Source organism: Lissotriton vulgaris, chromosome 8 (assembly GCF_964263255.1).
Source record: "Lissotriton vulgaris chromosome 8, aLisVul1.2, whole genome shotgun sequence".
In the NCBI taxonomy this organism is placed as follows: domain Eukaryota; kingdom Metazoa; phylum Chordata; class Amphibia; order Caudata; family Salamandridae; genus Lissotriton; species Lissotriton vulgaris.
The window spans coordinates 31,169,988-31,242,076 of record NC_141696.1 but is presented as its reverse complement, the minus strand read 5'-3'; the positions used below and the strand labels follow the sequence as shown (position 1 = coordinate 31,242,076).

The 72,089-nt window shown below is 43.1% G+C and overlaps 1 protein-coding gene across 1 annotated transcript; it reads right to left on the bottom strand.

Annotated features, from left to right (window-relative positions):
* Nucleotides 1-13,347: 13,347 nt before the first annotated feature.
* LOC147693307 (vomeronasal type-2 receptor 26-like) lies at nt 13,348-63,902 on the bottom strand. Its single transcript, XM_086935918.1, has 7 exons — nt 63,526-63,902; nt 57,059-57,350; nt 53,486-54,328; nt 49,155-49,382; nt 40,544-40,771; nt 26,375-26,498; nt 13,348-14,246 (listed from the first exon to the last, which is right to left on the bottom strand). Exons 1-7 carry the CDS (start codon nt 63,900-63,902, stop codon nt 13,348-13,350), a joined length of 2,991 nt encoding a protein of 996 aa, XP_086792044.1.
* Between the last annotated feature and the right edge of the window lie 8,187 nt (nt 63,903-72,089).

The following is a 72,089-nucleotide window of genomic DNA, read 5'->3' as shown; positions in this document are numbered from 1 at the left end:
ATCCTATGTCTTTCTTCAGATGATATAATTATGAATTCTGCTTTGGTAAAATTTTTAACTATGTCTGGAAAAATTAGAAGTCCAAGAAACAGCGAACTAAAAACCCCTATATTTTTTTCCTTTTTTTCTTATTCATTTACTTTATTTACATTTTACTGTAATGAATTTTATTGAAAATATTCACTCAAAAGATGTACCGAATTTTAGGAAATGGCTGCTATTCAAATTGTATATAATGGTTTACTGTTTTAATTTGTTTTATTGTAAGATTTTAATTAATCAAACAATAAAGGATATCTATCTCGGTTCCACCTTCTCAAAACTTACATGGCAAATTAGATAAACCCTGGGGATCACAGATCTTGGCGGATATAACACTTCCTTGGTTAGGGACAAAGGCTCACACCTCCATGAAAGAACCCATCACTTGGGAACAGCTGTTGGCTGCACTACGAAGGCTTAAACAGCAAACACGCTGGGAAGCGATGGTCCTCCAGCTGAATTTTACCAGAAATATATGGACACAATAGCTGAGAAATTGTTAGAGGTGTACCAAGAGGCCCTTCATAGAGGTCGCTTATCTGACTTCGTCCATGAAGCCTTAAATGTCCTGGTGCTGAAACCGGGGAAACGCCTGGCAGAGGCCTCTTTCTATAGGCCAATATCACTTTTAAATGTTGATGTGAAGATACTTGGCAGTATCCTGACGGCAAGACTACTCACACACCTATCAGCACTGATGCACAGTGTTCAATGTGGTTTTAACCTCCAGATGAGTAACATGTATAATCTAAGATGCTTGTCCCATGTCTACCATATCCACTGGCATTTCTGGATATCAGATAAGTGTTCAATTCGGTTAAATGAGAATGTGTTTAGTAGCGACTACAGAAAGTGGATCCACAATACATAAAATGGGTTCAATCATTATATACAGACCCAGAATCGAGAGTGCTTATCGGTGGTATGGAATCATAGAGATACTAGCTCCACTAGAACACCAGACAAACGTGCCCGATCTCACCCATCCTGTTCGCACTGGCTATGGAACCCATAGTGGTCCTGTTACATCGGATGTTGGAACCCTGTGGGGTCTCGGTAGGTGACACCACTTATGTGGTATTATTATGCGCTGCCAATGCTCCAATTTATCACTGAAATCCAAAGCCATTTGTCATTGTACTTTTATACTCCCTGAAAGACTTTAGAGGGGTATCAGATCTCTTTGTAAATTTCAACAAGTCCAGCTGTTCCCGATGGGTGCTCTAGCAGGAGTTGAAATAGAAATGCTTCCTCCAGTGAAACTTCCATGGGGATCTGCGGGAATCTGTTATCTCAGTATTTGGATGGCTATATCGCACAAAAAGTCTCTGACCTTAATATGGCTGAGTCCTAAAGGGCCTACGGGCTTCAACCCGCTTTTAGAGACACCTTCCGCCTGATGAATAAGGCAGCAGTCATCAGGGCACGTTTTATGCGATCCCCCATCGATACTTCACCAAACTCTATAGCCTGGTCGTGGATCTGCTCTGGACTAACAGGAGGAAACGGACCGGTCTTCGCATGATCAAACAAACCTGGGATAAGGGTGGAATAGAGCTTCCCAATTTAGAAGGGTATGCCCTTCCTCATACAACTGGTGTGCAATGGAGTCCTCCAACACCAGCAATATGCAAGGATATCCGCAACAGCACAAGAGATATGGCCCTATTTCCCAGAGGAACCAGTGGCCTCATAGGACCTGATGACACTTCTTGAAATGGCAGGGTGCCGTAGACTAATCTCGGTAAGTAAATAAATAAATCAATAAAACAGATTACATTGTATTTAATTATTTATTTACCTCAGTTTGGCCGTATGCTGGAGTTTACTACCCCATACCCTGCCCCTCCCCCACCCCTCCCCACCACCCTGCAGCACTCCCTCCAAGAGCCGCTACTGCTTTTATCTGAAGGTTGATGTGGAGTTCGGGACAGGGGATTCTATCAATAAGAACAATAGCTAATTTTTGTTGACAAACATCAATATCCATTCGCCCCTCTAGTTGAATCTATAACTACGCTATCCAATTTATGTACTTGTACCATTGCTTTATTAAGTTTCTGCTGATCCATTTACTTGCATTTGACTACGATAAGCTTTCTAGTTATTGGCATTCTGTCTAATTTGAGGACTGCGTTTTTACAGCAGGTGATTCCCAATTGTACACCCCAACAAAACAACAGGAATACAATAGTAACTGGCATAGTGGTGTGCACAAACCAGAGATCCATTATGGGAGCCACTTCTGCTCAGGGGCACCTCCTTCTTCATGTATGCTTCACTGGAGGCTATGCAGTGCTTGGATGGCAAGTGTCAAATTTCCATTGTCCCAGTTATTCTGTGGGATGAAAGTACAGCAGGCAGCACTGATCTTGGTATAGAGCCCACCCTCCATCGCAGTTATTAAGTCCAGCCCATACCGATGCTGCATTACCATGAGGCAGATGGCTCGCATTTCTTCCTTGATCGAATTGAGGCCAAGCTACGTGCTGGTCATTATCTTGAGCACTTGCCACCAGCTTATCTGCAACCAGTGAGCATTTGCTTTTGTCTGTAGGGCGAAGAAGCCCCCTGATTCCAGCTGTGCCTCTGTGAACAGTCTAAACTCTTCTGGAAGGTCCATAAACTGAGCTCAACCAAAACAGTCTGCTGCTTTCTTTTCACAAGCTTGGTGCAGCAAGGTGATCTTTTTCCTTTCTTTCACGGGTGCTGGTAAAACTCTGTTTACTGGAATTGGCCGGTGTTGGGGTGTCCATGGTCAGCAGGGAGAAGGCTCCCCTCTAACCGGTAAACATTCTGGTATAGGCATGCTCGCTGCACTGCCAGTAGAAATCCATTTGCATCAAGGGGCCCCATTGCATGTTATGTTATGTTATGTTATTTATTTGTTAAAGCGCAACAGCTGCCCCAGCAACGGAGCGTCCCGGCGCTAACCTAACCAGTACCTGAGGAGAAGGGGAAACCAACAGAGGAATTAGATGACAGAGAAGAGATGGGTTTTGAGTTCCTTTCGGAAAGCAATCAGATTGGTTTGGGTACGGATGTGTGGAGGTAGGGAGTTCCATAGTTTAGCCCCTAAGACTTTGAAGGAACGTCCACCCGTTCTACAGAGCTTAGTTCGGGGGACCATCACGAGGTGTTGTCCCAGTGAGCGCAGGGTGCGCTGGGGAGTGTAGGGCACCAGAAGCGGGCGTAGGAGTTCAGGACAATCAGAGTTGAGGATTTTAAATGCCATGGTAAGGGTTTTGAAGTGATTGCGAGATTCAATTGGTAGCCAGTGTAAATTGCGGATGGTGGTTCTGGCAGAGCACCTACGTGGGAGACCAACCACTGCTCTGGCGGCCGAGTTTTGGATACGTTGCAGCCTTGCTAGTTCTGCTTTGTTTGCCCCTAAGAGTAAGACATTGGCATAGTCCAGCCGGGCAAGGATCATAGATTGAATGATGAGCTGGCGGGTTTTGGAGTCAAAAAATCCAAGTATGGGGTTGAGGCTCCTCATTAGACCCACACACGTAGCTGCCACTTTCTTCGTGTGGGACTGAAAGTTAAGTGAGGGGTCGAGCCAGACACCTAAGTTTTTGACAACATTTTTTGGCACGGGGGTGGGGCCAAGCACAGAGGGCCACCAATGATCGCTCCAATGGCTGGGGTTTTTTCCCAGGAGAAGAACCTCAGTTTTCCCGGCATTTAGCTGCAAGCAGTTGAGTGTCATCCACTGTGCGACTGCTGCTAGGCCATCTCTGAATTTGGTTGCCGACGGTGATAGGCCTTCTGAGAGTGTGATGACCAGCTGTGTGTCGTCAGCGTACGACAACAGCGTGAGGTCCCACTCTTTTGCCACCACTGCGAGAGGCTGGACGTATAGATTAAAAAGGGATGGGCTAAGCGCCGACCCCTGGGGGACTCCTTGTCCGATGGAATGGGTTTGAGAGATGTAGGGTGGGGCTGAAACTCGAAAGGACCTGTCTTTTAAGAAGGACTGGAACCATTCAAGAGCTAATTCGCCAATCCCTATGGCCTCAAGTCGTTTCAGCAAGATGTTGTGTGAGACCGTGTCAAAGGCCGCGCTGAGATCCAACAGGATCAGCGCGGCACTTTGACCGGCGTCCAGGATACCTCGAAGGTGCTCCGTAGTGGTCAACAGAGCCGACTCGGTGCTGTGACCTGGTCTGAAGCCGTTTTGGGAAGGGTCCAGGACATGGTTTTGCTGCATGTGGTGGGATAATATTTTGTTAACGTGAGCTTCAGCCAGTTTTGACGTCCAGGGGAGCAGTGAAATGGGCCGGACATTTTCTGGTTTTTTGGGATCCAATGTGGGTTTTTTGATGATGGGTGAAACCCATGCAGATTTCCAACAGGTGGGGACCACCGCTGAGGAAAAGGAAAGATTGAGTAGTTTGGCAAGCGGGGGGAGGAAGAAGTCAAGTGATTCCAAGAATTTGGACGGTCGCATAGGGTCTGCTGGGGAACCAGACTTGACCTGTCTACACAGTTTAGAAAGGTCGTCGAGGGATATGTCAGGTATTCTTAACAGTTTTGATGTCTCTGCCGCCGAGTGGGGGATATTAGTGGGCGTAGCATCGTCTTGCGGGAAGGACGTGTAGATCTTCCTCACTTTTTCAATGAAAAAGGTGGCAAGGTCTTCGCATTGTTTCAAGGAGGTGATGCAAGAGCCTGGATTGGGGATTTTCTGGAGACTTTGGACTAAGTTGAAGATGGTTTTGGTGGGATTGGAGCTGCGTTCGATTTCCTTTGCGTAGAAGGAGGCTCGAGTAGTGCGAATCGCCTTGTGGTAAGTGCGAAGTTTAGATAGGTAAAGGGTTTTATCACTGTCTAAATAGTTTTTCCTCCACTCGCGTTCGGCTTTTTTGCACTCTTTCCGTAATGTTTTGAGTGAGTCATTGTACCATGGGTTAGAGGGGGAACTGCGGGTTTTGGTCCATTTGGCCGGAATTAAGGCGTCAAGCCCTGTGACAATCCAATCGTGGAAGGCCGCGTATACTGTGTTAATATCGCTGTTCTCATCAGGGAGGTGGAATTCTCCTAAGTGGTTGATGAGGTCTCCGGAGACGAGTTTGTGCCATGGTCGTTTGTGGCTGGGGTTGGCCGCGGCTTTGGGGGGCGGTTTTTTTGCCATAATGGTTAGTTTAACAAGAAAGTGATCAGTCCAGCCCATGGGTTCAGGGGGGTCAGCCGTGGCTTCCGATAAGTTAGAGAAAACGGGATCCAGCAATGTGGGTGGGGGAGTGAACCAGGGAGTTTAACTGCAAGGCCGTGATGTCGGCTAGCAGGTTTTTGATAATGGAATCAGTGGTGGAGTCGAAATGGAGATTGAGATCACCCAAAATGGTGAAGTTGGGGGAAGAGACTGCCAAGGTGTGAGCAAGTTCCAAGAGTTCCTCAATAAATCTGGCGGAGGGGCCTGGTGGCCGGTAGATGTAAAGGCCAGAGAGAGTGAATTGCGGGCAGGTGGCAATCTTGAAGCGTGCGCATTCGCAACCCCAGATTTCTTCTTTGGTGAAGGAGCAGTTGTATGTTGTTCGATATACAACGGCTATTCCCCCGCCCCTAGAGTCTCTGTTGACCAGTTTCATGGAGAAACCGTTTGGCAGCGTAAGATTTAAAATGCTAGTTTGGTCGTTATGGAGCCAGGTTTCACATATGAACAGAATATCTGGGTTTTCGTCCGTAATGAGGGTATTGACTTCTGCATGGTGCTTTACGAGAGATCTAACATTCAGTTGTAGAACCCGGAGGGAGGGCAGCTTAGGTATCGCCGCTGTACAGCTTACCGGGCTGGGCAGGGGCGTAGCAAAACTACAGGACTCACAGTGAAGTGCAGTTAGTCCGAGGCAGCCTTCGAGCTTGTTGCATCTAGTTTTGGCGTTTAGTGCATGGAGATGATCTCTGTCATAGCTGACTCGAAATGGGGTATTTTGTGCAGGGGGACTGGCGAGAGGCGATGTCTTGGTGATGACGGGCGCAGACGGGCTTGCCTTAGGCGCGCCCGTCTGCGCTCGTCCGCTGCGCTTCCTGTACGTGCACATTTATCCCTGAAAAGAGGGGGCGTGGCCTCACCGGGGGCGTGGTCAGCGCACACGCCTGCCCAGATGGCGGCCGCTTTGTTTGGTGGATTGCGTGGTGCGGTAGCTCGGGAAGAACACGTCCGCCTACCCCGCCATCTTGGCCACGCCCCGATAACTATTTTTTAAATGGTTTATCAATAATAATAATAATAATAATAATAATAATAATAATACTTGTGTAAATTGTTTAATTCTATTTTTTTAGTTATATATACATTTAAGTTTTTTGGGTATTAATTAATAATGTTCATATTAAGAGTTTCAATTTTTTTCTACATTAATTAGTTTATTCGAATATGTAATGTGTTTGGAATGAAGGACTTACCCTACTGGTGGACAGACTGGAGTGGGAATAGTAAATTCAATTCCTCTGAAGTCCAAAGCTGTTGTACAGACTAGAGTGTGAATAATAAATCTTACCCAGCTGAAGTCCAAGGCTTTACCTACAGTTGCACAGACTGGAGTGGGAATAGTACATTTAACCCCTCTGAAATCCAACGCTTTCCCTACTGTTGTATGAACTGGAATGGGAACCGTAACTCTTACCCCTCCGAAGTCCAACTCTTTCACTATTGTTGTAAAGTGGAGTGAGAAGATTATATTTATTACTATCCCCAGACTTCAATACTTTTCCTAAAATCTTTGAATACTTGTTTTTTTATATAGAGAGGTTTCAATTTTAGTTTCATTAATGGGCAAAGCACAATGGAAGAATATACATTATTAGTATATTGAAATGATGACCTGCAAACTAATGCACTGCAATTTTGAAAAAGAGGGACATTACCTTCCATGGTGCAATCTGGCAAGTTGAGGAATACGGACTACAGAATCAATAAGCAGTCCGCCTTTAGATTTGGTCACATGACCCCAGTGATTGCTCAAATGATTAAGGCTGATATAAAGCTGAAACATGTCCAGATAGAACATTGCTGACGCTTGCTGCTCATTACAGCGCTTTGATCCTTGAAGTTGGGCCTCAGCTTCTTTCATGTGTGCTGCAGGTAATTTAGAGGGACACTTTGGTCCCATGGTGCTGAGCCGCCCTATCAGGGTCGGGGGTCCCCAGTCGCGCATATGTGTTGAAGGATCTATCTATCTATCTATCTATCTATCTATCTATCTATCTATCTATCTATCTATCTATCTATCTATCTATCTATCTATCTATCTATCTATCTATCTATCTATCTATCTATCTATCTATCTATATACATATACTAGCAGCCGTCCCGACGTTGTCCGGGTATGAATTGCTGCCAGCTAGTAGTATATTGTTTTGTAGGATTTTGTTTTGATAGCATTTCTTATCTGTGACAGGCCTGTGAAACGCTCCGATTCACGGGGCACTGATGATGCACTTAAGAGTGCGCGTTCAGAAGTGTGTGAACTCGAGTTTCCCTACTTTATTTTTCCTTGTAATATTATATAGCGCGAACTCGACAACATGGCATGAGCACAATTGACATTACAGAAGAACACATTCATTTGTGGTAGGCACGGGGAGACAAAGCGATTTGCCTGGAATCACAGGATGTTGAGCTGATGCTGAGATTCGAACGTAGCTCCCCAGCTCTAAAGTTCGCAATTCTAGAACTTGTGGCGGGAGGTGTGTCTAAAAGTGTATGTCGGTGCTGGCCATCAATGAGAGAGACCTGTGCATTTTTCAAATGGGTGGTGAAAAAATATGAGTATGTTGCTGGAGATGTGGGCCGCTGTGCCACCAATGTACTTACCGGGGGAGGGTAAACACCCATTATTCCTCAACTTTCTTTCCGCATACCATCACTCCGTATACTTTCATTACGAAAGTACCATGACTCCGCAATGCCATTATAATGCATGGCATTACATTTTATATGCTTTTACCACGCATACATTTACAACGAAATTCGTTGTAAATGCATGAATGGTAAAAGCATGTTTTTTTAATGTTTGGATAAGGTAAGTATGGGTATAGGGTATATGTTTTGGGGTACTGAGGTATATGTTTTGGGGTGTTTGGGTATTTTAAGGGTTCAGATATACTTTTGGGTTATGGGGTACAGGGGTAGTTTTAGGGTTTAGGGATAGGTATGGGTTTTGGGGTACAGGGGTATTTTTAGGGTTCAGGGCTAGGTTTGGGTTTTGGGTTACAGGGGTATTTTAAGGGTTCAGGGTTAGGTTTGGGTTTTGGGGTACAGTGGTATTTTTTGGGTTCTGGGCTAGGTTTGGGTTTTGGGGTACAGGGGTATTTTTAGGATTTAGGGGTAGGTTTGGGTTTTGAGGTACAGTGGTATTTACAGGGTTCAGGGCTAGGTTTGGGTTTTGGGGTACAGGGGTATTTTTAGGGTTTAGGGATAGGTTTGGGTTTTGGGGTAGAGGGTATATTTATAGGGTTAAGATGGGTTAGGGCCCGATTCACAGAACTAACTTAAGACAAAATCCTAAACTTACTACTTTTGGTATTCACAGAAGTTAGGATTTTGTCTTAAGACAGACTTAAGTTAGGATTTTGTCTTACGTTTGTCTTAAGTCTGTCTTAAGTCTGTCTTAAGTGTGTCTTAAGACAAAATCCTAACTTCTGTGAATACCAAAAGTAGTAAGTTTAGGATTTTGTCTTAAGTTAGTTCTGTGAATCGGGCCCATAGTGTTTGAGGGTGTTGGGGTATTTTAAGGAGTAAGGGTGGGTTATGATTATGGGGTGCAGGGGTATTTAAAGGGAGCAGGGTGGGATTAGCACACGATATGAGACATGGCATGAAGGGCGGAACGTACCACACCCCCCCAGCGTTTGTCACGCCCCCAGCACACGCCCACAGCACAACACAGACACGCCCACAAGGGACTACTTTGCTGGCATGTTTCTTTTACCTTTTAAATGTATATGGTGGGCTTCTGCATAGCCTATGTCCTTCTTCTGCAACTGCCCTTTCCAACGCTGCATTGGGTGTTGTGATTGGTGCTGTGGTTCCTGAGATTACCCGCCTCAAAGGTTTGGGCTCTCTCTTTATTATATTAGTATGGATATATATATATATATATATATGTTCACTGAGAAAACAAAAGGTTACAGAGACGTTATAGTTAGGCTCAGGTTGCACTTGTACAAAGCAGAGAAATTCAGCAGTTATAGTTAGGTGAGCTAACAATAACGCCCGCCCGCAATACACTGCCTACGACCTCACATATTACATCACTCATGACATGTTCAGTGACATCACTGATATATATATAGTTTTACAAATTATTTTACATTATTTCAATACATTATATTAATATTGTTTATTAAATATTTTAAACTAATTTAAGCTATATATATTACAAATCATTTTTGTTTTTGAATGATATCAATATTTTTGTACTTACCATTATCATTATAGGGACACAATATATTTGTAATTTATTTGTAATCAATAGTTTTGACACCATATTTTTGTTGCAAGGTACTGTTGTTTTCAATATTCTGTCAATCATCCCTTTGGGGTCACTGTAACTGCATCTCCAATTGGGAGAAATAATTTTGGAAATTTGCATCATAGGGTGTTTTCGTTTTAGGTTTATTGACATACTATGGTTATCCATAGTTTATATGGGGTAAACTATCATGGTTAACCATATTCCTACCTTCACATTTCATCAAGATGACTTTTTTCCATTATAACATAGGGCATTAAATCTATATCGACTATTCATGTGTCTAGAATGGCATAGAGACTGTACAATACTTCTCCACCTATGACTTTTTGATTCTGTGTTCAAAAAGGTTTTCATTAGGTAATTTAGAACTCATGGATGACCTGGTGGTGACCTCTGCTACCCTTTTCCAAAACACAGGGAAAACTTCCATAGGAGATTGCTCCCTACTTGACATGCATTACTTTGGTGAAGATTTGTCCACTGAATAACGAGAGTAAACCACAGATACATTTTAACATTCTCTGCCTGGAATTATTATGCCTCATATAGGAGACCTGATCAGGGAAGATTGGCAATAAACATTCCATTGAACCCGCGGTCCTGCAGTAGCAGACCCCGTGCAGAAGGGTTTCTACAAGTGGAGCTGGATGGGTCTGCACCTGGCGAAAGACCCAATGGTTTTACCACCTCAAAACAGGGTGGTGAACAGTGAGTTCAGAGGAACTCTGTCATCAGGTTTTAAAACTAAATAGTATACAAGTGGATGTCACAATGTTACCTCACCTCCCTCTGCTAAGATAGCACAAATTTAAGGACTTGCTTCCCAGATATTTTTCAAGCTCATTGGTCACAGATGTTTCAAATCACAACAGCACAAACTTAGCCATTTATCCTTCCGAAGGTAATAAAACAAAGAAAAAACAACTGTAAAAAACCTGTATGCTAAAACAAACTATTATTAAAAAATATATTTTTCAGCTTGTTCATTTAGAAAGATAAGTGTCTTGTAGGCCAAGAGAGGTCTCCATCAACCCACCAAGTGTGTGGAGAAGTGTGTCTCACTGGTTAGAGCAGGCAGACCCTGAAGCAGAGGTCAGCCCGGGACCAGGGTTCAATCCCCGACGCGGCAGGGTCTTGAGCTCAAATGTCCATGTACTCGATAATTCTCGCTTCGGTGCCTGACCTAATCATGGGTTCACACTCTGCAAATCTGGGCATTAAGCTTGCTTAATCTCCACAACGGCCCCCCTGCGGCGGGATGCCTGGCTTTCACCTTGGGGATGCCCTGTAGGGGCTATCTCACAGGGAAAAGCCAGGACGGGTTCCCAAGGCAAGCGCTTAGAGACCCCTGGGTGATAAGCGCTATATAAATCCAATATACAATACAATACAATACAAGTAGTCAAGTTCCTACCCCAAGTAACTCACTGGCAACCTGTTCCCCATATACAGAATTCCCCAGTAGTAACATAGGTATCTTTTAGACTTAGCACTCAAAATGGCATGAGCACTTTTTTACTAAAGTGAAATGCCAGCCTAGCTGCTGTTGCCATATCATGATAGCTGACCAAATTTTGGGGCATATTAGCAAGGGCGTCTTCGCCGCTTTAGTAGTACTGTTTGCCGCTAAAGCGGCGATATTTTATTCGCCCTATCAGCAAGCTGTCGCTAATAGCTGTTAGCGACAGCTTTCTGCCGAAAGCGACCATTTTGGGGGATATTTAACGCTAATGACATGCAAAGTAGGCGTTCCTGACCAAAAGACCACGGAAACAGCCACTAACAGACCTAACACCTATTAGTGATGAGAAAAGTTGCGCTAACCGGTGTTATCGCAGGAATTTTTACGCCTGCTAAAATCCAGACTTAAACTTTATCCTCAATGGGAGGAGGATTCTAATGCTGAATCCTACCCTACCTATTAGCAAGCTTTATATTAGCGATAATAGTTTTATCGCTGTTTTACTTGTGTTTTTGGTGGATTTTGCTGCTATATCGCTGGATCCTTTATTGCATTGGAAATATACGTTGGTAATAACGCACTATCTCGGTGATAGAATCCAGCGATAGACGGCGATGAAAAAATATGCGCTGAGCGCGATTAGCGATATTCATCGCACGCCCTTGCTAATATGCCCCTGTTTTAGTAGTAAACCAGCAATGCCTCAAAGTTGTTTTTTTCTGGAAACAAAAAACAATGAACTGGATCCGCGTGCACTTGTTTTACCAGCATGTTAGAGTGTTTTATGTTTTTGTTTTTTAACTCTTTGTGAACAAAAAAAAAGACTGAATTGGTAGGGCCATCCTTTTTAGGATATGCCTTCCAATGTGAAAAGCTGACAGCATTGTGACTGATGGACCTATGCTTCCCCATGCCATTAGAAAGTAGGCCATTTCCCCACCTCTAAACTGTAAGTGCACTGCAGCGGGATATTTATTATTGTCCGTGAGTGCCTTACAACTGACAAACTCTAAATGTGACCAGAGAAACAATACCATTGGTCATACACTTTATAATATAAAAATAAAATGTAGAGGAGTATGTGAAATGGTGAATATTTGGTCTCTAAACTAAATAAATGTAACACCTAGGGTGATCATTGATTTGGGTTGAAGAGGCTTTTGACTACCTCGGCACACCGTATGTTCCACTGATTTTCACAAATCTGACACACAACAGATACAGTAGTATGTTTGCCTCCATAAGATGCAAGTTTCACTGGCTTCTTGTGTCTTATAATACTAATCTTTTGGGGGTGAGAGATATCTTATTAGATATATGATTAGGAATCCACTTCCAAGTTTGAAGGCTTGATTATAACCAGGAACACGATTTAACACTAGTAGGAAATCAAGCTTCAGTAAAGGCCCAAAGAAAGTTTGAAAACACTATTAAGTGTGTTTGTTTCTGTGCCATCTATTGAGGCAGGAAATGAACACTAACAATTTCAGAAATGGACATGCTTAAATCAAATATACGTCCCATTCAATGTATAGTTATAAATGTAACACATTCCGTATATGATGGATGTCTTCCTATTAATTGCCATATCCTCTGCCAATCAAGAAATACACTCACAGACTCCACTCAGTTACAGTTAAAAGAATTTTCAGACAACCCATTTTGTTGAAGTTCTCTTTGTCATTTCTTTTATGACTACACACCTCTATCTCCAAGTGTAACTCCCAGGTTTTAGAGCTGTACACTGTGTGTCTAATAAAAGAAACTTAAATGCAATGCAAATCCACTTGTCCTGAGGAAGAGCTTGTTAAATGTGCGGTTGTCTGAAACAATTGTCATATACTTTTTATTTTCCCCTAAAATGAATAGGGCGTTTAATCTGACTTTCGGAACACTCTGTATGAATAAACATAATTTATATTATCCTCCAGAAGGTTATTTTCAGTCTTAAAAAACATTTTTGAAACACGTGTTGAATTCAATTAGTCAAATTCAGTCAGTAGAATGTGTTTGTTCCTGGGAAGATGTAGATGTTGTAAACAACTTTTGAAGTACTTAATTGGTTCCAAAATGAATAAACGTTCTATTAATACTTTTGAACTATTGTACTCGTTTCATGTGAGAAAATGGTCAGATATATCACCAGAAAAATGACTGAGAACTTGATATAGATGTGCCATTCATTGTATTTAATATTTAAAACCAACGCTAATACTGCATAACTCAGTTTGCAAATAAAACTCATAACTTTCTTGATTTTCTTAATTTCGATTTGTTACAATTATTCAAATTACTTTAATGAATGTAGATCTCTTCTCCCCCCATCAATGTTTGTTACTATAAACATTTAATACCAAATTATGATTTTGCTGTAATATATTTTCTGGAGTTTCTTTCAGGTCTTACAAGAATGATGTAACACTTGGGTATGAATATACAGCCGAGCAGTCCAGCACTGGAGCACAGGATGGCGAACACCTCCACGGCCACCATGTACTTCCCCCGTGTGCTCAGGTATGCTGGGATGAAGGAGATCCACACACTGACAAACACCAGCATACTGAAGGTGATCAGCTTGGCCTCGTTGAAGCTTCCAGGCAGATTCCTTGCGAGAAAGGCCACTATAAAGCTGACTGTGGCCAGGAGGCCCATGTATCCCAGCATGCAGTAGAAGAAGGTGGTGTCCCCTTCGTTACACTCATAGATAATCTTTTCATTATATAATTGGTTGTTCAATTCTGGGAATGGGGGATATGTAAGCAACCAAACAGCACAGATATGAAGTTGCACCAGAGAAGGCAACACTACTATAGACATAGGTATCTTGAAATCTAGATACCTCCTTGCAGGGCTACTAGGATTGGTTGCCTTGAAGGCAATAACTACAACAATCGTTTTAGCCAGAACAGTGGAGACACTAATGGAAAAAATGACCCCAAAGACAGTCTGTCGCAGCATGCAGGAGGCCCTTGTGGGACGGCCAATGAATATGAAGGAGCAGAGAAAGCAGCACATGAGGGCGACGAGGAGTAGGTAACTGAGTCCGCGGTTGTTGGCTTTGACTATAGGAGTGTTTCTGTACTTGATGAAGATGCAAAGTACTGAAGCTGCAAGCATGGTTAAACAGGCAGCAGAACTAGTGAGTGCCAGACCCAGAGGTTCTTCAAAGGACAGGAACTCAGTCATTTTGAGGAAACACTGATCTCTTTTTTCATTGGACCATTGGTGCATTGGACATTTCAAACAGCTGGCAAGATCTGTAAAAATGATTTGGAAAATAAAGTTAGCATTTATTACAAAGTTTGCAAAACATTAATACTCAATGACTTTGAGTCACTACTGGGCTTTCACCAATTGTAGATTCTGTTGTATTAATAAAAGAATATAGAATGTGTCAGTGGACAACTCAGTATATGTATTAGCTTCTATTAATGCCATTGTTAGGTTTTCACACCACCATTATTCCTTTGTGTACTTGTGTGTGACAAATACGTTTTTTACTACTGTTTATTTTCATGGATGTGATCTGAGTTAACGGTTCAAGCTAAGGTAGGATTTCCCTACATTTGTTATGCTGAACTATCCCATACTCTTAAACTCCACAGCTGTGTGTAGGTTTTTATGTGCAACATACTGGGACAGACTTGTGCAGGGAATTCAAATGAATGCACAAACTCTTTAATGCATTTGAAGCAGTACGCCACTGGTGAAGTTACAGGGAGATGCCGAAGAGTTCCTTGCTGTTGTGGGCGTTGTTGTCCAGTCATTCTCTGAATGCTGTCTTCTTGGTGGTGCGGATCAGCTGTCGGCGTGCTTCAGGGCTGTCATGTTGTTGTGGTCTGGTTGATGCACCAGGCTTTTTTGAGGGTGCGGCAGTTTTCTTGGAGTTCGTAAGTTCGTCGGTGAACCAGGAGGCTTTCTTGCTGCCGGGCCTGCTGTGAGGGGTCTTCAGTGGTGCGAGGTCATCTGCGCAGTTGGTGATCCACTGTGTGAGGTTGCTGGCTGCTTTGTTGGGGTCCGTTGTGCTGGCGGCGGGTTCTGTCTGAGGGAGGTAGTGAGCTGGTTGGTGGTGATCTTGTTCCAGCTCCTGCGAGGAGCCAGTTGCCGGTGGTGGTGGGTCGTGGTCCTTCTGAAGCTGAAGTGGACGCAGCTGTGGTCAGTCCAGTGAAGTCCGGTGGAGTGGCTGAAGGCGATGTGGTTGCTGGAGGAGAAGACTGGGTCAAGCGTGTGGCCGGCGTAGTGGGTGGAGGTGTTCACCAGTTGCTTGAGTCCGAGGTTGGCGAGGTTGTCCAGCAGGGTAGTGGTGTTGCTGTCATTGTTGTTCTCCAGGTGGAAGTTGAGGTCCCCTAGGAGGATGTAGTCCGAGGAGGCGAGGGCGTGCGGGCTGATGAAGTCTGCAATGTTTTCGCTGAATTGTGTGCGCGGTCCCGGGGTCTGTAGATGAGGGTGCCTCTGAGGGTCGTCTTGGAGTCGGTGTGTATCCGGAAGTGGAGGTGTTCGGCGGCGGTGAGGGTGTCGTCGTAGTTGGTCGTGATGCGGATGGTGTTCTTGTGTACGATGGCGATGACTCCTCCTATCTGGTTGACGCAGTCCCTCCGGGTGATCTTGTATCCGTCCAGGATGGCGATGGCGATGTCGGGCGCTGATGAGGCGTTCATCCAGGTTTCCGTGAAGAAGGCGACGTCCAGTGATGTTGTGTCGAGCAGGTTCCAGAGTTCCACGGCATGTCTGTGAATGGAGCGGGTGTTGAGCAGGATGCACTTGAGGTGGTTGCTGCTTGTGATTGGCTTGGCGGGTGTGGTGCAGGTCGGGAGGCAGGTGAAACAGCAGGCTTGGCAGGCGAAGGGTCCGTGGGTGCGTTTCGGGGTGGCTTGGTGGCAGGCGGGATACCGGCCGCCGTTGAGTGCATGGAGGGTGGCCGCATCGTAGGTTTGACGTGTGGTCTGGCGTCAGAGGGGGCCAGGGGTCCTGGGGTTGGGCGCGGTCCGGTCGTGGACGGGCGCAGACTGGCTTGCATTTGGCGTGCCTTCGGCACACAATCGGCGCGCCCGCTGTGCGTCAACGCTGCGCGTACCCATGGGCTCCGCCATATATGGCGTAGAGAGAGGGAGGAGCAGCTGGGAGGCAGGAGCGGGGTGGCGGCAAGGAGGGGGCGATGATACAGAACGAAGAAGGGGGGCGGGCGTGGGGGTGCAGCGGCAGGGAGTGGCAAGTGGGGAGAACAGGGGGAAAACAGGCGGCAGAGATGCATAAGACTGGAAAATACAGGGCACGACGATCACTCAGTGAGCACAATAGTGGGCACAATAGTAGTAAAAGAAAAAACACGGCAGTGAAAAAACACAGCACAACAGGCAGCAGCGAGGCACAAAAAACCAGGAAGAATCACAGAAAAGCACAATCAGGGACACCTGAGCCCTGGGGGCAGCGGCGGACAGGAGACAGCAGCGGGGACACCGGCGCACTCTGGGGGAGCCACGGGGCGGGTGGAGTGACAGGCTCTGACGAGGTCAGGTCAGGTCACAGCTCCCCTTCGCGTGCGCCACCGCCTAAGTAGCCAGTGGGAGGGAGGAGCAGCTGGGAGGCGGGAGCGGGGTGGCGGCAAGGAGGGGGCGATGATACGGAACAAAGAAGGGGGGCGGGGCCGCGGGGGAGCAGCAGCAGGGAGCGGGGAGAACAGTGGGAAAACAGGCGGCAGAGAGGCACAAGACTGGAAAATACAGGGCACGACGATCACACTGTGAGCGCAATAGTGGGCACAATAGTAGTAAAAGAAAAAACACAGCAGTGAAAAAACACAGCACAACAGGCGGCAGCGAGGCACAAAAAAATGGGAAGAATCACAGAAAAGCACAATCAGGGACACCTGAGCCCTGGGGGCAGCGGCGGACAGGAGACAGCAGCGGGGAAACATGCACACTCTGGGGGAGCCACGCGGCGGGTGGAGCGACCGGCTCTGATGAGGTCAGGTCATTAAAGATGATCCTGAGGCCAACATGTCACAAGGCCTCACAGATAGGTTGCTTAAACTAAGTCCCAGTGATCCACCAGAGGTGTCACTAAGTTGTGTGATGGTCTACAAAACTGCTGCATTCGTGAAACCAACACCACCACCTTTTGAAAAGAAAAATATTGGCAATAGACAGATTGTGTGGATAGAGACATTTGAAGATTTCATTGATGCACTTCAAGAGACTGATAATAAAAAGACGATCAAATTACATAATGTAAGATTAAAGAAACTTTGAATAGCAAATTCAATCCAGTTGCCAATGTAGATTACAAAAGATATGTTTTCATTCAAGAACAACGGAAAATGGGCAAACCATCAATGAATTTGTTGAGAAACTCGACACACTCATCAAACATTGTAAGATCAATCAATTTTATTGGTGAAGAAGCTATACGTCTTAGATTTATTCAAACGATGAATGCTGAGAGAAAATCTTAGTCTGGAGTCAGTGCTAATGGCTGCCAGAGCTGTAGAGTATACCAAAGACAAGCTGCTGACATGGAGGCCGTAGGTGCCCAGAATGAATCAGTCATGAGTGTGAACAGTAGGCCAAAGCCAAAGCCTGAAGTACAAAAGGTGATGTCCACATGTTAAAAGAAGTTGTGGTTTGGAAGTAGATATTAGTTTCCACATGAAGGTAAATGTGCCACCATTGGACAGATATGTAAAGGTTGCGGTAAAGAGAACCATTTTGTGTTGGCCTGCAGAGCAAAGGAAAAAGCGAGTGTGTCATGGTGCTGATGTGTTTTATCTAGGAACCCGATTCAATATTATGACCTTATGTCCCTATACGGCTATAATCAATAAATATCCCTATAATGGCATAATAATCAGAGCCATATTTCAGTAAATCGCCTCTGAAGTCCATGAAACAGTAGAAGCTACTTCCTTAGATTCCTAGAGAGCTCACTGAGTTCTTTCGACCCACCAAACCCCCAGCAACCTGGGAAAGCCCCGCTTGCTTTGTTTTGATTTATAATAGAACTCCTGCGAGCACTGTAAGAACGGCCAGTTCTTAGTGACATCTTTATTGACGTCTTATGTCCAAACATTACGTCAAACTCAGCACCTTTCAGGTATAAATATACCAATGTTGCCTTAAGCAAACACATGGTGGTGATTCAGGAGCAGAGCAGCTAATCTACTTTCCGAGAGCCCAGCAGAAGCGAGAAGCCTACGGATGCTGCCCCTCCTCTTTGACGCGCTGAGAAAGACGCTGTCTTTTCTCCTGCCGAGAAAATCCAGCTCCGGCGTTTCCAGCCTACCCTTGCGGGTGACTGGGATATCAGGTCCTGAGAGGGAGATACCAGACCTCCTACATTCTATTCCCAAGGTACAGTGCTGACTAAACCCTTAGAGAGAATTCCTGAACAGATCTTTGACAAAAAAACCTACTTAACTTAAACTGCTACTTACTTACTCCTTCCCACGTATTAGGCTCAGGTCAGGTACACCGGGGTAGGCGTATTTTAGAAGCACCAGTTGAGCACGTTAGCCTATGTATATATATATGTATATATATTTTATCCATTTTAAAGTGTCTTACGGCTAAGAAACCATATCAATGCTTTTACAGTATTTTTTCATAATACTCCTTTTACTGTACGTACTTTACTTCATACCAAGTCTTGCAATTGTGGCAATTCATTTCTCTTGCATGAGAAGGAAGACTGCTCAATAAATTATACCTTTTATTGAAAACGCCTGTCTCTCTATTCTCTGCACCCTGGTGAAATTAAATATGCACAACTGACTGAGTGAAATAGCTGTCTATTGTTTCACACGACTCTAGAGATTGACTCTTATTCTGAGGGAGCAAAGTTGTCATGTTTATGCGGTTGTCGGAAACTGAATCCCTTCTTGTCTGAGCCAGGGAAGCTGATCACTTCCTATTCAGTCAAGAAAGTTTCCAGTGACCTCTGATCTAGCTGGTGCAAACCTAAATTAAGTCTAACATAGTCAGTAGAGACCTAGAAGACCTCAGTCCTACGTCTAAACTGCTGTTTATGTTATTCCAATGCACAGGGCCTATAGGGAAAATAGGAACTACACTACAGTGCGATGACAAAATGTCGGCTGTAACGTTCCAGAAGTGACATTCGATGTACACCCACAAGGCCAAGTGGCCTTGTGGGTGAAATAAACGACACAGAACAAAGTTGATTGTCATCTAAATTATCGCCAAGGAGTTCTTCTAGATCAGTATCAAGTGAAAGTGTAGAAGATAGTTGTGCCATGTCGAGGTTTACCTCAGAAAAGTGTGCGCATGCCAAACTGGCCGCATATGAAGAAAAATATCAGCCAAAGAAAAAACGACATGTCAAAGCATCAAAGTCATCCAAACATTGTCCAAAGATTTCACTGAAAATAAATGGTTGTTTAATACCATTGATCACCAACACTGATGCTTTGATAAATATTATGCATGAGGAGAAATATAATTCATTCTTTTCATTACCTCAGCTTACGCCGTCAAAAACCAAAGTGCATGCATGGGCCACATCAACACCTTTAAAACGTCAAGGTTCATTTGCAGTGTTCAGGAAACACAAGAAAATGAACATGCAAGCACCCATCCATGTGCTTCCAGGCACAGCGTCAAGTGCCTGTCTGTTCAGTTTCAGCAAAGCTGCTGAAATGGGACAGATTTCCATAAACTACAGCATGAATGCTCACCATAAAATTGTAAGTCAATTTCCTTCCTTATTTCAAGGATTAGGAAAGTTTAAGAGTATGAAAGTAAAGCTGCATATTAATGAGGATGTCTGTCCTGTTTGTCAAAGACTTAAACAAATTGCTTTTCATTTACAAGATGATGTTGAAAAATAACTTGAATCGTTACTTAGGCATGATATCATTAAGTGGTCCATTGGTTCCTCAGAATGGGTTTCTCCCATAGTGTTAGTGCCAAAAAAGGACAGTGAAAAAGCTAAATGCATATGTGTTGACATACATCAGACAAACAAGGCAATTGAAGAAAGCGACAACCAGGTCTACACTTTGGGGACATGATATTGCAATTAAATTGTGCAAAGGTCTTCAATCATCTTCATTTTAATTAACCCCTTCGCTGCTGATGACGAGCTCAGCTCGTCATCAGCCACGGGTGGCATGTGCTGATGACGAGCTGAGCTCGTCATGTCACGCAGTATTTTTAAAAATGCCGCACAGCGCAAAAATCACCGCAGCAGCGATGCGGTTAAGGTTATCATCAGTTGGAAATCGAAAACAATTACAGGTACATTACAAGCTTTTCTACACATGTTGGTTGGTTTTGATACAAGAGAATAAGTTTTGGTGTCTCATCAGCTGCAGAATTTTTTCAGGGCATCATTTGATATAATATGCAGTCTGTCATGAATGCGTTAAATTATAGTGATGACATATTGGTTTTAGGAGCTACATACAAAAAGCACGATTGAACCCTCACAGAAATATGCAGTTTACTTGCGGATGCAGGTTTAGGTTTGAATGCCGAAAAAGACAAAGTTAAAATCTTTAGGCCAAAGCTTTTCTAACACCGGATCCTGCTAAAGTACAATTGCTGTCAAACGCTGATGCCCACAAGATGTTTCTATGGTGCGTTCATTTCTTGCCATGGCTTTTTCAAATATATACAAGAAATTGCCACTGTAAGTGCTCCATTGAGAGCGTTGACAAAACAAATGGTTCATTTAAACTGGTCACATGAATGTGAGATAAGTTTTATGAAAATCAAACAAACCATTGAAAATGCTACTGAAATGGCCTATTTCGATCCAAAGCTTCATACAGAGGTTGTTGTGGGTGCTAGGTCAGACTGGTTAGCCGCCATGCTTGCACAGCACAGCGGTCACTCGAATGCTTGCAGGCATATTGTATAAGTTTAACCATGGCATGAGCTTGTGAACATTTCCATGTTTTTTCTGTTAGAACGCCTGTTGTACTAGTAACTGATCATCAAGCTTTATTAACTGTATTTGGAAATCTAAAGACAAAAATGCCTTCTCACATTGAACGATGAAGACTATGTTTACAAGATCACAATGATAACATTGTGCATCATCCAGGGAGGACCAGAACCATACTTTTCAGAGTGCCTATACAAGGCCATGGTAATCCATCTAAAGTGGTTGAAGCATATATCAGTTTCAGTGTAAAGTCATTTCGTTAGCCCAGATTATCATTGCCACGAGTCATGATTTCATGATAGTCAAATGCTCAAGTTGAAAGATATAACCACACATCAGTCATGTTTTAAGATGCTACTTAAGTGGGTGGCAAAGTAGGTGCTGCTGGCCCACTGGTAGAATTTACGATCCCTAGGTATATGATATACCACACTACAAGGGACGTATACGTAAGTTAAATATGCCAATCAGGTGTAAACCAATTGTACCATCTTTAGTAGAGTGAGCACACACATGTTCTTCACTGGTTAGCTATGGTAAAGTGCATAGAGTCCTAAGGCCAACAAAAACAATTTCAGCAAAAAAGTGGAGGGTAAATGCAAAATGCTTGAGCGTGATCCTACAGACAGGGCCAAGCTCGACACCTTTGAAGTGCAAGTGGGGTTGGGTTCACCCGTCTCTACCATCCTGGCAGAATGGCCCACCCTTTCCATACCCAGGCTTCCTTTGTCACATTCTCTGGCAGCAATTCATAACCCACAACAGCAGAGCCATGTGATCTAGGCTACCAGCAGAAAGGCACAGTGGATTTGAGCGCAAAAATGCTAACTTTTTGAAAGTGCATTTTTATAATTGTAGCTTAAAATCTGACTCTACCATTAAAGAGTGTTCTAAATTACAATTCAAAAGAGACCAAGAAGTCATTTTCTACCTGATCCCTGCCTAAAATCAGCTCTTATTAAATGTAATGATGCATCACAATGTTAGTCCATGGGGAAGAGGTCGGCCTTACAACAATGAAAAACTACTTTAGGAGTTCTTCACTGCCAGGACATGTAAAACATAAGCTCACATGTTGCACTTTTCAAATACCATGCACCCTGTCCTAGGCACTTTTTATGATCTGTGTGGCATCCTGGAATCATGAAGAGTCACCTAGCAAGGGTATTGTTAAGGTCAGACTGGCTTAAGGAGAACTGACAGTTGATGGCTGTTTATGGATGGGGTCCTGTTTACTTCTAATGCATTAAAGCTTACTTTGAACACTTACTACAGTGTCTGGACAGTCATGGAACCTAACATCGGTGACGAGCGAGGTTGAATAAATGGAGAATCCAGATCTAGGACCGGAACATGTTTTGTTACAGCTACTTTGCATTTAAGGAGTTAACTTTCTCCAACACAGCATAGAGACAGCAGTGGCTACTTCACATAAATGTGTTTGTACCTGTTCTGAGTGCAGCTTTATTTGCCTGAGGCCATGTCTTTGCCCTATGGTCCTTGTGCAGCGGGTCCAATGTTGAGACGTGTTTGTGTGAGGAGTGCTGGGCCCATCATCATGTCAGGAACAAGCATTGCAGGCTGCACACTCATACGAAGTGTTATGGTATGTTATGTTAATTTGATTTCTTAAGTGCAACTGTTACCCTAGGGTGTCTTGGCGCTGATCACTGCCTATCGGTTTGCTGAGGTGTAGGGTGCCTATATGGTGCATACCACACGGTGCTATCTACTTTGTGGTTGTAGTTCTGGATTGCAGTGTACTTGGACAACATAAACGCTCCTCTGTTGCCAATGTCATGAAGCGACAATCGGAAGAACAAGTGACAGGGAAGGTCTCTAGGTGGCACATCAGAGGAGTGGAGTAAGGACGCTCTGTTGGCGGCGCACCATACCACATCACTCTACCTGCTTGGTGAGTGTCATTTTGGTTTTGCAGGTGAAAAGCAAAACCACTTCTACTTCACTACAATTTCAAGCACCCATAGCAACTTATATGGGGTTTTTCTGATTGAAGTTTCCACATACCGATGGTTACATTGTGGATTTGGATGGTTTTATTATTCAAACCACTTCTACTTTTACAACGATTTCAAGCACTCATAGCAACTTATGTGGAGTTTATTTGAGTGGAGTTTACACATTCCAGGTGTTACATTGTGAGTTTTGGATGTTCTTTTTTTCTTAGGAATAGCAATGTTTAGATATCACAACAAGATGTCTTTGAACACATCCCTGATTAACTCATGATGATGCCCCAAATTTGAATGAGTACACAATTTGGTCACAAAAAAGAGGCCTGCATTGTCTCCCTAAAGTGTTCTTGAATGTTCTTGAATGTTATCACTTTAGGAAAAGAGTGCCATGGCCAGGAGACTCTGTAGAACTATACATTACTGAATTGCATAAGTTGGCCTCTACTTGTAACTTTGTTATGGCCACTGGTGAGCGTTTGCGTGGTCAGTTTATGTCGGGAGTGCTTTGAACATTGCTAGAGAAAGCATGTGGCAGAAAGACATTACAGGAAGTGATCACTATGGCTAAAACCTATGAGCATTCAACTAAAGCTTGTGCCTACACTATTCGAGAACACATTCTTCATTACAACAGAGGAGACAACATTGAGAGTCAGGTTGTGGAAGGAAAATCAATTCAACATTGTAAGTATTCATAAGGGTCTCAAGGTAAGGACTTTTACTGTGGGAATATGAGGCATGTGGCAAATTTCAAGGAAGGTGATTTGCAAAATCTGTGGAAGAAATGAGGACTTTGCACAATGTTGAGGATCGGGCGTGACTTTAAAAAAGTGGGAGAAGTTGAGTGTGAAATGGATGATTCAGGTTGTATGAACACACTCTTACAGACAAATGAATGAATGAGTGTATTTATAGAGCACACAGCTATGTACAAGTGTGCCAGCATTAACATCAGGAAAGTGGAAGCATTAGTCGCTAAATAGGTGAGTTTTTAATATTCATCTAAAAGCAGTCTCATTCATAGTGTTTCTAAGTTGGAGAGGGAGCTGATTCCAGAGACTGGCTACCAGAGGGAGAAAGAGGCGCCCCTTGCATTTTTTCTTGAATGACAAAAGAAGCAGACCTCGAGCATTCGTGGAGCGCAAGGGTTTCGGGTGACAGTACATGCAGAACCTTAAGTTCAATCATTTTTGGAACCCCCTCTTGAAGGGCATGATGCGCAGTCACTAAATCTTTGAAGATCACTTTTTTTCAAAGTGTGAACAATAGTTTCACAGCCACATGCTGGAACACTTGGAGGCAGTCTGTGAAGTCATCAGAAACCAAGATAAAGAGCATTGGGGTAGTCCAGATGGGATAGAATCAAAGCTTTAACTATGGTTTTTTGCTCATCCCAGTCTAGGAAGCATAGGAATGTTTTTAGTGTTCTCAGGATCCAGAGAAATGACTTGACTACAGAGGCAATCTGCATTTTCCTCGTCAAGTCAGCCTCAAATAGTACCTCCGAGTTCTTGGCTGCATTCATTGGGAGGGAGGCAAGCAACCTGCCGCCCAGCAGCCCAACCAACCAGGTAGGGGGTCAGGGCCAAACAGTAGAATTTCAGTTTTGTTAGGGTGGCTTGAATGTTGTTGCCACCGAACTAGCTGGCGACAGCTTTTATACAAGCTGAGAAAGCCCGCTACGTTTCGGACGAGGTCCCTTTGTACAAAAACAGCAAATGCGTGTCGTCAAAGCCTGGGAACAGGTTATCTGCCACTTTTGTAGTTAGCAATTGCTCTCTAGTTCCCTTGTTGTCACGCTCCGCCCCCTTCCTACCATCCCCTCCACCAGCCCAATAGGACAAATCTGGGGGGAATATTAAGCAAAGTAGAGCACGCCCTGCGGCAGGAAGTTGGCCATTTCGTTTCAAGTGATTTCACAGTTGTATGTCACCTACAGCAACCTTAATGGTCAGTGGGCTCAAAAGAAACCACACACCCATTTGAGGTTGGAAATAAAGTGAATACGTTGATTTCAGGAAGTAACAATTGTTGAGAGCTCTAACAAAGTCTGTTAAACCGCAAACACCTTAACATAAGTGGGATAGCTATGACACATAGTGATATTAGAAATCTGAAAATGATGAAGGCAAACATTAAATGCCTGTGTGGTACCTCGCCCAAGCTAATGGACCTGCTGGGAGTTTGTTGAACAACCTGCACAGAATTGGAATTTAGAAATTACCCTTACAATTTAAACTCAGATATCTGTTCTACATGCAATAAACCATTTTTATAAATGTATGCATTTAATTTGTTCAGCTAGTGTGACTATACTATGCAACAGGTACTAGTGCATTTTAAACAGAACACTCTATATATACAAGTGAAAGTTGTAGAACTTCAAACTGCAAGAACAGAGATAATAATGAGCTGATTGCATTCCTATTGGTGAACAATCACCACTGCAAACACCACTATAGAAAGTGCATCCACCCTGTCCTGATTCAGAAACAGTTTATGATTGTACTCTTTCAAGTGTCCTTCTTAGGCTGCCCTTCTAAACACAGCCTTTGTGTAAGCTGATGCTTCTCATGTCAGGGAGTACTGGGGATGGCTCCAAGCAGGAGCACCCACAAAATATTGGGACCAGTGAGGGAGAAAATGCTGCAACCCAACTTTTCAACATAGCAATTAGGGACAAAGGAACAGGCCTGGCCCAAAAAAACTTGCCCACCTTTAGCAACAGAACCTACTGTCCTGCTGTTTCCCCTACCATCCACCAAACAGCAGAGCTCAGGAGCAACTAATCTGCAGTCCCTTTCTACAAAGTATTCCTGGAATTTCACTCTCACTTCTGTGTGTGGAATTCCACCCTCAAAACCACAGGAATGACGGCATTACACTTCCACTGTATGGGAAGGTTCTCCTCTACCCCATCCCATCCCAGGCTAAACAAGCGGCATCCAAATTGATCCACTTTCCTTTTTCACTTAATATGGATAAAAAGCAGAAGACATCTGTCCAAGCATTTGCGGGATCTCCTTTTTAATGTTTGCATATTCACCCTGTATCTTCTCTCGTGTTCCTATAATCAGGAAGTCCTGTTTCCTTTAGGCACCGCTAAATCTCTTGATTTTCCAATCTATGCTTCCAGTCTTTTCTTTACACTTCCATTCCTGACCTGATCAGCTGTCCATCCTGAAACAGTAGTCGAGAGGTAGCCAAGCAAAAGGCATGCTGTTCATCTGAATGTAGTGCATATCACAATTCCCTAATAGAGCACTAAATCACATGCAAAATAAATTGTCTTTTGCCATTTGTATTCTCAGATTGCTTGCCATCACCAAAAAGCCTTCTGTATATTCCCAAATCCCATTATGAAAAGCTGACCTTGATGCAAAACTTCTGAAAAACGATTTTAGATTTTTGGTGTTGATATTTAGATATTGGCAGATATTGTGGCACATCATGTGAAATATGAATATAATAAATCCTGCTAAGGTCAGCATAATATGTGAGCCCACCTGTACCATTGTTGAACTCTCCATGGGAGCAGAGGACACAGTCAAAGCAGCAGGCAGGCTGCCCCTCTCTGGGAGGCGCTCGGTACCCTGGAGGACAGGAGTCACTGCAGACAGAGCGCGGGACCTGAAGAAGACCACAAACAGCATTGATAGATCAGAGAGAAACACTGAAGGAGATGCACTGATTGAAAGACTCATGAGAGAAATAGAGACCATAAAAATATAAAAAATGCAGTGTCCATAGAAAAAGGAGAGAAAAAGAATGTTAAAATAGATCCATGTGCAAACATATAATGATATCTCAATGAAACAGAGCATGAGGACTCCAAGAGGTCCAATTAGTGCTTCAATGTGACAATCACACCCTTGGATCTGTGACACATGCACAGAGGGCAGAGATGGACTACTGAGTATGCCATGCGGCCTGAGACATAAGAAACATAGGAGGAAGGGCAAATACATAGAATGGATTCTAGGTTCTGTCTGCTGCCATACTCGCTTCATAGAACGGCGCAACTGCTGACACGCTGTGCGCCATGGGCAGGTCAATGGATGGTTGGAAGGTATCTGGCGACTCATGAGTGGCAGCGTGCCCATCTCAGCACTGGGGGAGTGGTGATCCGGAGTGAAAGACCCTCTAGTGCTAGACATAACTACACACTAGCCCCTTTGCCCAGTTCTTTAGCATCAGTAGCTAGGTGGGGGTGACTGGTGAATGTTTGCTCTCTCTACGAAGATATTTATAGTATAAGACAATTTATGGTCAGGGGTGGTTTGACCCCTAAAGAGAGGGCCTGTTTCACAAGACTATATGATCTAGAGGTTTTTTGTGGTGGTAACCCATATTAAAGTCATTATGTCTGGATGGTTAATAATACCTTGCGAACCATTTATACATGAAACTCTGCATACACGTGTTCTTGAATATGTATTTAGCAGCGTTTTAAAGATGGCACTTCTGCTCAAAGCAAAAGTACTGAGAGGGTATTGATTTATTGAGTTTTATAAACTATGAGGTTGATTTCTCAGTTCCCCATGCCAGGTCAAACTCTGGAGTCAGCCGAGGACAGGTCCGCCTTGCTACCCTGAAGGTAAAAAGCTTGAAGCAGTTTCCAGTTTGAAGATGTTTACTGTGGAGGCTCCAAGAAATCATAATCAAATTCCCCCAATGATACAGTGGGGACCCAGTAACCCCTGGTTGCTCTTTCACAGAAGGTATCTATAGTTTTCAACAATATATCCCCCTTAAAATTGGGAAAGGGCAGGAGAGTCCCTGATTGGCTCGCGAGCACCTGCACAGTGCAGGCCACATGCCCGAAGTTGCACTGACACTGGTGTCCAGCCCTTACTCCATACAATTATTCGTCAGATCATCCATCAACAATATAACTGCTTCACTCAGATTGAGAATAAAATCATGTTTTGTGGTCAGTTTGCAAAAACTAAGGGGCATATTACCAAGGGCTGGTATCACCGCTTTCTCGGCAAATTGTGGCGAGAAAAAGGCGATTCAGCTAGAGCCCTATTAACAAGGACACTTTAAAGCTTGGGCCGAGCCCACTTTGCATGTCGGTGATAAACATCGCTAATGACATGCAAAGTAGGTGTTCCCACGTGCAACCACATGTAAAATGTGGTTGGAGGTGGGAACACCCTATTACCAAGGCAGGCGTTGGGAGACAAAAACCTGCAATAAAATCATTTATCGCAGGTCTCCCAACGCCTGCTCCGACCAGGCGTTAGGCATTGTTAACATGGGGGTTTGGATCATAACGCTGAATCCACCATCCCCATATTATCAAGGTTCACCTTAGCGCATGAAAATAATGTTTGTTTTCATGCGCTAATGTGCCATATCGCCGTCTATCGCCGGATTTCTAATCGCCTGCCTGATGCGCATTGATAATTACGCGCTAATTAGGCGATGTAAACCGGCGATTGCCGGCGATACGGAGATGTGCATTGTGCGTTTTGCAACACACACCTCGGTAATATGCCCCTACATTAGTTAATTCAGCGAGGAACAGACCAAAAAGAAGCACATTCAATCCAAATAAAGAAACCCTGGGACATTTGTCGGTGCTATCGTCCCCCCCTCTCCCTGGAAATGGCATTACTCCGGCCCTTGGTAGGAGTACTCTATGCATCCGGTGGTCTTCTACTGAACCTGTGGGCATCTCCATCTATGGCCACCCCATCTACAGTTTCACATTCTGCAAAGTTACAAAGTAGTGTCTTTTATCCTGCATATGCAATGAACAGGAGCCAGGGATTGGGCTCCAGATGTAAATATCTAACCATCTCCAGGGTGGGAGAGGGTTGCAGAGGGGATTGTGTTTGTTTTGCATTAGTAAAATGATTTACTAATCATAAATGTGGCCTTTTATATCTGTAAGTAGTGGCTTTGTGAATCTGAACAATAGCCAGATTGTTTGCATCTGCCTTAATATTATTATTGAAATAATCATGTTTGAGTTTGTCAGTTTTCAAAGCTGCTTATCTCTCTTTCTCAAGCAGCTCTTGATGTCTGACCAGACAGCTGGACCTTGGCCTTTTGTTACCTGCAGTAAGTGCAGTCGATGACATGCAGTGGGATAGGACAGCTGTGCCCAGTGATAAAGATGTGTCCACCAGGAGGCTGGCATTCACAAGCTGCACCAACTAGAGGATTTAGGGCCATATGTATGAAGCAAATTCGCATTCGCAAAGGCCTTTGCGAATGCAAATTTGCTAAATGGGATGAATGAATGAAATTTCCATGCAAAATAAGGAATTGCAAAATTTGCGATTCCTTATTTTGCAATTGCATTTAAGGAATCACAAATTTTGTGATTCCTTAAATGCAATGTATGAAGCTAAAAAAATTGCTAATTGTCCCTAAGGAATTGCAAATTACCACCAACTTCAAGTTGGTGGTAATGTGCGAATTTCTTGAAAAATGCCAATTTTTGCATTTTTCTAAGTGTCATGTGACGCACATACATGCTACTTATTTCAGGGGTGCAACAGTGTGTCCTTTGGACACCCCTGCACCCTTGAAATTATTCTCAATTTGCAATTAGCAAATTGCGAATCGCAAATTAAGAATACATTCCCATTCCTTTCTATGGGCCAGGAGGCCCGTAGAAATGAATGGGAAGGTATTCCTTAATTGCGAATTCGCAATTTGCAAATTCTCAATTAAGGAATATCAAGAAATCGCTAAAAAATTGAGATTTTCTTGATACATACCAATTAGCGATTCTGAAATAGCGATTTCTTAAAAATCGCTATTACAGAATTGCTAATTGGTATCTTGATACGTATGGCCCTTTATGGTCACGGAGGAAGCATTTCCCCAGGCGCTGTCCTTGTTCATTACAGTGGCTCCCAGACTACTATAAAGAGCTGAAAATGGCTTCTCCCTCAGCACTTCTTGGCCTCATCACACAGAACTAGAAATGGGTGCTGCCCCTGTATATAGCTATGTGTCTTCCCTTCTGCCCAATGCATGGTGCATACTTTATAAAACAGGGCAGGGTAGGTTTCTACAGATAGGGTAACTGAAGGCGAATAGCTAAGATTAGTCATTGACAACAGTTGTTCCCAAACTGAGGTCCACAAAGCCTCCTCAGGTGTGTACGTGACTACTTAAAAAATTAAATAATGTTAACAATTTAATAAAGAGTATATCAATAAAGAAAGCAAAATGTACAACTGAAATGTTTTAAGTGTACTGTAAATGTGTAAGGAATTTGAAACTAGAGGCTAAAAATTAAATTAGTATCTTCAGATCGATTTGTGGGAGCAGGGTAGGTGCATCAAAGAGAATTGAATTAACCAAAGTTCCAGCTTTTCTATTACATTTTTTAAAAATGTGTATGTGTTTGCAAATTAAATAAATTGTGTAATCATTTGTGTATATGTTTGATAAATGCTTTTCTTGGATATTTTCTGTATTGTTTTGCAGTTCAAATTATCGCCAATGCTTAGGCCAGTGTCCTCGGCTTCCAGTAATGTCTTGGTGGGGGGCCCTCAAATTCCAACACTGATTCAGTGGGTTCAGTGGATGTCCCCGGAGTTACATTTTCAGTTATTTCATGTGTGAGAGGTTGGCCTGGCATATGCTGTCCACTGTTCTAATAGGCATCTTGCACCAGTCCAAACGACCCTTACTGATGGTAGGTCAAAGACAATCTTTATAGAAAGCTATTCTAGTGGTAGCTGTGGACAGCAGCCTTCAGGCTAAGTCTTGGAGGAATGTAAAGCAGCTTTCATTAACAGTCTGTAATCCCGTGAATGACCAAATGAAAGGAGAACCACACCAGGTTTATATATAAAATATATGTATTTATTTTAAACACATCCCACTGGTCTCTTTTTGAGGCTAGAGGCAAAAGTACATTCAGAAAATTAGCACACTATACATTGAGCCCTAGGGGCTTACCAAACCATATATGAATAAAGTGGTATAAGAACCACGACTTGCATAAATTCAAGGCCTTGAGCCTGTAGAACCGCTGTGGCTACCAGGAACCACCCAAGGTAGTGACACAGGGGACCCACGGAGGACGCGTGCGGTGTCACAGCAGAGAATCACCAGTAACTTCTATGGGGAAAGTCTCAGTTGGAATTTTTATGATAAAGTACACTTAGAGGAGGACTTTGACAAAACCCCTTGAGACTTAAGGGGTTCTAGTGCCAACACCCACAGGAGCACCGGAGTACTCTAGTTACCTCACCCAGGGAAGAGGGGTGCATAGGTGTCTTTTGATGTCGGGTTTCGTCGTCGTTTTCAATGGCGATCTGCTGCAAAGTGCTGCTGCTGAAGAAGTGGAAAGTGGCCGGAGTGATCAAAGCCTGGATCGAAGTTGTGAAGAACCTAAAAGCAAAGGGGACAGAGTATGGGTCGCTAGCCATTGACCAGAGGCACGATAGTCGAATGCGGTGAAGAAGGGAAAGCTTGACTCTTCAGCAACGAGGACCAGGAGGCATCAACGACAAACAGGTGCTTGATTCGAGCTCTCCCACGAAGGATGTTGAGTGCTACGGTGTCGGTGCCCAGATTGGACCCAACAAGCCTCGACTACAGAAACCCATGAAGAAATCAAAGAAATGCTTTGGTGCAGACCAGCCAGGTCTGGGGGACTCACCACTCCTTGGGGAGTCAGGGCACGTCAGGAGCAACCTGGGAAGCCCAAGGAAAATCAGAATGGCCTTCGTGGGGACCCACTAGTCAACAGGCCAGGGATCGTAAGATCAGGCCCACAGAACACTTGTGGAGTGTAGGCCCACAATCTTCAGTGCAGATGGTGTTCGGGCTTAGGCTACAATTAACCCAAAGCACAATTTCAGGAAAGCTCGGGAAGTCAATGCACTTAGCAAATGTGCATGGAGTCCAGGGATTCTGCTTACACGTCACTCATGAGGGCTGAAGGTATCGGCTTTGCTGGTGACTCGGGTCGGCCTTCGAGAAGTCTGGAAATCCTCTTCCTGGGCTGCAGTTACTTCGGGGTCCAGCGGGAGCTTCGGAGATGCAGACTGGCAAATGCTTTGTTGGTGCCTGTTTGAACAGGGGAGTCACTCCTTGACCCAAGGGAGATTCTTCTGTCCTCTAGTCTTTAGTAGGGCGTCAAAGTTCCAGGATTCTGTTTCAGAGTTTCGTCCAGGCATAATCTAAAGTCCTGTTGCCATGGTTCCCTTACTTATACCAAGAAAAGGGGTTGGACATACTCTGGGGACCTACCTATCGGAGGGTTTGGAAAGAGGGGTGGCTACACCCATTTCCTTTGTCCAGTTTCACACCAGAGCAAGGGCTGGTAGCCCCTGCAAGCGGTTTGAACTGGACTATGCACAGGGACACCAAATGTACACCCAGTGCAGACACCAAAGCACTCTCAGAGTGCACCCACCCAGCCGTAATACACTAAAGCCTGTCTGGGAGGTGGTTACACTTCCCTGTGACAGAAAACCTATTGTCCAGTCCTCCCCTGGTGGAGTTTCAGTCAGCAGCAGGAGGCCAGACTTGTGTCTGTGGCTGCAGCATAAATAGTGTGATGTCAGGGCTCTTTAAAACTATTACTGGGCAGACCAATGTGTACATGTCTCTCCCTCTAGAAGACACCCCTCGCCACCAGGACTGGCGAGGGGGTAAGATTCCAGATTGTTTAACACCAAACATGACATGTTTTCAATCAGCCATTCTAAATTTAGCATTTACCGTGTGGTTATAATGCACTTAAGAGTATATGGTCTGGCTGCATCACAGAGCAGCCACAGAGAATAGGCTCCGAATGCTGCACAGGGCTCATCTCATGGACCTCAGTGATTAAAGGTAGATATAGGTAACCTATATATTAGTAAGCGGTTCATTCACCGCCTTACCCAGGCTGCAGTTGCAGTCCTGTGGTGCCATTTTGGAAGGCTTCCCAGGGGTGGCATAATACATGCTTCAGCCCCTGGTAGGCCTCTGGGGTACCTATGCCCTGAGTACCTGGTGTACCATATACTAGGGACTCACAAGCGTAACCCAGTAACTAATCTGGAGTGTACCTAATGTACATGCAATCAATTTAAAGAGGGAGCAGCTAGGCTAGGGTTCTGGATAGCAGGGCCCCAGCCAGACTAAAGTCGAAAAACAGTGAAACACCAGCAAAAAGTGGGGGTGACCATAGTAAGCAGATACTACTCTCCTACATCATGGCTAGTAAAGGTGTAGGTGCATCCCACTCCCACAGCCACTTGTAGCGAAGACAGACACCACTATCCGCAGATGTGCAGGACACATGGTGATGCAACTTGACTTCATTCTGTGTTTGGCATCCAGTTGAGAGGCAATTGCATCCTCTGGCCTTCTAGGGTGTGTAATATTTAAACAGATGCCACATTGTTTACTTGAGACAGAACAGTGCTGTGTTCTCAACATCTCTGTTATGGTTTGAATACAATCAAATTAAAGAGAGAGCAGGGAAATTAACAATCAACTGTAGGCTTCTAAGTAGCAACTATTGTGCAATGTTCAAGCCGCAGCCATTCACAATAGGTGCAGCTTACATAAGGTTTCACTGGTAGACGTCAAATATTTATGATGATAGCAGGGACTGTAAAGATCATTATGCAATCAACCCTCCAATATGAAAATATGGAAGGTACATGAGGAATACGCTCAAAACCTTTTATTTCAGGGCTGACAGAACTCGGTCAGAGATCACCTCTTACAGATATGACAAGATATCTATTTATTTTGAAAGTTTTATTGAGCGTGAACAAGACCCTTGCGGATATCGGAGCACTTTACAATCAGTGAGGGATAGTTATGCAACAAAATAGCAACGGGTAAATTGCACATACATAGCACAATGTAAACAGTAAAAAAGAGCAATACCAGATAAATCAAGTAAATAAAAGGAATATCGGTAGAGGTACTAGTAAACTCAAAGTTCATGAATATTTATGCAACAAAATAACAACAGGTAAATTGCGTATACATAGCACAATGTAAACAGTAAATCAAAACAATAACAGTTATATCAAGTATATAGAAGAGATATCGGTAGAGGTACTAGTGAACTCGTAGTTTCCTTATATAGGGCCAGATGTAGGAGCCCTAATACCGGTCGGTAACGGCCGAATTCGGCCGTTACCGACCGGTTTTAGGGTTTCCAGATGTAGGGGGCCTATATTTTACCGATTCTGTAATTTTACCGAATCGGTAAATTTACAGAAGCGGTAAAATACCGAATCGGTATATTTACCGATTCGGAAAATCCACATGTAGGTGGCACTCCTAAGAGTGCCCCAGGCCCTTAAGAATCGGTATTTTACCACCCAATCCTATTGGGTGGTAAAATACCGATTTCAGGTGTCCATGTCTGTGTGCCACATGGCACACAAGTCCGAAATTGCGGTGCTAGAGGGTGTCAAAGTGACACTCCCTGCACCCTTGCAGGATTTGGTATTCTGTATTTCCCATTGATTCCTATGGGCTTCAAGGCCCATAGGAATCAATGGGAAATACTGAATCGGTATTTACAGAATCGGTAAATACCGACTCTTACAGAATCGGTAATTTTTTACTTGCATCTGCCTCCTTCCAAATTACCAACTCTTAAATACCGAATCGGTATGAGTCGGTATTTAAGAGTCTGTAAATCGGAATTACCTACATCTGGCCCATAGTGTTCATGTGAATTTATCCATGAGAATCGCTTTTACCTCCTTTCTGAAAAGTGCCGTAGATTTGATGAGTCTGATTTATGGGGGTATTGCGTTCTAGATCCTAGGAGCGATCCCTGAGATGGACCGTTTATACGTTTTCGTATTGTTGAATCTGTGTGGCTTCAGTAATAAGTTTCCCGCACTTCTTGTGGACACAGGACAGTGACACCCGATGAAAGAGTTGCCAGAGACTTCACCCCCTGCACCTTTATCTCCTGCCTGGTAGTGCCAGGATGTTTGTAGCTAAGCTTCCCAGCTACCTCCTTCCAGAAGGAGGGCGTGGCACAGGACCTCCTTTTTAACAGGGGCTCCTGGTAATCTTCTCTGAATGGGGTCTTCCTTAAACAGCCCTCTGTGGCCCTCTAGGCAAGTTACACTTACACTGCCTCCTGGACTTCTCAAACCCTGTGTCCTCATGGTGACGAGTAGTGTACCTGTCTGGTGAGGAAAGAGTCCCTCCTGGTGCACCCAGCACTCCAGCACACGGCCCATACACCAAAATCCCAAGAGAATCCTCTCCTCCATGGTCTCCAGCATGTTCACATAAAGGGAGTGGTGAGGCTAGGACCACTAGCCCTGCAGATCAGCCTTACGTTTTTCAAGACAGGTGTACATGAGAAGCGGGTCCATTCTTTGTCCCCTAGTTCCCCATACTTTTCAGAGGTATCCCCCTGTGCAATGGTTTAAAAGTAGAGGTGGAGAGATCTAGACGGTGGGAATATCTGATGCCACATCATCCCTCCACCCCTGGCCCATCGCCCTGCACTGCACTCTTGAATTTCAAAGATGGAGAATTCAAGCTTTGGTCAGTCACAGTTCTCCCAAAGCCTATAACTCCAGCCACCACTGATACAGCAAACTTGTTCCTTCCCTCGAATCTCATTAAGAGTTGACTTAAAAATAATATGGTTAAAGAAATTATATGAAGGAGGACACATATAATCTACATTAATGATATATTTGCTCTCTAGACCATTATAAACATAGAAAGAGATGTTATTATGTTCTCTTTTTTGAGCCATTGAAAAGTAATTCCTTGGGTGCAGCTTTCACCTACAGTGTGAATACAAAAAAGCACTACACACTTCCAGCGAAGCAATACATATTCACAATCAATCAATCAATCAATCAATCAATCAATTAATCAGAATGTATAAAGCACAGCTAATAATCCAACAGGGTACTTGGGTACTTGCAGGCCGAAAAGGCTTATTCGGCCATTCCGGAAAAGAGTTGATGTCCGGAGTTGCGTGGGGAGGCTGTTCCAAGTCCTTGCTGTGATGTGGAACAAGGAGCGTCCTCCACTCTGCTTTGGTGGATGTGAGCTGTATGGGCAAGTGAGAGGGTGGCAGAGTGTTGTCATCTCGACGGTTGGTGGAAGTTCAGAAGGTAGTTAATATACGTGGGTCCTTGATTGTGTAAAGGCATGCTGGCGTGAGCCAGAAACTTGAATTGGCATCTCTTCTGTTTGGGGAGCCAGCGAAGTAGCCTGAGGTGGGGTGCAATGTGGGTTCATCGGGGAAGGCCACGGATGACTCTGGCTGTGGCATTATTCTGTATCTTCTGAAGTCTCTATAGGAGGTGTGTGATGATTCCGAAGCAGAGGGCATTGCCGTAGTCCAGTCAGTTGATGATGAGTCCAGTGTCACTGTGCGTCTCGTGTGAAGGGGTGGCCACTTGAAGATCTCACAGAGTGAGGAAGCAGGTGGAGGGAGTGGTTTTGATCTGTGATTTCATGATGATTTTGTTGTCAATGATGATTCTGGGGTTTCAGACATGGTTGAAGGGAGTGGGTATGGGTCCTAGGTCTGTTGGCCACCAGGACTCGTTCCATGTCTTGCTGCTGTTGCTGAAGATCAGTACTTCCATCTTTGGAAGTTGGTTCTGGTGGTGGTGGTGTTGCTGGTGAGTGAGAGGATGAGTTGGGTTACGTATACATAGGAAATTATGTTGAGACAATGGTATCTGACAATGTTGGCCAGTGGGGTCATATAACTGTTAAAGAGATTGGGACTGAGGGATGCACCCTAACGGTCACTGCAGGTGATCTACTTGGGTTCAGAGGTGAAAGTTGGGAGGTGAAACCTCTTGGTTCTTCTGGTGAGGAAGAAGCTGATCCATATGAGCATGTCCCCTTGGATGACGAAGTGCTGGAGTCTTTCGATCAGCCTGTGGTGGGATATGGTGTCAAAGGCTGCAGAGAGGTTGAGGAGGATCAAAGCTGCTGTTTCACCTCGTTCGAGGAGGGTACAGATGTTGTCAGTGGCTGTGACCTGGGTGGTAATGGTGCTGTGATTGCCATGGAAGCCAAATTAGGAGATGTTGAGTAGCTTGTTCTGCACCAGGTTGCTGGTAGATGATCGTTCCCAGTACCTTCACCAGGAATGGGAGCAGGGATATTGGACAATAGATTTTGAGGTTTGTTGGAGTCTGCAGCTGTTTTTTGAGTAGGGGTCTGACTTTGGTGTGTTACCAGATGTCAGGAAATGTTGTGATGGTAATAGAGGAGTTGAGCAGGGTGGTGAGTTTCTCGCCGATCCTTTGGTTTCCGAGATTGCAGATGTGGTGTTGCATGAGTCTGTGGGAGTTCCGAGTGGATGGATTTCATGGTGAAGGTGGTGTCTTGAGTGGAGAGGAGGTTGCAGGTGGTCAGTCTTTGGTGCCTGTTGTTTGCAGTGGTGGCAAATCTGTTGAGGAAGTCTGTATGTGTGTGTTGGGGTTCGAAGTTCCTGTATATGGTTGCATCCTGTTGTGGAAAAGTTTCACTGTTCTGAGCTCTTGGGTGTACCAGCTGGCCTTTTTATAGGATTGTCTCTGGATGTTGCTCTTGATGGGGACTATGCTGTTGGCACAATTGGTAATCCAGGCAATAAAGTTCTTCACTCCCTGTTTGAGGTTAGTCACAGTTGGGGTTGGAGGGGTTATTAATATTAGTATTATTATATGGGATTTGTAGAATGCATGGCTGCCCCGTGCTGAGAGACATGTAGTTAGTTGAAGTAGGACAGAAATTAAAGATATTGCTTGAACAGTCATGTTTTAATTGCTTTGTGAAACTACAATTCTTTGTCCAGTGTCAGATATTCCCGTGGTAGAGAATTCCAGAGTGTGGGAGCTAGATGGGAAAAGGATCTCCCTCCCCACCTCTCCCTTGTGGCCTTTGTAGCTTTTAGAAGTCCCTCAGAGCTTGATCTCAACTACCTATTTGGGATATAACAGAATACTAACTCTTGATTTTCCTAGGGCCCCTATGATGTAAAGCTCAGTGCGTCATTACCAGTGACATACCTTTGATTCTGGCCTTTACCGGGAGGCAATGTAGCCCCTCCAGGTGCTTTTGTAATGACTCACGACCCGGATCATAGTACAGCAGCTTTGCAGCTGCATCTGGACCACCTGTAGTCTGTGGGTCACATATTTTGGTGCCCCTAGAAAAAACGAGTTTCCATAATCTAGCCGCAAGGGGCCTAGGGAATGGACTACTGTCTTCCTGTGCTGAGTAGGAATCCTATCTAGGATTTTTCGTAGGTTTCTAAGTAGGCCAAAACAGGTGGCTGCGACTATCTTAGCTTGTGTCACCATGGAAAGATAATTTTCTTGAAAGATTCTTGATTATTCCTTTAGGTATGGGTGTGTTGCCCAAACATTCGGGCCAGCTTATGGGGGGCCTGGGAAGTTCATTGTTCCCGAGGATCATTTCCTCCATTTTGTCCCCGTTTAATTTTAAGCAGCTTTGTGTCATCCACTCCTTGACTTTTTCCATGCAGGGTGATAGTCTCTCAGACTCCCCGCTGTTTTTTGGGTCCAAGGAGATCACCAGCTGAAAAAACAATTAACCTCACCCAATGCTCTGTCCTATTTTACTTCTTGAGTACAACAACGGAAACATATCCCATCTGATGTAGTATTCTGTATTAAATTCAGTGGTGCAGTATTCATTATTACATGGCAGTGATGCAGTATTCTTAATTTCATGCAGTGATGCAGCATTCTTAATTACCTGGAGTATTCTCTACTATGTGGCAGTGATGCAGTATTCTTTATTACATGGCAGTGATGTAGTATTCTTTATTAAATGGCATTGATGCAGTATTCTTTATTACATGCAGTGATGCAGCATTCTTAATTACATGGAGTAGTCTGTATTACGTGGCAGTTATTGCAGTATTCTTTATTACATGGCAGTGATGCAGTATTCATTATTATATGCAGTGATACAGTATGTATTCTTTATTACATGGCAGTGAGGCAGTATTCTTTATTAAATGGCAGTGCTGCAGTATTCTTTTTTATAAGCAGTGATGCCATATGTATTCTTTATTATATGGCAGTGATTTAGGATGCATTCTTCATTACATGGCAGTGATGCAGTATTCTTTATTACATGGCAGTGAGACATTATTCTTTACGACATGTAAGTGTTGCAGTATACTTTATTACATGCAGTGATGCTGCATTCATAATTACAGAGAGTATTCTGTACTGTGTGGCAGTATGCTTAATTACATGTCAGTGATGCAGTATTCTTCACTACATATCAGTGATGCAGTAGTCTTTATTATATGCAGTGATGCAGTTTGTATTCTTTATTACACGGTAGTATTGTAAGGCAGTAATTCAGAATTCTTTATTATATGCAGTATGCATTCTTTATTATATGGCAGTGATGCTGTATTCTTTATTACATGACAGTGATGCAGTATTCTTTATTATATTCAGGGATCCAGTATGTATTCTAAATCACATGGCAGTAATGCAATATTTTTTATTACAAGGCAGTGATGCAGTATTCTTTATTACATGGCAGTGATGCATTATTCTATATTACATGGCAGTGACGCAGTATTCGTTATTACATGGCAGTATAATAGTATTCCTTATTATATGTTATGATGCAGTATGTATTCTTTATTACATGGCAGTGATGTAGTATTTCAATACATGGCAGCGATGGAGTATCCTTTATTATATGTAGTGATGTAGTATGTATCCTTTATTACATGGCAGTGATGTAGTATTCTTTATTACATGCCAGTAATGCAGTATTCTTTATTATATGCTGTGATGCAGTATATATTATTTATTACATGGCAGTGATACAGTATTCTTTATTATATGCAGTATGTTATCTTTATTGCAGGGCAGTGATGCAGTATTCTTTATTAAATGGCAGTGATGCAGTATTCTTTATTACAAGCAGTGATGTTGTATGTATCCTTTATTACATGGCAGTAATTCAGTATTCTTTATTATATGCAGTGATGCAGTATGTATTCTTTATTACCAGGCAGTGATGTAGAGAGATGCAATTTAATATTTAGCTGGATTCTTGTTTTACTCACGTTCAGAGTGAGATTAAATAGTTGTTAATCCCTAATAACAGGCTTGGAGCCTTTATTGCAGTCTTCTTCAAACAGATGGTTGGAGTTTCGAAAAGAAAGTTAGCCTCCTGAATGTAGAACCCAAACTAATAGACCTCTGAGTGCTGCAAACTCACATCATAGCCTCCCCTCCACTTTAACTATGTAACCTCTGGAAAATAACACACTTCCTGGTTTTACCTTATCAGTCCCCCTAATTTGACCATTTCTATTTTAGTTGCTCTCCTTAGCTTGACCCATTTCTTACTCCTTATTAGTGCTGAATGAATAAATAGCTTATTGACAACTTGCTAAATATGTGAGGGGTGTTCACAATGTCCTGTTACATTGCATTTATAGTAGAATGCTGTTGAAACAATTTACTTTGTCCACCTTACAAACCGTTTATCTGTGGCCAAATTTCCTGCAAAACAATTTGCAGGAGACATTTTGGACAAAAAAATATTCTTTTGCAGTAGAATTCCATGACTAAAACCTTTTTTGTCTCCATAGAAGTTTTCAATATGGAATACTTAAAGGGGATCCATCAAACTCTGTTCTCATGCGGCCACTTGCAAACTTAAGTGCATATTCCTGTAACCACTGACCTCACCTGAGAGGACCCATCGTTCCACAGGATGCCGATCCTATTGATGGTGATGTCCTGTCCCTCTGGTGCCCTTGAATCAAAGGTTCCCACCTTGACGAGCTTGAAGACATCCTCTGGAGAGATCTGTACATTGAGGATGTCGTAGGAGGCGAGGGCATCGCCATTTGCATCAAAGAAGATTTCCTCCCCTTTTCCAGCCATAAAATGCAGCCTTTTCAAATAAAGAAGAATCTGGAGAGAGAGGAAACCCCAGATTGAAGTTTAAACAACCGTCCTGAACATGATCCTCATTTTCCAATATCCCCTCATCTGTATCTTGTTCTTGTACTGCTCCAGGACTGTGGTGGGAGGCTGCACTGCCTCCTGCAGGGAGCTAGGGGCAATGTGTATGTATATTTCATTTTGCGATTACCTAATAGCTAATCTTTGCAATTCGCTATTAGGACATCGTCAACAGCTATGTACCAATGGCCACATGTATGAACTATGGGCCACATGTATTTCATTTTGTGAGCCGCAAATTGCAATCAGCCATGCTTGGCTCCCTGACATGAATTCTGTTGCCTATGTAAGACTGACATAATTTCTGTTTTAGTCGTCAGCAGTTTGCTGAACTCTCCTTCGCCCAGTAGGGATATTTTTATGAGATACATAGGAGTCACACGACTTCCCACAGTGTGACACTAGTATGTGAGTATTCTCCCTTTGTTGTTGTGTGTGTTTTTCTCTGTCTAAGTGCTGTGTAAGAGATGACAGTTTTACTGTCCGCATCTTGTGGGCAACGTTTGAGTGCTACCTGCAGCATGCGCATGTCTACAGGTTGAGGCATTTTTACTGGCACTTCCAGGATTTCAATGACATATCATACGAGATATGCTGCATTCTAATCTTCTGTCCGTATTATTTTTTTTCTAGGTGGACGATCATAACTTATCTACTTCTGCACCAGGTACTTTACTATTGTGGAATACCAACATAATATATCACATCATAGGTGTGGGGTAGGTTCACCGTCCACCTTTTATTAGTCCTGATTAAGTGCTGTGGTTCCGTTATGGACCATTCGACATGAAACATGTTGACCTGATTACACTACTTCTCACTCCAAGCTACATGGGCACATTACTCCCCACCAGTAGCTTCAACCAGCTATTTGGTCATGTTAAATGCTGCCAGGAGAACCTTCACATTTAAATAGTTTTAGTTTTCTTGGTAACTCCTAGACCATTGCATTCTTTATCCCTTACTTTTTACCACCCCACACACCCATACTCCCTTGCACACACACCTTCCATCATACGTAAAAAATAAAAAAAGATCTCCACCAAAATGACCCTTCATGGGGCCCGTAGGGCATTGCAGCACCGGCCCAACGAGGACCAATGACAAATGATGTAGCATGACATCCTTAGGGGTGTGTGAGGGCAGCAAGAAACAATCCGTAGGATTCCCCTTTATGCTCTTGTATACCTGAGAGTCATTCTTTTTCTTTTACCTCCTTTTCACAGGAACAGTACCTTTGTGATTTACATTACCAATGCCTTCGGTGCATGGGAACAGGACCGTTATTCACTCCTGATCCCCACTTCTCTTTGTTGTGTGTGTGCTTTTTCACTCAAGCTGGTTTTTTTAAATGCAGTACGTCTTCCTAAAAGGAAAACAGGATGCATTTAAAAAAGAAAAATGAATCATTTCTGTTTCAGTTTTTGAGAGTAGGCCCTGTGGGCTACTTCCTGCGCTTAAAAAAATGTTTGCTGAGAATCCCAAAGGGGGTGGGGGGTCTCCTGAGGACCCCCTCCTATGTGTGACTGGCTTACCAACTACTTGAAAGGCGGTATACTGCAATTGTTTTGCAACCATATTCCGGATGCAAAACAATGGTACACCCCCCTGTGACTCGCCATTAGAAAGGGATAAACTAAACACAACCCTTCCTTAAACCAAATGGCAAACCCTATTTTGCGAGTCGGTAACAGGTGACCAAGTCACAAAATAGGGTTGATACATGCTGCAGACCATTTTAGCAGTCATGAACAGCCCAATTTGCTGTTGTGACCACTACAAATGGATGTGCATGTGGCCCAATGCGTCTTTGACACATTCAGTGATGTCTGACAGGGTCGCAGTTGACTTACCTCATTAATATTTATGATGTAGGTCTTAATATGCGGCTCTTTGGGAATAGCTAAAAACACAAGGACGGTGGCCTGCTGGGACAGCAGCCCCCCATGTATATATTTGCTTTTAAACAAAGCAATGTGTTATTAAGGAAATGCAGTGTGTTTACCTTAGAGGAAAATGGGATGCATTTCAAAAAACAAAAATGAAGTTTTCTTTTCATTTTTTAAGTGTAAGCTGTTGTCCGTGGACCAATGCCTGCTCCTAAACAAAGTTTTTGCATATATTTACAAAGGGGAAGGAGTCCACTAAGGACCCCTTCCTGTTTGTGAATGGGTTACCACCCACTTCAAGTGGGTGGTAAAATGCAAATGATTTAGAACCATATTTTGGTTGCAAAACATTCTTACATACCACTGTGAGTCGCTATTAGGAAGGGACGCCCCTAACACGCCCCCTCCTAATATCGATTCGCTAACCCATTTTGTGATTCGGTAATAGGGTACTGAATTGCAAAATGTGCCTTTGTGAATTTGTGAATTGGGGCGCTTGCGACATGAAAAGAGTTGGTAAGTCAACTGCGACCCCGTCAGACATCACTAAATGTGTCAAAGGCGCATTGGGCCACATGCACGACCATCTTTGGTGGTCACAAACAGCAAATGGGGCTCTATTGGCCCTCCATCAGGGGAAAGTTTGAGATCTTAAAGTTAATCACCACCGTTTCCCACAGAATCCATGTTCGACCCATGCATTTCCAAAACTAAATTGGGACTGACCAATTGGGACCCCTACTTTATTGCCAACCAATGCCAAGCTTTTGATTCCTGTGCAACTCTTGTGATAGTTCACTTGTTTACCACTGCAAAAAGAATTTATGAAGAAAAAATAATAAATTCAATTGTCTGATCATTTATGGTTTAAAGCATTTTTATGGGATCATTCCAATCATCTGGAGAAGAAGCTGTGCACTGAAGGGACGTCTCCCCTAGGGGACGCTTTCATGATACATTAGAATGCTGGTGGACCAGGGAGCGATACCCAATCTGCACAAACAACATTTAAATTTATTGAAACTCTTACTTCTTTGAATTTTGGTGTGCATGTACCACCTTTGATAGCATTGCATACCCTCCATGGAGCAACCACACTTTTCACAGACAAACCCTTAATTGGTCATGTAGTCTCAATTCCAACCCTGTTGTGTAACATTGCATGGAAACATGTATATACTCCATGGTGAATTTGAAGCGTCTTTTCAATGATGTCTCTCCCTCTGACCCCAGTTCAAGGTGCACACACAGCGTGACTGATTCCAAGTGAGAGGGTGGGGGGAGATGTGACAAGTCCACAATTAGAAGGCATAGCTGGAATGGGGGAGACACCCTTGCATAGGATCACAGTGCAGCCACAATTTTAATAAAAATCGTATAACCTTAGTGGGTCACATACTCCCACTGCAATCCTGGTAGTTTGGGTATTAAGATAACACCAATTTACAAAATAACTATTCTTCATAACCTCATGGCGCATTGAATAGAATTTTTGATTAGCCAATTACAGGTCATTGTTCTGCCCTGCCCCATTTCCACCGCTCATGCAGGCCTATATCTTACAGAGTAGCTTCACACTCATGATGGTAGATGGAGTCCATTCAATTTACAGCAGTTGAACCAGTTTGTGGATCCAGATATTTTCTGGACTAAAGGCCACTAATTTGAACTTAGCAACAGATTTACAATCCAGAAGTAGGTCCAGAAAGAAGAATTATGCCACAGTGCTCCAGTTTAAAGTTATAAAAGTTTCTGAAATCTAAAGGTGAAGTGGAGGCTAAAGTAATATGCCAGGAATAGTGAAAAATGTAGAAGAATAAATAAAAGGAACTTTGAATGTAATGGATTTTGTTTTAGTGGTATTTCAATTTATCATAAGTATAAGCCATGAGTAGAGTTAATTTTTAACTGAATATATTAGAATAATGTCAAATATGTAGAAAAATAGATCACACCAATTACTGTTCAATTTACTACTAACATATTCATAGTTTACCTCTGACAAATTCAACTACTACTTACACAATCCTTTTTAAGTTATCCAGCCAACACAGCCAAAAAATTCAAACAGTGCCACCACAAAACTGTTCCCATTAATTTATCCCTAAATTTCCTACATTTTTCTGTGTTGACATTACCTGCCAAGGTCGGATGTGGTTGATGTCAGCACATCTTCCGTTGGTAAAGGAACCTTTCCCTGGTCTTAATATTTCCTTGGCCTGTGACAATGTGTTAGTGAAAGTAGTGCTCAGTTGTTTGTCCGCGTTCGTGGCCCACACAGCAATAATGCTCTGACTGCGTATTGTAACCGCTATATGTCTGAATTACAGGGAGGGCTCTGAGCGCGCTTTTTTGCTTTCCCCTGCAAGAACGTTAAAGGGCTGTAAAGCGCTGTGAATTAACGCCCATCATGCCTCCTTCTGTAATGTAAATGAGGGTTGTTCAATTGTCCGTGATTATTTCCCTGTCCGTCACCTGTGCAGCCCCTTCCAACAACAGTGCGCGAGTACGGCAATCACGTTTAAAGAGCGTACATGATGCCTCGTTGTAGAATGTAAAAGAGGCTTGTGGAAATCGACGTGTAAATTTGAGAATTGTCCGTTATTATTCCCCTGCCCACCCCCTTTGCAGACCCTTGCAACAACAGTGCGCGATAAAGGAATTTGCGTTTAAAGAGCGTACATGATGGCTCAATGGCTTGTGGAAATCTCAGTGCAAATGTTTCTGTGGCCTGTGACAATGTGTATTGCTCAGTTGTTTGCCCGCGTTAGTGGCCCCAACAGCAATAATGCTCCTAGTGCATTTAGAATCACGTGCGTGTTGGATCAATGGCTGAAAGTTGATCCCAATTTTCTTTTCAATGAATGTGTTACTTTCATGTAATGTTGCGTGATTGGTTATTTCAATAATGCGTGTGGCACCACTGGTTGTTTGCTTGAAGGCGAGGCCAACAGTGTTCCGCGATTGGATGTTTGCGCAAGGTTGTTTGCTGGAAGGCGCGACCAAGAGTGTTGCCTGATCGGATTGAAGCCGCTCCCCTTTTTTTATGTTGGCTCAGAACCCTGCGGAGTCAGTGAATACTAAGCACATTGCACATTCCAAATTTGCCGACCTTTTGTTTTTGCACATATTTGAAAAACAATGTTTATGTCACCACTATGATCCGTAATGCTGGTCAAGTCGACGTGCATAAAACGGTGTTTTTATCCACTATGATCCGTAATGCTCCTGAAGTGGACGTGCATACAACGGTGTTTATGTGACCACTTAGAGCTTGCTTGCTGAAGTTGCTGTGTTTTGTGTGTGCTTGTGTGTGGTTGCAGAATCTGTAGTTTTGTGTGTGCTTGAGTGCTTGAAACCGAGTGAATGGGACAGCCCTTCTGCCAATGTTACCTCCCACATTGAGAACAACGCCCACAAGGAACTACTTTCTCCGGAATGTTGTTTGCCCTTCGTAATGTATATGTTGTACAAATGTATAGCCTATGTCCATCTCCTGGACCTCCCCTTTCCAACGCTGTATTGGGTGTTATGATTGATGGTGTATTTCTGGAGTTTACCCGCCTCAAAGGTTCTCAGTTCTCGCTTTATAATAGTAGTATAGATTATAGGATAAATGTGTTATCACTGTTGACTTCTAATTTGTAGAATTTATGTTTTCATAAAAAACAATTAGCCTCACCCAATGCTCTGTCCTATTGTACTTCTTGAGTACAACAAGGGAAACATATCCCATCTGGTGTAGTATTCTGTATTATATTCAGTGGTGCAGTATTCATTATTACATGGCAGTGATGCAGTATTCCTAATTTCATGCAGTGATGCAGCATTCTTAATTACATGGAGTATTGTCTACTATGTGGCAGTGATGCAGTATTCTTTATTGCATGGCAGAGATGCAATATTCTTTAGTACATGGCATTGATGCAGTATTCTTTATTACATGCAGTGATGCAGTATTCTTAATTACATGGAATAGTCTGTATTACTTGGCAGTTATTGCAGTATTCTTTATTACATGGCAGTGATGCAGTATTCATTATTATATGCAGTGATACAGTATGTATTCTTTATTACATGGCAGTGAGGCAGTATTCTTTATTAAATGGCAGTACTGCAGTATTCTTTTGTATAAGACGTGATGCCATATGTATTCTTTATTATATGGCAGGGGTTTAGGATGCATTCTTCATTGCATGGCAGTGATGTAGTATTTTTTATTACATGGCAGTGAGACAGTATTCCTTATTACATGTAAGTGATGCAGTATACTTTATTACATGCAACGATGCTGCATTCATAATTACATAGAGTATTCTGTACTGTATGGCAGTATGCTTTATTACCTGTCAGTGATGGAGTATTCTTTATTACATATCAGTGATGCAGAATTCTTTATTATATGCAGTGATGCAGTATTCTTTATTACATGACACTGATGCAGTATCCTTTATTATATGCAGTGATGCAGTATGTATTCTTAATTACATGCAGTGATGAAAAAAATGCATTACAAGGCAGTGATGCAGTATGTATTCTCTATTACATGGCAAGTGATGCATTATTCTATATTACATGGCAGTGATGCAGTATTCGTTATTACATGGCAGTATAGTAGTATTCCTTATTATATGTTATGATGCAGTATGTATTCTTTATAACATGGCAGTGATGCAGTATCCTTTATTATATGCAGTGATGTAGTATGTATCCTTCATTACATGGCAGTGATGCAGTATTATTTATTGCATGCCAGTAATGCAGTATTCTTTATTATATGCTGTGATGCAGTATGTAGTATTTATTACATGGCAGTGATGCAGTATTCTTTATTAAATGGCAGTGATGCAGTATGTATTCTTTATTACATGGCAGTGATGTATTTTTCATTGCATTGCAGTATTGCAGTATTCTTTATTATATGCAGTGATGCAGAATGTATTCTTAATTATATGGCAGTTATGCAGTATTCTTTATTACATGGCAGTGAAGCAGTATTCTTTATTACATGACAGTGTTGCCTTATTCTCTAATAAGTGGCAGTAATGGAGTATTCTTTAATATATGCTGTGATGCAGTATGTGTTCTTTATTACATGGCAGTGATGCAGTATTCCTTATAACGTGGTATTCTTTTTACATGACAGCAAAGCAGTATTCTTTATTATGTGCAGTGAAGCAGTATTCCTTTGTTATATGCAGTGATGCAGTATGTATTCTTTATTACATGGCAGTGAGGCAGTATTCTTTATTACATGCCAGTATTGGAGTATTATTTATTATATGCTGTGATGCAGTATGTATTCTTTATTACATGGCAGTGATGTATTCTTCATTGCATGGCAGTTATGCAGTATTCTATATTACATGGCAGTGATGCAGTATTCTTTATTACATGGCAGTGTTGCCTTATTCTCTAATATATTGCAGTAATGGAGTATTCTTTAATATATGCTGTGATGCAGTATGTGTTCTTTATTACATGGCAGTGATGCAGTATTCCTTATAACATGGTATTCGTTTTACATGGCAGCAAAGCAGTATTCTTTATTATGTGCTGTGAAGCAGTACTCCTATGTTATATGCAGTGATGCAGTATGTATTCTTTATTACATGGCAGTGAGGCAGTATTCTTTGTTACATGCCAGTAATGGAGTATTCTTTATTATATGCTGTGATGCAGTACGTATTATTTATTACATGGCAGTGATGCAGTATTCCTTATAACATGGTAGTGATGCAGCATTCTTTACCAGGCTGCGATGTGGAGAGATGCAATTTAATAACTAGCTACTGGATTCCTGTTTTACCCACGTTCAGAGTGAGATTAAATAGTTGTGAATCCCTAATAACAGGCTTGGAGCCTTTATTGCAGTCTTATTCTAACAGAGGGTTGGAGTTTCGAAAAAAAAGTTAGCCTCCTGAATGTAGAAGCCAAACTAATAGACCTCTGAGTGCTGCAAACTCACATCATAGCCTGCCATCCACTTTAACTATGTAACCTCTGGAAAATAACACACTTCTTGGTTTTACCTTATCAGTCCCCCTAATTTGACCATTTCTATTTTAGTTGCTCTCCTTAGCTTGACCCTTTTCTTACTCCTTATTAGTGCTGAATGAATAAATAGCTTATTGACAACTTTCTAAATTTGTGAGGGGTGTTCACAATGTCCTGTTACATTGCATTTATAGTAGAATGCTGTTGAAAAACTGTACTTTGTCCACATTACAAACCGTTTATCTGTGGCCAAATTTCCTGCAAAACAATTTGCAGGAGACATTTTGGACAAAAAAACATTCTTTTGCAGTCGAATTCCATGACTAAAACATTTTTTGTCTCCATTTATGTTTTCAATACGGAATGTCTAAAGGGGATCCATCAAACTCTGTTCTCTTGCGGCCACTTGCAAACTTTAGTGCATATTCCTGTAGCACTGACCTAACCTGAGAGGAGCCATCGCTCCACAGGATGCCGCTCCTGTTGATGGTGATGTCCTGTCCCTCTGGTGCCCTTGAATCAAAGGTTCCCACCTTGACGAGCTTGAAGACATCCTCTGGAGAGATCTGAACATTGAGGATGTCGTAGGAGGCGAGGGCATCGCCATTTGCATCAAAGAAGATTTCCTCCCCTTTTCCAGCCAAAAAATGAAGCCTTTTCAAATATTGAAGAATCTGGAGAGAGAGGAAACCACAGATTGAAGTTTAAATAACCGTCCTGAACATGATCCTCTGTTCCCAATATCCCCTCATCAGTATCTTGTTCTTATACTGCTCCAAGACTGTGGTGGGATGCTGCCCTGCCTCCTCCAGGGAGCTAGGGGCTATGTGTACTTATATTTCATTTTGAGATTACCTAAAAGCTAATCTTTGCAATTTGCTATTAGGAAATTGCCAAGAACTATGTACTAATGGCCACATATACGACCAATGGGCCACATGTATTTCATTTTGTGACTCGCAAATTGCAATCAGCCATGCTTGGCTCCCTGACATGAATTCTGTTGCCTATGTAAGACTGACATAATTTCTGTTTAGTCGTCAGCAGTGTGCTGAACTCTCCTTCGAGCAGTGGGGATATTTTGATTGTTTTAAGGGGTAAAACCCCTTTTATGAGATACATAGGAGTCACACGACTTCCAACAGTGTGACACTATCATGTGTGTATTCTCCATGTGTTGTGTGTGTTTTTCTCTGTCTCACTTAATTGCTGTGTAAGAGATGACAGTTTTACTGTCCACATCTTGTGGGCAACGTTTGAGTGCTAACTGCAGCATGCGCATGTCTACAGGCTGAGACATTTTTACTGGCACTTCCAGGATTTCAATGACATATCATACAAGATATGCTGCATTCTAATCTTCTTTGCTTATTATTTTTTTTTCTAGGTGGACGATCATAACTTATCTACTTCTGCACCAGGTACTTTACTATTGTGGAATACCAACATAATATATCACATCATAGGTGTGGGGTAGGTTCACCGTCCACCTTTTATTAGTCCTGATTAAGTGCTGTGGTTCCGTTATGGACCATTAGACGCAAAACATGTTGACCTGATTACATTACTTCTCACTCCAAGCTACTTGGGCACATTACTCCCCACCAGTAGCTTCAACCAGTTATTTGGTCATGGTAAATGCTGCCAGGTGAACCTTCACATTTAAATAGTTTTCTTGGTAACTCCTAGACCATTGCATTCTTTATCCCTTACTTTTTACCACCCCACACGGCCATACTCCCTTGCACACACACCTTCCATCATACGGAAAAAAAGATCTCCACCAAAATGATCATTCATGGGGCCCGTAGGGCATTGCAGCACCGGCCCAACGAGGACCAATGACACATGATGTAGCATGACATCCCTAGGGGTGTGTCAGGGCAGCAAGAAACAATCCGTAGGATTCCCCTTTATGCTCTTGTATACTTGAGAGTCATCATTCTTTTTCTTTTACCTCCTTTTCACAGGAACAGTACCTTTGTGATTGACATTATGATTGCCTTCGGGGGAATGGAAACAGGACCTTTATTCACTCCTGGTCCCCCACTTCTCTTTGTTGTGTGTCTGCTTTTTTTCACTAAAGCTGTTTTTTTAAATGCAGTACGTCTTCCTTAAAGGAAAACAGGATGCATTTAAAAAAGAAAAATGAATCATTTCTGTTTCAGTTTTTGAGAGTAGGCCCTGTGGGCGACTTCCTGCTCTTGAAAAAAATGTTTGCTGACAATCACAGAGGGGGAGGTCTCCTGAGGACCCCCTCCTATGTGTGACCGGTTTACCAATTACTTGAGGTAGGCGGTGTTCTGCAATTGTTTTACAACCATATTCCGGATGCAAAACAATGGTACACCCCCCTGTGACTCGCAATTAGAAAGGGATGAACTAAACACAACCCTTCCTTAAACCAAATGGCAAACCCTAGTTTGCGAGTTGGTAACAGGTTACCAAGTCACAAAATAGGGTTGATACATGCTGCAGCCCATTTTAGCAGTCATGAACAGCCCAATTTGCTGTTGTGACCATTAAAAATGGACGTGCATGTGGCCCAATGCGTCTTTGACACATTTAGTGATGTCTGACGGGGTCGCAGTTGACTTACCTCAATAATATTTATGATGTAGGTCTTAATATGCAGCTCCTTGGGAATAGCTAAACACACAGGGATGGTGACCTGCTGGGACAGCAGCCCCCCAGGCATATATTTGCTTTAAAACAAAGCAATGCGTTATTAAGAAAATGCAGTCTGTTTTCCTAGAGTAAAATGGGATGCATTTTAAAAAACAAAAATGAAGTTTTCTTTTCATTTTTTAAGTGTAAGCTGTTGTCCGTGGACCAATGCCTGCTCCTAAACAAAGTTTTTGCATATATTTACAAAGGGGAAGAAGTCCACTAAGGATCCCTTCCTGTTTGTGAATGGGTTGCCACCAACTTCAAGTGGGTGGTAAAATGCGAATGATTTACAACCATATTTTGGATGCAAAACATTCCTACATACCACTGTGAGTCGCTATTAGGAAGGGTCGCCCTTAACACGCCCCTTCCTAATATCAATTGGCTAACCCATTTTGTGATTCGGTAATAGGGTACTGAATTGCAAAATGTGCCTTTGTGCGTAGAATCTGTGAATTGGGCCGCTTGCGACATGAAAAGAGTTGGTAAGTCAACTGGGACCCCGTCAGACATCACTAAATGTGTAAAAGGCGCATTGGGCCACATGCACGACCATCTTTGGTGGTCACAAACAGCAAATTGGGCTCTATTGACCCTCCATCAGGGGAAAGTTTGAGATCTTAAAGTTAATCACCACCGTTTCTAACAGAATCCATGGTCAACCCATGCATTTTCAAAATGCATTGGGACTGACCAATTGGGACCCCTACTTTATTGCCAACCAATGCCAAGCTTTTGATTCCTGTGCAACTCTTGTGATAGTTCACTTGTTTACCACTGCAAAAAGAATTTATGAAGAAAAAATTATAAATTCAATTGTCTGATGATTTATGATTTAAAGCATTTTTTATGGGATCATTCCACTCAACTGGAGAACAAGCTGTGCACTGAGGGGACATCTCCCCTAGGAGGACGCTTTCATGATACATTAGAATGTTCTTGGACCAGGGAGCGATACCCGATCTGCACACACAACATTTAAATTGATTGAAACTCACTCTTACTTCTTTGAATGTTGGTGTGCATGTACCACCTTTGATAGCATTGCATCCCATCCATGGAGCAACCACACTTTTCACAGACAAACCCTTAATGGGTCATGTAGTCTCAATTCCAACCCTGTTGTGTAGCATTGCATACATTTGGAAACATGTATATACTCCATGGTGAATTTGAAGCATCCTTTCAATGATGTCTCTCCCTCTGACTCCAGTTCAAGGTGCACACACAGCGTGACTGATTCCAAGTGAGAGGGTGGGAGGAGATGTGACAAGTCCACAATTAGAAGGCATAACTGGAATGGGGGAGGCACCCTTGCATAGGATCACAGTGCAGCCACAATTTTCATAAAAATCGTATAACCCTAGTGGGTGTCATACTCCCACTGCAATCCTGGTAGTTTGGGTATTAAGATAACACCAATTTACAAAATAGCTATTCTTCATAACCTCATGGCGCATTGAATAGAAATTTTTGATTATCCAATTACAGGTCATTGTTCTGCCCCGGGCCATTTCCACCGCTCATGCAGGTCTATATCATACAGAGTAGCTTCACACTCATGATGATAGATGGAGTCCAGTCAATTTACAGCAGTTGAACCAGTTCGTGGATCCAGCTATTTTCTGGACTAAAGGCCACTAATTTGAACTTAGCAACAGATTTACAATCCAGAAGTAGGTCCAGAAAGAAGAATTATGTCACAGTGCTCCAGTGCGAAGTTATAAAAGTTTCTGAAATCTAAAGGTGAAGTGGAGGCTAAAGTAATTTGCCAGGAATAATGAAAAATTAAAAAGGAACTTTGAATGTAATCGATTTTGTTTTAGTGGTATTTCAATTTATCATAAGTATAAGCTATGAGTAGAGTTAATTTTTAACTGAATATATTAGAATGTTGTCCAATACATAGAAAAATAGATCACACCAATTACTGTTCAACTTACTACTAACATATTCATAGTTTACCTCTGACAAATTCAACTAATTATTACACAATCCTTTTTAAGTTATCCAGCCAACACAGCCAAAAAATTCAAACAGTGCCACCACAAAACTGTTCCCATTAATGTATCCCTAAATTTTCTACATTTATCTGTGTTGACATTACCTGCCAAGGTCGGATGTGGTTGATGTCAGCACATCTTCCGTTGGTAAAGGGACCTTTCCCTGGTGGGCAGGATAACAGCGTGTTCAGTGCATGTGCAAAGGCGTAGGCTGCTGTGTAGCTGTGGTAGGTGTAGCTCAGGTCATTGAGTTCAAAGATTGGCTTGTCTACCTCATTCAGAGCCTCCTTCCCAGAGCAGGGCATCACCTGCCCTCCCTGCTCCTCAGGACTGGTGATCCCAGTCTGGTTGGGCTGGTACCATCTACAGTGGAATGCCTGCTCCCAGAAACTGTTAATGAAGATGTCACCAGGAGATTTGTCTGGATGCAGATTGTACAGAAATGCTTCAAATCCTGGCATGGTGCCTGTAGAAGGTACAAGTCCCAGAGTGCCGTTGAGTATTTTCCATGCTTGATTTGCGAAGATTCCAGGGGTCATGGCAAAAAGCGCAGAGAACACCCAGACTTTGTGCACCACATTCTGCGCATAAATAGTTTCTAACAAGAGCTTGATGTGCATCTCCGCACTGTGGATGATGATCACCTCCACGGAATGTCTACGGATCCTTTCCAGAACTTTGAGGACCTTCTCTTTGGAGTACAGCAAGTGCATTTTCTCAATAAACGCCACACAACCACCATTTTCCTCATTCACTTTTCTTATTTCTTGGCCTCCCTGCAAGCCGACCTCATCATCTGAGATGATCATGCCCACCCAGGTCCACCAGAAGTGACCTATGAGGCGTGCAAGAGCAATATTCTGGAAGGTGTTTCCAGGTACAGTGCGAAGGAAAGATGGAAACTTGACTTTGTCACTCAGGGTGGATAGCACAGCTGAATGGCTGATCTGTGAAAAAATATAAAGTATTTCACAAGAGGTTTATTAGGAAGAGGTTTCACTACTATCATCAAAAGAGCAGAATGAGCAAAATAGTGTGTTTACTTTTTGATTGCATGCACATGTGTGCATGCATGTGCACATGTTTGCATGCGCCTGTGTGTGTATGTGCACCTCTATGTTTATGTTAGTACGTTGTTGCCTGTTCAGGCATGTGAAGAATCAAGCACATGTGTGTGTTGGACTCTTACCTCTATATAAACAAAGTATATGTAGTCAATTCACATTAATTATGTGATGGGTTAAATGCTGAGCTTATATTTGCAAGTCATGCCTGCTGTTACACATTGCACAATCATTCAACCATTGTCAATGATGCATAGCATGCCAAGCTAACAGGCTCCACTTCAGCTGCTTCGGCGGGTAAAAACATCTCATTTCATTTAAAACTTTTTTTAGGCCATGGACCAAACAAGTTGCAGATCAAATATACAATACATGAAATCAATATACAATATATACAGGTAAAACAAAGACCACAATATATCACTACAAGTACACAAAATCTACATCAGAAGTATGACACATACCATAAAAAAAATCAACAAACATATGCAAATGATAAATAATGCTAATTAAAATGCAGAATGCTTTATGTTTACATCACAAAAAATTTACATAGATTAAAATTAAGTTGCCAATCTTAAAAATACTTTTAATTGTATTACTAAAAACAAGCAAAATGCACATGAGTTTAATTCACCAATGCCCATCAATGTCTATTCTTTCTAGCTGCCACTAGAGAAGCACAAGGTGAAAGGATTTTATGAATTTAAAATAGAGAAAATTATACTAGGCTTATTATCAGTCCTACAGATTCCAAGGGCAACCTTAAACTGGTGAACTCGTAAGAGACAATATAGTGGGGCAATCCAGCGCTTGCGATGCCTTGTATGTATTGGGCAAAAAAACAGATGGGCATCAGTTTCTGCAGGGGGTAAAGGAGGTCCCATGGACCCCCCAGTCACTGACTGCTCCCGCCTGCAAGGGGATCTCTATTCCCTTCCCCTCTAAAAGTGCTAGTTCGCGGCTGCCCTAGGGGCAGCTCATTAACCATAATGGGGAACCTTTTGATTGTTTGTGCCTGGCGTATCTTTTCAAAGGTGTGCCAGGTGCAAATAATCAAAATGCATAATACGGCCCCAGGTCTGGTAGCAGCTGAAACTCTAAAAAAACATTCAGTAAGGTGTCTGAGTGTTGGCTGTTACCAGTTTCATCAATTCTTGATCCCAATATTGAGACTTCAATTTTCTGGCAGCTGAGAGTGTAATTGTGGGAGGTTCTAACCAATACTCTGGAAAACCCAAAGAATAGAGGGCAAGCTTGACATGTTCTTACCACAAAAGAATGGCCCCTCTTTTATGCCTGCCCAACACATCTTGTAAACCTGCCCTATAGAGTGACAGCTCTGGGGTAGACCAGACTCGCATCCAGTAGAGTATATGTTTTATGGCATACCAAAGAAGAGATGGGGGGATATGTACAAGGAAGTGGAGGAGAGTGTTGTTAGCCTCCAGGGCTTAACGACACACTCCGCCACTTCTGAAACCCACGGTTGAACCATATTTATAAGAATGTGGTGCAGCCTTGCGTTTCCCCCTGCGATGGTGCTAAGTTTAACAACTTAGCGCCAACGCAGGCACCCTTGCACCAGAGTGCAAGGGTGTCTGTGTGCAGGGGAGGATTGTTTATGTGTAGGAAGGTGTCCCTTACTGCACATAAACAATCCTCAAATGCAATTCTGTCACTTGTCTTGAACATCAGTGGATTAGAACGCTGTTGTATAGTGGTGATATAATTAAACATACAGAAAGGACAAGAGGCTCAAAAATTCATCACTAAACGAAATATATAACAAAAAGGGAGAAAGGAGGAGTCTGTTGTATAGATATATAACCTGTATATGTGTGAATCTGTACTGGTGTGCAGCTCTACACCAATAAGATAAAAAGAACACCGGCCAAGTGTTGGCTTTTAGGACCAGCAGGTAGTGTATCTAATAACATGCTCAACCGTAATAAGTGATCTTGATGCAGTACTACCTTTCTATCACTGAATCACAAGCCCAGATGCGGACAAACAGGCTGCAAGGCAGGTATAGAGGGGGCACAACAAAAGAGGGAAAGAGAGACAAAGAAGAAGGAAGAAGAAAGAGAAAGACCAAAAAATAGTGACAAACAGAAAAAGCAAAGATGTAGAAGAACCTGCAGGAGTGAGATATAGGGGCAAATAATGTATGTTGATGGATGAAAGAGGCATGAGTTGGAATGGAAACTGCATAGCCTTGGAATTCGACACCCCCAAAGGTTCAGTCACATCAGCAATGGGCTTCTGAGTTAAAACATAGGGACCCTGCACTTGATCTTTTACAAATTAAGCCCATGAAGGAACAGTAGCTGGGAAGGACCAGCAATGTTTCTCACACGTTCTTAACTATCTTCTGATATAGATGGTGCTATTTCTGCTCAGGAGCTGTCTGGTCAGTGCAGCAATTGATCAGGCACATTTCATATTGATAGGTGACTAGAGGAGAAAGCAATTGATTGGGACATTTTTCAAATTTCCTTTAATGGTAGGTATTCATTTTTGGCTCAAGTGATAAAGAATGTTTTAAACTAACAGATTATATCTTCAGTCTTCACAATTAACCTGTTCTTTATTAAAATGTGTTCTTTGTACCTGTGGGTAGTGAAAGGTTCCCATGATGACTGCCATGGGGACGGTCAGTGAGGACATTGTTTCTCCAATGATTCCAGCGAGGAGAGGGTGGCGCTGGCAGCTGTATCCAGGCACTGGCCTATCCTTCCCAGAGAGCAGCTCCAATGTTCCCTGGATGGCCCTGGCCTCAGACATGCAGGAGTCAAAGATCCGGAAGCCCAAGGTGATGTTTGATAGTAAGTCTGGATTCTGGTTGATTTCTTCTATGGCAAAAATCATTGCCAAAGCTTCCCGGTAATACCTTATGTGGAATCTGCATAATAAATCAGCGTTGTTTGGTCAATCAGTGATGAAAATGATTTAAAATATATGATCAAATAAAAACAGAGAATACAAGCATTTATCAGCAGTACCAAGGGAAAGATTAACATTAGACATACTATTCGTTCAAGGCATGAGCAGCTATGTTGGGTGTGGATGGATAAAAGTTTTATCTTGCATGTCAGAGATAAACATTTTGGACCTGATTTAGATTTGAATGGACGGAATATTATCCGTCCGGCTGATGGAGCAATTGACTCTGTTGCTATGATGAACCTCCCATCCCCAAATCTAGAGTTGTCCGCCGGCTTGTGGACATTTCTTAACATTGGCAGAACTACCTTCATAGAAAACATGATGGCTGCTCATCAAATATGTACAATGTTTTTCATTTTTCAAAATCAAACTCCCAAAGCTTGAGTTTGGTTGTGAAAAAGGAAAACTAATGACTCCAGGAGGCCATCTTGACTGAGTGAGACATCTTTTCAACACCTCTTGTGGATTTAAAATAGGCATTGATAGTCTTGCTTCTCCTTTGCATTCTGGAACAGCAGCTATAAGAGAAGGCAAACTACAAGAACAAGGGTTTCATGAAAAAATCTACTTGATAGGATGCTTGACTCTCATGGGTCAACCTGAAATCACCCCTGTTGTGCTGGTCCATCCCACTTGCTTCAAGCTGTGGCAGCCCTCTGGTGTGGGCTGGCTTGGATGGTGGTGACCCAAGACCACCTTTCTATTCATTTTTTTAAGTTCAAGAAAATTTTATTTAATACTGATAAGAAAGATAACCAGGTGTCAAAACAAAGTACAATGTGATATCAAGTGAAAGACTCTGAGCAAAATAATACAATCATACAAATGCAAGCATTATAATAGGAGAAAGAAATCTGGGTACAATACGAGAGAGAGGGAGAGGATAAAGAGAAAGCATGTTAAGCATAAAATATGGAAAGCAGGAGAACATTGGAAAGCATGAAACAAAATGGTACAGTGGAGAATAAGAGGAATGTATCGAGCAATTAAGGAGGTTTAGGAACTTCCTGTTGTGGAGGTGGGGGGTGAAACAAACGTTTACTACACAAGTCCAAATAGAGTGTAACGGGAGTCCATAAGTCCAAGCGTTTAGTAGCCATACATGCCGGGAAAACATGAGCAGTATCAAGTCTATGGTTATGGCACACATTAAACCACCATGCCTTGAAGGAAATTTTGGAGAAGTCTTTCCAGTTGGCCGTTATTTGTTGGAAGGCAGCGGCAAGTAATAGGTCAACAATCTGAGGTTTTAGATCAGTGTTATCCCAGCAAGGGGAGAGGCTACCCATAAAAACATGTGTGTGGGAAAAAGGGATAGAAGTGTGGAAAATTGAGTTAATTTGAGCCCAGACCTGTAGCCAAAAACTACAAACATGAGTGCATAAAAATAACATATGGAATAGATTAGCTTGTGGTGCCGAGCAAGACCAGCAGGTGTGGGGAGTATTAGGAAAGCGTTTGTGAAGATCATAGGGTGTAAAGAGGAGTCTATTGTAAATAAAAAACAAAGTCTGAGTGAGGGTTGCAGCTCTGGAAGATTTGCGAAGTTTGGTCCAAATTTTGTCCCAGAAGGAAACCGACCAAGAGATAGACAAATCATGCTCCCAGGACTCTTCCACTTTAGATTTAGGTCTAGGAATCTCACCAGCGTGAAGGTATTTGTAGATGGCAGCAGCTTTTGGTGTAGTGCGTAAGAAGGAATGGAGTGTGGAAGTGGGAGTGGATGAGGCCGGAGGAGGACCAGGCCGGGAGAGGTCGTTGTATTTCATTAGGACTGCATCTTTAAGTAAATGGTATTTGCGCGCAAAGGAAGTAGGTAGGCCATAGAGGGAGCGAAGGGTGTCAAAAGATAAGAAAGAGGATTGAGAAAAAAGTTGGGAGATCCACTGAAGACCTCGAGTATGCCAAGTTTTCCAAAAAAAGGGTCTATAGCGTATAAGTAGGGACGTGTTGTGCCATATGGGGGAAGAGAGGAAATCAGCAATGGTGGTAGGAGGTGAGTGAGTGAAAGAGAGGAGCAATTTAGTGGTGAACTTATGAATCGGAGTAGAGATAGAAGTAGGTTTGCGAGAGAAGGAGAGGTATTCAGCAAAGGAGAAGGGAGAGAGAAGGAGGCGCTCAAATTTGGCCCATAAAGGACATGGGGTGTCAGGGTCTTGTAGCCAAAAGGAGGCTTGCCTCAATTGGAACGCCCTGTGGTAGGCTGGGAAGTCAGGAAAGTTAACCCCACCTTCTGACTTAGGACGGATCAGACGTTGTAGAGACATTCGTGGCTTCTTTTTAGTCCAAAGAAAGGACACCAGAATAGAGTTGACCTTTTTGAAAAATTTGGAGGGGACAGGGACCGGAATATTGGAAAGGGTATAGAGAATAATGGGGGACAACATCATTTTGATAGTGTCAAGGCGACCCCACCAGGATAGGTAGAGGGGATGCCACTTGGATGTGAGGTCCGTCAGTTTTTGAATACATTTAGACATACACAGGGAAACAGTGTCTGGGATGGTAGGGGTAATATGCATTCCAAGGTACTTAATATTGGAAGATTTCCACGTGAAACCAGAGGCGGCAAAATCGGGTTTGAATGTAAATTTAGTCAAGGGAAGGATCTCGCATTTGTCGTTATTGAGTTTATAGCCAGACATTTCGGGAATAAGCATGGACTTCACTGAGAAAGGCAGGAATGGAAACGGAGGGGTTGGAGACAAATAGCAAAATGTCATCTGCATAGGCAGCTAGTTTGATGTGGGAATCTGACAATTGGAAACCATGGATGGAGGGATTTTGACGGAGTTTGGAGAGGAAGGGTTCTAAGGCCAGATTAAAGAGAAAGGGAGATAGGGGACAACCTTGGCGAACACCTCTTTTCAAATCAAAAAAGGAAGATATTTGACCGTTAGCACAAACCGCTGCACGTGGGTTAGAATAAAGTAGTGAAATTAACGATATAAAAACAGGACCGAAACCAAACCAACGGAGGGTGTGAAATAGGTAAATCCATTCGACCCTATCAAACGCCTTTTCGGCATCCAGGGCAATGGCCGCAAGGGGATGGGGTAAGAGGCGAGATTTAGAAAGAATATTAAAAAGGAGTCTGGTGTTATCAGTAATAAAACGACCTTTGACAAAGCCCGACTGTTCCTCGTCCAAGAGGTCTGGAAGAAGAAGGTCGAGACGTGCCGCAAGGGACTTTGCAAAAATTTTATAGTCAATATTGACCAAGGAGATTGGCCTGTAATTCTTGCAGTGTTGAGGATCCTTCCCCTCCTTGGGTATGAGGCAGATATGGGCGTCAGAAAAGGAGCCTGAGGAGGAACCCAAGGAAAGGAAGGTGCCAATAAGGGAATGGAGTCTAGGGATAAGGAGTTTTGAAAAGTGGAGAAAAAATTCTACTGTAAAGTTGTCCGGCCCAGGGGCCTTGTCTTTCTGGAGGGTGTGGAGCGCTTTGAGTAGCTCTTGTTGAGATATGTCAAGTTCTAAGTGAGAGAGGTCAAGTGGAAAATGAGATGGCTTTTGAATGGAGGAGAAAAATGTGTCTAGAGAGTGAGAAGAAGGCTGAGTTTCAGAAGAGTATAAGGTCTTGTAGAAGGTAGAGAATTCAGTGAGGATGTCTGCGTCTGTGTGTTTGAGATTTGAGTTAGCGTCGTAGACTGATTCAATGTTTAACTTATTGTGTTTCACCTTGAGATAGTTGGCTAAGATCTTGCCTGCCTTGTTTTTGCCTCCATAAAACTTGGCACTAGATTTTAATAAGTACAAAGATGCGTCATCCGTGGATTTTTTGTTAAATTTCATCTTAGCATTGACCAGGGCGGTTAGAGTTTGCTGTGAACGGGATGTAAAATAAGAATGCTCCAATTTCTTAATATCCAAAAGAGTAGCTTTGGTAAAATCGCGTGCAGCTCTACGTTTTTTAGCAACAAAGCCAATGATGAAATCTCTTGCCGCCGCTTTAAAGGCATCCCAAACGGTATGTTTAGGGACAGGGGAGTTATCGTTTAGGGAGAAAAATTCATTGGAAAAGGAAGTGAAGGAGGTGGTGAATTTAGGGTCCAACAGGAGAGAATTGTTGAAACGCCAACGTTTAGGGCCTACTGATTTGGGTAAAATGTCCAATTGAACTAATGTGGGGGCATGGTCAGAAAGTAAAATTGGACCAATTTCCGCATGAGTGAGAGTTTGGACGATGTTGTGGGTAACAAAAACGTAATCAATTCGGGATTGGGAGTGGTGGCATGGAGAGTAAAAAGTAAATTCCTGAAGTTCTGGGTTACAAAGTCGCCAAGCGTCTGTGAGTTTATGTTGGGAAATAGCTTGAGAGAAGGATTTATGAGATTTGTTAGGGATGAAGTGTGCTTTGGAGTTCCTATCTAGGAAGGGGTCTAGGGGCTGGTTGCAATCTCCTGCCAGTATAAAATTGTCATCAATGAATCTGGTGATGTGCTGGGAGAATGAGTGCCAAAAAGTGGGATCACCAGTGGTAGGAGCATAAACATTTAGGAGAGAAATTGGAACATTCTTAATAGAGAGTTTGGCATATATCCATCGGCCTTCAGCATCTGATTCTTGAACAAGCAGGGAATGAGAAAGAGCCTTGTGACATAAAATAGCAACACCATTACGTTTACCATCCCCAGGAGAGTAGTAAATATCGCCCACCCAACTTCTTTTCAATTTAGCAGATTCCTCAGCAGATAAATGAGTTTCTTGCAAAAAAGCAATATCCACATTCAAACGTGCAAGGTGAGATAGGATTCTCTGTCGTTTGATGGGGGAATTAACGCCCTTAACATTCCATGTAATTACTTTCAGAGACATATCAAATGAGAAAAGATAAAAATGTCATGAGATAGAAAAAAGATGCAGGAGGAACCCAGAGAAAGAAGAAAGTCAAAGAAAATAGGAAAGGCAATAAAAGGCAGTGTATTAAAATGAGAGAAAGAGGGGTGACGAAATAGAAAATAGAGCGGAAGAAAAAGAAATAGAATCAATTGATATAAGAAATATGAGACGGTAGATCGTGAAGTAGCAAGAATGATAAGAAGGAATTGATAGTAAAAGAGTTGTCGAGAAATAAGAGAGGAAGACACCTGAGGAATAAAGGAAACTAATGAACTTGAAAGGGAGAAAATCGCAATGAGGAAAGTGAACATTCGGGAGGAAAGGGAAAACATACTTACGGAGGATAGAGGTGGGGAGGAATGATCACCAGGGAGAGGAGACGAGGAAAAATGAGTGAGAGGGGAGCGCCAGGCAGAGGAAGCAAGCACCCAATGCAAGCGAACCAACAAGTCGAGGGGAAAACGCCATACATATTGTAAACCTGCAAGAAAAAAGGAGGGAAAACATAAATGAGTGAGACGAATGAAGGAAGAAGAAAACAGAACAACGTTAAAAGAGAAAAAGGGAATATAGGAATAATGTGAAGGAGTGAAGAAGAAAAAACAAGACAATGGTGCAGAACAAGTAACTTATGAAAGACATAAAAAGAGAATTACCTGTCTATCCAACAGGGATGCAAAGAAGGTAGGAGGGAGTCAGAGGAAAACATAGAAATTAAAGGTAATGGGATGCCCAAGGAAGGCAAACAGTAAAACAGCAAACGTCAAACATGAAACATGTAATTTAAGTGAGACAATGAAGTCATGTAAAACAGGATTCACGGAGGAAAAGCTGATGAGGAGCTAGTGAAATCCATATCAGACGATTGTGCAGCATTCAAAAAACTTCGGAGACGAACAGGATCCTCATAGGTCGTGGTCTTGTTGTTATGAGTCACTCTGAACAAGCAAGGATGAAAAAGGCCGTATCTGGCTCCAATAGCGCGTAGCTCTGGACGCATGTCTAAGAAGGCTTTGCGACGGCTGGCTGTAGCTTTGGCATAATCCTGTGCAAAGAAGAGATTGGAACCTGACCATTGGAGACGAGGTGAAGCACGGGCCGCTGAAATGACTTTGAGGAGGTCAGTGTATTCTAGGAAGTACATGATGATACCTCTCGGCCTTGAAGAGGGAGAAGGAGTAGAGGGGAGGCGACCCAACCTATGTGCACGCTGGATGTTGAGCGTTGTACCCTCAGGTAGATGAAGAAGCTTGGGTAAAAATGATTTGAAGAAGGCGATGGGATCAGACCCCTCGCAATTCTCTGCCAGGCCGTAGAGACGAAGATTGTTGCGTCTGTTTCGGTTCTCCAACTCTTCGACTTGTTTTTGGAGAGAGGAAATCTGAGACTGCATGTGTGAGACTTTGGAGGACGACTCTTGGAGAGAGGTCAAAGAATGTTCCACTGTTGTCACCCTGGCATCCATCTGAGACCAGTTATCGGTAAGTATCTGCAGCTTTGAGTTGGTGTCTTCCATGAAAGGTTTGAGGGCACGGATTTCCTCTAACAAGAGCTCCATGGAGACAGTCGAGGTGGATCCTGTTGGTGATGGAGGATCTTTTTTAAGGCGTTTCGTCATGGCTTTTCCTGAAGGTTGGACAGGCCGCTCTGTGCTAGACTGCGACATCGGATCTGCGAGCGTTTGAGCAGCTTCAAGGTGCGCCAAAGCAGAAAAAACTTTTGAATTTTTAATAAATACACGCCGTGGGGTTTTAGGAGTGCGAGATATTGTCTTTCTTTCCATAAGAAGGAGGTATTGGCGATGAGAGATGGAGTTCAGTATTAGACACTATGAGCCTACAGGCAAACTGTGAAAGTACGCAGTAGCTTTTGACAGGAAGAAGACAAGCAAGTTCTGAAGGAAGAGAAGGCTACCTGCGCAGAATTCAAAAACGTCAAGGGTTTAGGCAGCTGAATATAATAACAGTCGGGTCGCTGAAAAAACTAGTCCATCAATGGCTGAAGCAAAAAAGCACCACAGCGTGTAGGTGGAGAAGAATGGCATCTGGAGGTGTGAAAGAAATTAATCAGGAAAGGCACACCATAAGTAAGAGGAGCATGCAGAAATGCGTGTAGAAACCATTGGTAAAACAGGCCAAAGTTATATTCATCTGTGGGAATGAGAGCGTGAAGAAGTGAAACGCTCTCAATATAAAGTGGAGTGCAGAAATATATTCATGCAGGTTGCCTGAGGTGAAAGAAGCATCCGTCGTGTAAAATAGCCGCCCAGATTATGCAAAAGTGTGTGAGATTTGCATAGAACTCATGAAGAGAAAAAAAAAAGGTATCATGAGGTAAAGTTCGATAGCGGTGATATTAGGATGCAGAAATTGTCTCACCAGATGTGGTTGTGGGCTTGAAGGGCTCCGTGGCGTGTTCGCATGCTGATTGACAGAAGCGCCGCAGGACGCGGTGACTGAGCCCAAGATGGCGGACGCGACTTTCTCTCAGCCGCGTCCGCTACAAAGTAGCTGAAACGAGCATTCCGCTTCGTTTTATGGCCACCGTCGGGAGCCCGCTGGTGTCTGTCACTTCTGGTTTGCGTAGAGCCGCTCAGCAGGCGAGGACAGGATGGCAAGCGAGGCGAAATCCCCCTCAGACACGGAGCGCTCACATGAGAGCCGCCGTCCCCGCCGGGCGCCAAGCCACGCCCCCCCCACCTTTCTATTCATGAAATAAAAATATATGTATACCCTCCGGTTTGTCCTTGTTCTCTAAGTAGAGTCCCTAGCAAATTGCTCAAATTAGGAACTGCTAATATTTATCTCCGATGCGTTGCCATCAGATCTTCTTTTGATGCCTGAATATGAATCACTGTGCCAGGTAGATTTCTTGTTGCACTCAACAAAGTGAATGAGGCAGCTGAGGCAGGCCAAGTCAAATAGCAGAGATCCCAGATCCAACCCCTCACCTTGCAAGGCTTTAGAGGCAGGCTGGTCACCACCAACAGATTAGAATTTCTTGCGATTGAATCCCTCCTAAATCCAACAATAGGTACACCAGCAGGCAAGACCATGATAGTAGTCAAATGACCATACATACCAATATTTGGTCATAGGTGAGAGGGAGATGTACTAAAGAAATCATGGGTATATAGTTTCTCCACTATGTCACAATTTTTTTTGTTGTTTGTTTTTATATAGCACAAACTAGACCCTAGACATTGGGTATCAGAGCACTTCACATGAGCACCCATTTCGTTACATGAGGACACATTCATTTTTTTTGTTAGGCACAAGGAGATTACATGATTTGTCCAGAATCACAGGATGTTGTGCATAGTTGCCAAGACTTAAACCCGGTTCCCCAGCTTGGAGATTGACCGCTCTAGCCGTCAACGTAGAGAAAGCAAAAAATAAGCCATTTTGCCTTTGGAAATAAGTATTTGCCTGTCCAAGGGTGGGAATTGAAGGGCATGCTCCCATCCCCACTCAGCACATCCACCCCATGCTTGCACGTGATTATAAAAAAAATCGGAACCTGACCTGACATTCAAAGGGCACTATGTCTTGGGCTGCTGTAGTCTCATAATGCACTTACACAAAAGAATGGATACATTGGTTTACAATGTATCAAAGAACACATATGTAGACAATACAAATAGAGATATGACAACACCTGAACACTAATGCAATAAATGACTGTGGTTTAATCAATTAGACAAGGGTCATCAAAGGATCAAAGGTTCACATGAAAGACTGCATGTCACAATCTGCATTTTTTGATAAAGCAGGTGCATATAACGTGATGTGACAAGTGCGAAAATTGGGATCAGTGCAAGTGGTGTGCAATGGGAAGGTAGTGCATATATTTACATCAACATTCAATTTTGAAACCTAACCTGCCAGATTTCTGGCAAATACACATGCAGTTATAAATTCACTGTCTTCTACTGGTGTAGAAGAGAAAGAAAAAGTCGACGTTTCGACCCCTATGGGGACCAGCAAACTGAATGTCTTGGAGTTGGGGTCATCTTCAGGACCAAAAGATGGAGAGGGCACCAGAATCCGCAAGAATACTTCGTGCTGGGAAATGAGATTGTGGGCCTTCAGGGCTCCATCGGAAGGTATGGGGGTACCATAGGAAAAAGTGTCTATGGTGGGCTGATCAATCTAGCAGAAGCACAAGTTTCAAACGTAACCTATGGCTCAGGGAAGTGTCGAGATATCTGACAGCTAACATAGTGTACTGCAGAACAGAGAAGGTTCCCATAGCTTCGTTCCAAGAGCCTGGCTTTGCTTGGTTGAGTGGTGTCCAGGGCAACTGTAAAAAGAATAGAAACTCACAGCTCTGTTCTGAAAATATCTACCATGGTGCTGCTTTCCCTGTCCAAAAGGTATTTCTAAGGCACTGAAATCAAGAGGCTTTTTCCCTCTGATGTTGGCCAGCGCAGATTTATTGTCCCTCTCAGTCGCTAACTCCAGTAGATATCTGTATAGGATGTTGTTCAGTTATATATTCTCTTGAATGTATCCTGGAACCTCTATTTCTAGCATCTGATATGGATGATAAGTTGGAAATGAAGCATAAGGTAGAACAGGTGATTATAATGGTTGACTGTTTCTTCAGGAGATGTGTGATGATGATTCGCATCATGATTCTGGCACCTTGAGAAGGAGAGAGCCATGAGGGCAGCTTCAAGGTGAAGCCATTGTGAGCCACGCAGTCGGCCAGTGCTCCACGGGTAGTCTTAACACCTTCTTTTCGCTCAGTGTGAGGGGATAACCGTAAAAGTCAGACTCCATTTTGAAAACATTGAGGGGCATATTACCAAGCAATAGCGATAATTATCGCTATTGCTTGGTTATAGACAAAACTTTACCGCTGAGCTGCGGCGATTTTTACCGCAAATAAACCTTGGTATTACCAAGGTTTATCGCAAATGCGGTAAAAATCGCCGCAAAGCATGAATATCGCTGAAAAGTCAGCGATATTCATGCATTACCGAGCTAATGCTCTTAGCCATGTTATCCACCTCCCATTGGATAACATGGCTAAGAACTGCTCAGGGCAGGTGTTAGCTTTTGGAGATATTCGCGCTTAGCGCGAATATCTCCAAAAGTTGGTAATAGGAGATAGCAATGTTAGCGACTGTTTCAGTCGCTAACATCTTGGCACGCCCACTTTGCATGTCATTAGTGATAAATATCGCTGACATGCAAAGCGGGGCCCAAGACGGTCGCTATCTCCTACTAGCTGTCGCTAACTGGTGTTAGCGGCAGCTAGGTAATAGGAAGATAATTTTATCTCCGCTTTCGTGGCTTTTAAAGCCAAAAAAGCAGAGATAAACCCCCTTGATAATATGCCCCTGAGTTATCATGTCCCTGAATCAGGACACTTCTTCGAAGCAGCTGTTTGACTGCATTCAGTCTGTTATTGTGTTTCATAGAACTTCTGAAAGTGTCATTTCATTTAAACACTGATTTTTTTATAGCCTCTAGTTACCTAAGGCTGCCACACACTACTCAATATCTACATTTGAAGGTTTAACAATGTGTAAGATAAATATGTAGTCCAACGTGACGTATTTTCAACTTGCTGGTTTAGACTGGTTGCATCTCGGATTTTGGAAAGACCCCACTAGATTTTGCAATGTAGGCTAACAATCTGTGGCCAATATCCTATATTAACCACTTGAATAAGCCACTGAAATGAAAAAAACCTTTGCACTAGGCTGTCATGACAGGTCTGCAAACTGACTGAGTATCCACTTTTTTGCTGAGTCGATACGAGGTGTTAGGAGCTGAGCCCAGCTGATCGTTTGATTTCCTTCCAAGGGAACACTCTCTTTCGGTCGTAGTCAGATAAACACAGCTGATCTGCTATGAATAAGTGCACTGTGCACCAGCACCCTAGACATTTTTGAGGCATGAGGCAAGTTAGCAACTCAATTTTCTTATATTGTAGAGCATAGAGGAAGCTTTAGTGTGCTAAGCTGTCAGGAACATTCTAAGAAAATGTTACAACTGTTTATTTTATTCTTGCTGCCAGCAAAATGCACAAGTGATGTGTTAATTATATTTTCTGTGGTATTATTCATGAAGTAATCAGCATAATGGAACTGTTGAAATGACCACTTTAAAATATATAGAGCCTTTCTTACTGCTGCGCTTGATTCACTCACCATGAACCGACAGGTCAACGCCGTCACATCCAGCTGCTTCAACACCCTCCGCATACTTCGCAAGGCCTTCAAATGGATCCAGCGAGTCAAGGAAGATAGTCACCCACACACTCATCACCAGCAGACTCGACTATGGAAACACACTCTACGCCGGCATCAACAAGTCCCTACTCCACAAACTCAAGACCATAAAGAGCACCGCCGCCAGACTCGTCCTCGTCATCCCCGGCAAGAACACATCAGCCAACACCTACGAAAACTCCACTGGCTCCCTGTGGAGAAAAGAATTACTTTCAAAATCATTACCGACACCTACAAATGCCTACACAAAAACGGACCCTAATACCTCAACGACAGAATCAACTTCCACATACCCAAAAGAAACCTCAGATCTTCCAACATCGCACTGGCTGAAACCCCGCACATCCACAGAGCCAGAGCAGACGGAGGATCCTTCTCTCACATTGCAGCCAAGACCTGGAACAAGCTACAGGCAGACATCAAACGTGCCACCCCCTGAACACTTTCAGAGAACTCTAAAGACCTGGCTCTTCGGCTAAACAGTCCTGCGGACCCCCCACCCTCCCTGAGCGCCTTGAGACCCTCACGATGAGTAGCGCACTTACAATTCCCCTGATTGATTGATTGACTGTGCTATTCTAAGGAAGAAACGAGGTTTTTATTACCCTGGCATCCCTGAATAATTTATGGACTGTTAGTTACATGGTAGGCACAAGTACCATGCCTCCAGAAATGCTCAGTGGGTTGTTTGCAGGGTCTGCAGTAATCTGAACTTCTTTACGCAGTGACAGTGCACTGAACTAAGTTATTGCACCCATAGGTTAGATTTAGAGATCTAAAGCCTGTAGACCTGGGCTCAAGACCCCAGTAAACATTACAGAGGGAAGGGAGAGCATATGGGCTACTCAAGGTGGTATGTCAGATATTCTGAATTTTGCATTCACAGAATCTGAGCCTTCTGAACCCCTGCAGATGGTGTTTTTAGTGTCCAGGTTGGCCATTCATAGATAAGAAAATCCCCCTGCTTTTGATCAAATATTGTCAATGACTCTTATAGATTGATAGCAATCCCTCTGGTCTTTCTTGCCGCATAGTACATCTTCAGCACCATTGGTGTTCAGGTTTACAGCTGGGCAATTTGATCTCAGCCAATGGTCTGTTGTACCATAAATGTGAGACCTTCCTTTGCTTTCTGGATTTGGGTAGGCCTAGCTTGCGGAGTGTGATCATCCTTCGAAATTGTTGTGGCAAAAGCGTTAAGAAAGTGTGTATTGGATGTTTGGTACATTGCCTTAAGACTGAAAGTGGCTGAGAGGGATGTGTGGAAGAGAGTGCTTCTACTAGGGAGAGGATGGTGCAGCTGTGTTGAGAGCTGTAGAGAAAAGTGATATTGCCCAACAAAGAATAGGGTTCCAGTGACATGCTGGAGGGTCTTATGGTGTGCATGGACACTAGATCTGATATGTGTCTAGTTCCACTTCTTGAATTATATTAAGTCTGTTGCAATATTAGACTCAAGTATGTCCATACACAGGTGAAAATCACAGCATTTATGGGCAAAAGTTTGCAAATGGAGGGTGAGTTAAAAAAATATTGTTTATAAAGAATCTTAGCCCGGGTGTCTCGCTAGATTACTGTTTTGATAAACTATCTGTTGTGCTTAATTGTACAGTTGGCAACTACACATTTGCATAAAAGGGAAGTGGGATGTTGTGAAGTTTTGTGCAGCTTAATTTGGTAGAACCGAAAAGAGCTACTCAGCTCCCCTTTTTTAGAATGCTTGATTCTACAAATTATTTTGAGTCTTGCCAGAAGTATGTCTTTGAAGACAGTGATTGAGTTATCATCAAACAGTGAATTTGTTAATCCATCTACTTGATAAATTATTACAGAGAGTGGATTGCAAGTAGGTTTGACTGCTACCTACAGCTACATCAAGGGGTTTGAGGATGGAGCAGAGTCAAGGGCAGTAGGGGAGGTGAGCCTGTGAGAACTCAGCCAGGGAAATGACGGAAGTTAATTTGGTGGGGATGTTGGGGTCATAGCATTAATGGATCTTTTGGGCAACGATGCCATCGACCTTTGGTACCATCGGAGGCGGGTTATAGGAAAGGTGGTTATGAGGATTCTCAGGTGTTCTTGTGATGCTAGCATGTAAGATGCTACCACTGAAGCTGTTAGCTGCTCTCTTAATATTGCCAAAAACCCTGTGAAAGCTCTTTGATTGCTTTGTTGGCCTGGATCAAATCTGTTATTGTTCCCTAGAATATTATTACAGAGGGAGCTCATAATTGAGAAAGGTATGGTGGCTGCAGCCTCCTTGGATGGTCCATCTCTTCCCTAGGAAGTGTCCTTTTAGAATGTGGTTTTCCAGGCATCTGAGTTGCTCATAGAGAACAGAAAGCGCATCTTGTGAACACCAGTTGTCTGCCTATGCCATTGTCTGACAGTGTTGGAATTAGGTAGCCTGGCCTAGGGCAAGACTAGTATCTCAGAGGCACGGTGTAAAGGTTGCAGACCACCCAAGAGTAATTCCACGCAATAGCACTCAAAAAGAAAACACTACACCAAAATTATATGAAAATACGTACTGCTTTATATAAAAATAATATGCTCTGGGTTGTCAAATCAGTAACTCACATATAAATAGTTCAAGCAGTTTAGATTACTTTCAGGGTCAACAATTACACTTTTTTTTAACCTACTAGCAGATTATCACTCTTTGAATTACTAGCAGTTACTGTATTTCCAAATTCTTATCACACTTCTGCATTAAGATAACTGTACCCTAGAATCAATTAGGCTAGGTATACTCCGCTAGAATCTTGGGAGAAAACTACACTTCACCTATAAGCACGAGCAAATATCATTACAGTATTAACATTTAAACTATTAAGCAATTTAGTTAGCCAGGTTCCACTTTACAGTTCACTTGTCATTAAACCAGTTACAAAGAGAATCACAATGCAGTTTCTTTTCAGTTGAACTAAGAAGGTGTGATTAGATAATGACTGTACTCCGCTTACTTAAATTAGGCCAGAACCTCACTCTCATTTACTTGAATCACAGTTCAGTTAATCAGTTCACCACCTTGGCTAGATCTGGTTTCCTTATGTTACTCCCCAACCTGAGGTTAGCAGGGATTGACTGACCAGGATCTACTTTACTGCTCTGTAGGCACTAGCGCCACTCCCCCTGAATCTCCACTCCTTACTTGTTTCCACAGCGTGGTTGTGGTCTTCTCTGTGTTCAGCAGCAAGATGACAAAATGAAGGGCACAGAGGGGGGGGGGGGCGGAGCACACCACAGAGGCGGGCAATCCCTTAATTGGGGCGAAGGCTCCCTTGTAGCTTCCCTGTGCTCTCCTCACTCGAGCCAGCTCCTCTGCTGGGCGCTCGAGCGGAGAACAGGGCCGATGACTTATCACCCCCAACAACAGCCGAGACTCTCAGCTCCCTCTCCCTACTTGGCCAGCTCCTCTGCGTGGCGCGCGAGCAGGGGAGTAGGGAGACACTCACTCCGGCCGCAGCCGGCTCCTCGTGTTGCTTGGCGGGTCACTGCTTCTGTGGGCATGCGCAGAAGCGCTTGCCCGGGGCTCCTCCTCACAACGACCGGCGGGGCTCTGATCTCCTCCACATGCGCGGAAGCGCTCGCGCCCGCCCTCAAAAG

Coding starts and splice junctions, on each gene's coding strand:
- LOC147693307 (XM_086935918.1), bottom strand. CDS start 63,902: ATGTCGCAGTCTAGCACAGAGCGGCCTGTCCAACCTTCAGGAAAAGCC. Junction 40,772..49,154: donor GGAGCGATGGCTCCTCTCAG/GTTAGGTCAGTG, acceptor CTCTCTCTCCAG/ATTCTTCTTTATTTGAAAAG. Junction 14,247..26,374: donor AGAGTTCAACAATGGTACAG/GTGGGCTCACAT, acceptor TCATTTTTACAG/ATCTTGCCAGCTGTTTGAAA.